General features: G+C 52.2%; 5 protein-coding genes across 7 annotated transcripts; 4 read left to right on the forward strand and 1 right to left on the reverse strand.

Moving 5' to 3' along the window:
• Positions 1-7421: 7421 nt before the first annotated feature.
• SEPTIN1 (septin 1) lies at positions 7422-10948 on the forward strand. The gene is made up of 10 exons (XM_056137746.1): positions 7422-7507; positions 7797-7883; positions 8102-8225; positions 8473-8607; positions 8696-8813; positions 9798-9899; positions 9997-10096; positions 10308-10473; positions 10614-10704; positions 10811-10948. The coding sequence occupies exons 1-10, from the start codon at positions 7498-7500 to the stop codon at positions 10895-10897; spliced, it is 1020 nt and encodes a 339-aa protein (XP_055993721.1). The 5' UTR covers positions 7422-7497; the 3' UTR covers positions 10898-10948.
• A 302-nt stretch (positions 10949-11250) lies between these two features.
• MYL11 (myosin light chain 11) lies at positions 11251-18337 on the reverse strand. 3 transcript variants are annotated; one of them, XM_056137750.1, is made up of 9 exons: positions 18243-18321; positions 18016-18139; positions 13627-13663; positions 12596-12691; positions 12297-12372; positions 12001-12105; positions 11789-11867; positions 11486-11534; positions 11251-11397 (listed from the first exon to the last, which is right to left on the reverse strand). In XM_056137750.1, the coding sequence occupies exons 2-9, from the start codon at positions 18084-18086 to the stop codon at positions 11293-11295; spliced, it is 618 nt and encodes a 205-aa protein (XP_055993725.1). In that variant the 5' UTR covers positions 18087-18139; positions 18243-18321; the 3' UTR covers positions 11251-11292. The 3 variants fall into 3 exon arrangements, with proteins under 3 accessions (XP_055993725.1, XP_055993726.1, XP_055993727.1); XM_056137751.1 differs by lacking the exon at positions 18016-18139 and having other exon boundaries at positions 18243-18262; XM_056137752.1 differs by lacking the exons at positions 13627-13663; positions 18016-18139 and having other exon boundaries at positions 18243-18337.
• Positions 18338-18717: 380 nt separating this feature from the next.
• On the forward strand, positions 18718-30462 carry TBC1D10B (TBC1 domain family member 10B). Its single transcript, XM_056137731.1, has 9 exons — positions 18718-19983; positions 23071-23170; positions 23440-23547; positions 23640-23746; positions 27090-27204; positions 27325-27390; positions 27571-27760; positions 28781-28935; positions 29019-30462. The coding sequence occupies exons 1-9, from the start codon at positions 19022-19024 to the stop codon at positions 29661-29663; spliced, it is 2448 nt and encodes an 815-aa protein (XP_055993706.1). The 5' UTR covers positions 18718-19021; the 3' UTR covers positions 29664-30462.
• A 1653-nt stretch (positions 30463-32115) lies between these two features.
• On the forward strand, positions 32116-34461 carry CD2BP2 (CD2 cytoplasmic tail binding protein 2). The gene is made up of 7 exons (XM_056137745.1): positions 32116-32201; positions 32612-32804; positions 33036-33171; positions 33282-33439; positions 33528-33966; positions 34049-34155; positions 34250-34461. Exons 2-7 carry the CDS (start codon positions 32730-32732, stop codon positions 34358-34360), a joined length of 1026 nt encoding a protein of 341 aa, XP_055993720.1. The 5' UTR covers positions 32116-32201; positions 32612-32729; the 3' UTR covers positions 34361-34461.
• Positions 34462-63070: 28609 nt separating this feature from the next.
• SPN (sialophorin) lies at positions 63071-64269 on the forward strand. The gene has a single exon (XM_056137679.1). The coding sequence runs from the start codon at positions 63071-63073 to the stop codon at positions 64241-64243; it is 1173 nt and encodes a 390-aa protein (XP_055993654.1). The 3' UTR covers positions 64244-64269.
• The last annotated feature ends 3627 nt before the right edge of the window (positions 64270-67896 follow it).

Consider the following 67896-nt stretch of genomic DNA (forward strand, 5'->3'; position numbering starts at 1 on the left):
TGGTGCCAGGAATTGAACCTGGGCTTCTGGCATAAAAAGCACGTGCTTGGGGCTAGAGCGATAGCACAGCAGGTAGGGCATTTGCCTTACATGTGGCTGACCCAGGTTCAATTTCCAGCATCCTTTATTACTCCTGAGTACCACCAGGAGTAATTCCTGAGTGCAGAGCCAGGAGTAATCCCTGTGCATCGCTGGGGATGACCCAAAAATGAAAAAAAAAAAAAGAAGAAAGAAAGAAAGAAAGGAAAGAAAGCATGTGCTCAGTCAGTTGAACCATTTCTCCATTTCACATATATATAATAATTTTTTTGATCACTTGACATCATTTTAAAATTTTTTAATTTAATTTTATTTTTTTATGTATTAAGTCACAAATAAACATTTTATTTTTTATTTTTTTAATATTTATTTATTGAATCACTGTGGGAAAAGTTACAAAGCTTTCAGGTTTAAATCTCAGTCATGCAATGATCAAACACATTTCCCTTCACCAGTACTTATTTTATATAATAATTTTAGAGACATAAAAAAATAGAGGATAAAAATCAAACGGGGTTGAATTATGTTAGCAATGTTAGATTTTAACTTGGGGGGGGCATTCCCTGTGGCGCTAAGATAACCACTTTTTGTTTGTTTTGTTTTGGGCCACATTCAGTGATGCAGAGGTTTTACTTGTGACTCTACATTCAGGAATTATTCCTGGAAGTGCTTGGGGAACCATATGGGATGCTGGGGATCAAACCCAGGTTGGCGGTGTGCAGGTGCCCTACCTGCTGTAATATCTCTCCAGCCCCAACAAGATTTTTTTTAACTCACTTTAATTTTCTAATTTTTCTATTAGAATATGTGTTAGGGACTGGAGCGATAGCACAGCAGGTAGGGCGTTTGCCTTGCACGCGGCTGATGGGGTTCTATTCCCAGCATCCCATATGGTCCCCCAAGCACCACCAGGAGTAATTCCTGAATGAAGAGCCAGGAGTAACCCTTTGTGCATTGCCGGGTGTGACCCAAAAAGCAAAAGAAAAAAGAATATGTGTTGGGTCAGAGCGATAGCACAGCAGGTAGGGTGTTTGCCTTGCATGCGGCTGACCTGGGTTCAATCTCTGGCATCCCATATTGTCCCCCAAGCACCGCCAGGAGTAATTCCTGAGTGCAGAGCCAGGAATAACCCCTGAGCATCGCTGGGTGTGACCCAAAAAGTAAAAAAGAAGAAGAAGAAGAAGAAGAAGAAGAAGATGTGTTAATGGTATAACAGATAAATGGATATACTTGTTATTTCCTTAAAGACCACTGAATGACTCAGAAAAGAGCAAATTAGGGACTGAAGCAATAGTACAGTGGGTAGGGCACTTGCTCTACATGTGACCAACCTGAGTTCACTCCCCAACACCTCATATGGTCATCTGAGCCTGCCAGGAGTGATTCCTGACATTAGAGTCAGGAGTAAGCCTGAGTACTTCCAGGTGTGGCCCCAAAACAAAAACAAAAAATTAAATAAATAAAAGAGCTAATCAGACTGAACAGAGCACAAAGTCAAGGGATAGACAGGGACCAATCTTTCTGACAGAAAAGGCTGGGAAACCAATTGGATATACTTGGGACAGCAAGAGAAAGAAACTACTGGCGCATATGCTGCCAGAGCCCATGTGCTGCTTGTGCCCACACGGCCGAGCACATGTGGTGGCTGAGCACATGTGTCGCCCACATGTTCCCTCTTGAGATGTGTACTTTCATGCTTTCTTGTCTAATGCTGATATGTGTGTAGAGGCTCTCTCCACTGTTGGAGAAGCCTGTGTTCTCTCTTGAGTACGTTACTCTCTCACTCTCTCCCCCTCCACACCTTAAAAATCCTCCAAATAAAATCTGTTTATTAAAAAAAAAAAGAGGAGCAACGGGGGTATGGTGCCGCCAGCAGGTCAATCTGTACCTGTGAGGCGAGTGCATCAGCAGCTTCATGGTGCCTTCAGACTTCCAGATATCCCAAAATTGCTGCTCTGCCTTTGGCCAGACCCCAAAAACTTGGGGCAAAGTTTACCAAGAAAGTAAACGGCCAAAAGTTAGGTATGTGGGAAACACACCCACAAACCACCTCCGGCTCAGCTATATAATTGGAGGCAAGGCCTCTTTGGTTCCTAATTGAACTGCTTAATGGACATGATCCCAGAGACTCAGAAACTAATCTTGGAACCCAGTGGCTTTAGGTAGAAATGTGTCCGGTCCCTGCAGTAGGCTACCGGTGCTGGGCCAACCCAGGTGGGAATAGGTTTCATGCCTTGGCCTGTTCCCCCTGGCGGCCCAGTGGCCACCATCCTTCAGAGGCCACTGGATAGTCAGGTTTGGGTCCCCAGTGACGAGACACACAGGCCCTCACGGGATGGGGGTGGAGCTGGGCTTGTCCTCCCCACCCCAACGAGACCCCAAGTCATCGCCCACTAACAGCCTCTCTGGCTTCTGATCAAGCTGCTTAACGGCCATGATCCCAGAGACTCAGAAACAAATCTCAAAACCCAGTGGCTTTTGGCAGAAATGCGTCCAGACCCCACAGTAGGTTACTGTTGCCAGGCCACCCCAGGGGGAAAAGGGCACTGTCCCTCCGCCTGCTCCCTCTTGGCAGCTTGGTGGCCGTCATCCTCCAGAGGCCATTGGACAGTCAGGCTTGGGCCCGCAGTGACGAAACCTGTTGGGCCTCACGGGATGGGGGGGAGCCGGGCCTGTCCTCCGCACCCCAACAAGACCCCAAGTCATCACCCATGAACGGCCTCTCTGGCTCCTGATCAAGCTGCTTAACGGCCTTGATCCCAGAGACTCAGAAACAAATCTCGAAACCTAGCGGCTTTTGGCAGAAATGTGTCCGGACCCCGCAGTAGGTTACTGTTGCCAGGCCACCCCAGGGGGAAAAGGTGGCTGTCCCTCCGCCTATTTCCTTCTGGCTGCTCTGTGGCCATAATCCTCCAGAGGCCACTGGACAGTCAGGCTTGGGCCCACAGTGACAAAACTTGTTGGGCCTCACGGGATGGGGTGGAGCTGGACCTGTCCTCCCCACCCCAATGAGACCACAAGTCATCGCCCACGAAACGGCCTCTCTGGCTCCTCATCAAGCTGCTCAACAGCCATAATCCCAGAGACTCAGGAGCAGATCTCTAAACCCAGTGGCTTTTGGCAGAAATCCCTCCAGATTTAAGTGTTAAAATTTCGGAATTTCAAAATCCCACGGCCACTACTGCAGCCACGCGACATCATATGTTATTCATAACCAGCAATAGAACACAAATTGTCTATTGTTGCCTTTTCAGCAGATCTGAGTGTTGGGGTAAAATCTCAAATAATAATGGTGGGTCTGGTGTCGAAATATTGAATGTGATCAAAGTAGAGAGAGAGTAATGTGGAAATCATCTGCCCCACCGGTAGGGGAAGGGTGTGGGATGGGGGTATACTGGGGTTTTTGGTGGTGAAGAATGGGCACTGGTGAAGGTACGGGTGTTCCATTGTATGACTGAGACTTAGACCCAAAAGCTTTGTAACTGCTCTCACGGTGATTCAATAAATAAAATTATAAAGGTAAAGGTAAAGGCCCTCCCGTTGATCGTCGATTTGCTCGAGCGGGCCCAGTAACGTCTCCATTGGAGACTTTTGTTGTTACTGTGTCTGGCATATCGAATACTCTCGGTAGCTTGCCGGGCTCTCCGAGAGGGGCGGAGGAATCGAACTCGGGTCGGCCATGTTGGCCGCTTGTAAGGCGAACGCCCTATCCATAAAATTATAAAAAATGAAAATAAAAAGTAAGGTGGAGTTCATGCACAATTCAATCAGCTAATCAGTGGCTGAATAAATAGCAGTACTCCTACAAAAAAAAAATAGGAGCGACTCAGGCTTTCACTAAAACACAGGAAAGCGAGGCTGGAGCAATAGCACAGCGGGTAGGGCATTCACCTTGCACTCAGCCAACCCGAGTTGATTCCCAGCATCCCTGAGCACCGCCAGGAGTAACTCCTGAGTGCATGAGCCAGGAGTAACCCCTGTGCATCGCCAGGTGTGACCCCAGAAGCAAAAAAAAAAAAAAAAACTAGCTAGGTGAAAAATGCGAGCAGGTGACCGAGAGGTGTATTTTATCATTTTCTCAGCCTCTTCATCTCCGTAGTACACTACTTGCAGCTGTTTTGTCTCTGCAGAGGGCCACAGTCCTGTCTGATTCACTGTCTAGATCCTCAGACACTCGTCTCAGGAACACTCTTAGACCAGAGTGACACAGTTGTCACACCCTCATTCAGGTACTGGCAGTAACCTGCAATCTCTGTGAGCTCATGCCAGGCACCTGCTACTTAGAGTCCGTGTTTATTCAACCGTATAAGCCTTATCACCATGCCATGAGTCATAATTCTATGTCACACTTATAATTCTGTGAAGTAGATTTCTTTTGTGTTTGTTTTTTGGACCATACCCAATAATGCTCAGGGGTTACTCCTGGCTCTGTGCTCAGGAATAACTCCTGGTGCTCAGGGGACCATATGGGATCTGGGGGTTGAACCCAGGTTGGCCACGTGCAAGAAAATGCCTTCCCTGCTGCACTATTGCTCTGGCCCCATATGAATTTTTAATATAAATGTATATACCTCTGTTGAATTCATTGTGATCGAAACTTCTAATCCCACTTGGTTGTTTAGAAAAGTAAGGCCCAGAGAAATGATTTCCCAAGGTTACTTGAAGAGAACAAGAAATGAGGTTGAAACAAAGAATGAGATATACTATGGGTCCGAGAGCGAGTACAGTGGGTACAGTGGGTAAGATGATTGCCTGGCATACAGCCAACCTGCGTTCAACCCCAGCACCACATATGGTGCCCTAAGCCATGCCTGGAATGATCCCTGAACACAGAGCCAGGAGTAAGCCCTAAGCAAGATGGGTGTGGCCCAAAAACAAAATAAAACAAAATACAAGCATAACCTGGAAACATGGACAATTTTTTTTTGTACTGGGGAATCAAACCCAGGGCCTCATACATGCAAGGCATATATTCTACTATTGAATCATATCCCCATCCCATACATGGATAGACCCTAAAAACAAAACTTCTGCTGAGAATAGCCTCAGCACCAGCAGGTGTAGGCAAAAAGAAAAAGGAAAACAAAAATTAGAACTTAATGGGGTTGGAAATGTGACTCAACAATAAAGGGTTTGCCTTGCAGGTGTGTACCATAGGGCCGAGGGGGATGAGGCAGTGCTCAATAAAGAAGTTACACAAATAAAGAAGCATAAAGAAGCATGCACACACACACCTCCTTTTCTGAACTATGAACTATCGTATTTCCAAAGTGATACAAATAAAAAAAATACTTTTTGAGGTCCGCACCCCTGGAGTGATTGTATAATGATCAGGGCACTTGCTTTGCATTCCGGAACCCCTGGGCACCTCTGGTGTGGCCCCAAAACAAAACAAATGAAAAGGGCACCAGAACTTTTGATTGAGCACTCCATCCTTATGACCTCACTTATACCTTAAGTACCTTCTTTAAGCTTTATTTCCAAACACGGTCACTTAAGAGGGTCAGATTTCGGTATGTGAATTTTGGGAGGGCATAGTTCTATCATAATGGGAGTCAAAAGGGAAATGATAGGACTGGAAAGATAGTATAGGGGTTAAGGCACTTGCCTTGCTTCCTGTTGACCCCAGTTTGAATCCTTGGCACCCAGCACTGCTCCTGAGCATAAAACAAGAATTAGGGGCTGGAGCAATAGCACAGTGGGTAAGGCGTTTGCCTTGCATGCAGCCAACCCGGGTTCAATTCCCAGTATCCCATATGGTCCCCTGAGCACCGCCAGAAGAAATTCCTGAGTGCATGAGCCAGGAGTAGCCCCTGTGCATCGCCGGGTGTGACCCAAAATCCAAAAAGAAAAAAAAACAAAACAAGAATTAGTCCCTGATGGAACCCGAGAGACAGAGAGATAGCACAGTGGGCAATTTTCTTGCCTGGGTTTGATCCCTGGCACGCTAGGGACCCCCAAAACCCCAACAGAAATGATTCTGAGTGCAAAGCCAGGAGTTAGTACTGCAGGATGTGGCTCGACCCCTCCACCTCCAAAAGGGAAATAACAGAATCTAAAGGAGTGGAGAAGCTAAATGGCATTGGAGCAATGGGCAGGATCCAGATCAAGCAGTTTCTTTTAAAGAGAGGATTAATTTTTTGTTTGTTTGTTTGTTTCGTTTTGTTCTCAAAGAGAATATCTTAAAAAAAATAGAGGTTAGTTTTTTTAACCCAAGAGCTCAAAAACAGGTGACTGGATAAGGAAATTATGGTAATATATACAATGGAGTTCATCAGTTAGAAGATGAAATCAGGGCCAGAGAGATAGAACAGCAGGTAGGGTGCTTGCCTTTCATGAGGCCGACTGTGTTGGAGTCTCAGCATCCCATATGGTCCCTCAAGCACTGCCAGGAGTAATTCCTGCGTGCAGAGTCAGAAGTAGCCCCTGAGCATCGCCAGGTATGGCCCAAGTACCCCTATCCTCCCCCTCCTCTAAGTAAAAAATCAGCCTCCTTTTATGTGTTCTGCAGCGTTTCAGTCTTTGGCCTAAGTTCATCCATTTAGTCTTCCATGCATTGATTCAACTGGTATATTGCCACTGTTTTGTCCTGGAGTCCTGTTCAAGATGCTGAGGATATAGAAATTAGGAAAACCATCTCCCTTACTAAGAGAGCTCAGTAGGAAGCAGAAGAGATAGACAAGCAAATTTGGCAGGGGTGGGGGGCATACCCAGCTATGCTCAGGAATCACTCCCGGTGGTGCTCAGGAGATCATATGGGATGCTGGGAATCAAACACGGTCAGCTGCATACCAGGCAAGTGCCCGCGGTGCTGTGCTATCACTCTGACCTTGAAAAGGCAACTTTTCAGTTTTTTTTTAACCATCCTTCATAGTCTTCATCTCCCTAGTCAGAGAGACCAGTTGCTTCCTTCCTCTGCCCACACCTGGCCTCCCTTAGGATAACGAGGCTACCTGGGGACTGGGAATAAAGGTGTGCGGAAATGGAGGGGCAGAAGGTCTTCTGGGCAGAGGAAGACAGGATGGGGAGGCCCCAAGCATTCATCGTCTAGATCTCCTCCCTGGGTCTGTGTGCATATCTCAGCCCGCCCCCTGGTTTGCCACACTCAACTTCCTGCCCCTCCAGAGGAAGTGGGGAGCAGTGGCTGCAGGTGCAGTGGTGGACGCAGGGTCATGGTGAGTCTCTCTGGCCTAGAATCCAGCCTCTCTGCCCCCAGCCCTAGGGTTGTTGGGCACAGATGATGCCACAGCAGGCTGAATTCTCCAATCCTCTGGGTTCAGGTCGGAGGAGGGTGGGGGGGGGGCAGGACGGGGGTGTGTGTGGGGGGAGGCTGCCTGCTGCTGGCAGTGGCCTCGCACTGTCCACCCCCTTCAACAGGACAAGGAGTACGTGGGTTTCGCTGCTCTCCCCACTCAGCTGCACCGCAAGTCTGTCAAGAAGGGGTTTGACTTCACTCTCATGGTGGCAGGTTTGTTTCTTTTTGTTTTTTCTGTTTTTGCTCTTTGGGTCACACCCGGCTATGCACAGTGGTGACTTCTGGCTCATATACTCAGGAATTACTCCTGGCGGTGCTCAGGGGACCATATAGGATGCTGGGAATCGGACCCGGGGTCGGCTGAGTGCAAGGCAAACACCCTACCTGCTCTGCTATCGCTCCAGCGCCCGGTCTGGGGGTTTTGGAGAAGAGGCTGGATGGGGGTCCTCAAAAGGCCAGAGGAGTCACCTCACCTGATGGGTTGGGCCTGTCCTGTCCGCAGGAGAGTCGGGTCTGGGGAAATCCACCCTCATCAACAGCTTGTTTCTCACCAACCTCTATGAGGACCGGCAGCTGCCAGAGGCCAGTGGTAAGCTCCTTCCTGCCTCTCGGGCACTCGGTCGCCCTCGCCAGTGCCCTCTCTGTCCCTGCCCTGGTTGTCTCCCAACTGGGTGCATCTCTGTCTCTGGGTGCTTCTGCCTGAGGCCGTGTCCCTTCTTAAAAGACAGGGTGGGGGCAACTGTGGTACTGGAAAAGGAAACAGCTCTAGCCTCCCCCTCCAGTTCCCTGATGTCTCTCGCCCCACAGCTCGGCTGTCACAAACACTGAGCATTGAGCGCCGGGGAGTGGAGATCGAGGAGGGGGGCATTAAGGTGAAGCTGACCGTGGTGGACACACCTGGCTTTGGGGACTCAGTGGACTGCTCTGACTGGTGAGGAGACTGGGAGAGGAAGGGGTTAACCCCCCAGTATGGCTGCTCCATGAAGACTGAGGGGTGAGATGGGGCCAGCCCAGCTTCCCCACACCTGTCACAAGAGGTGGGGCTGTTTCTGGTGACCATCTGGCCCCAAGTGTCCTGGGCCACCCAACCCCTCGCTTCCACCCTACCCTGTGGCCCCGACTCTGACCACTGTGTCTCCCCACCCCCAGCTCTAATCACTGTGTCTCTCCACCCTTAGCTGGCTGCCTGTGGTGCGCTTCATTGAGGAACAATTTGAGCAGTATCTCAGAGATGAGAGTGGCCTGAACCGGAAGAACATCCAAGATTCCCGTGTTCACTGCTGCCTCTACTTCATCTCACCCTTTGGCCGGGGGTCTGGAGGGCTCTCCGGGGCAAGGGGGCATCTTCTGGGAAGGGGGGCTCTCTGCAATGGGAGGCTGAGCCCCAATTCCTGCATGCAGGCTCAGGCCCCTCGATGTAGCCTTCCTCCGGGCCGTGCATGAGAAGGTCAACATCATCCCAGTCATTGGCAAAGCAGATGCCTTGATGCCTAAGGAAATCCAAGCCCTCAAGCAGAAGGTATGCAAGGGCCTGGGGCGGGAGAGATAGTACACTGGGTAAGGTGCTTGCATGCACACGCATGCCTGACCCAGGTTTGCCTGACATGGGTTCAATCGAACCCCTGGCATCCCTGGAGCACTGCCAGGAGTGCAGAGTAAGGAGTAATTCCTGAGCATTGCCAGGTATGTCAAAAACAAAACAAAACAGGGACTGGAGCAACAGTACAGCGGGTAGGGCATTTGCCTTGCACACGGCCTACCCGGGTTCAACTCCCAGCATCCCATATAGTCCCCAGAGCACCACCAGGAGTAATTCCTGAGTGCAGAGCCAAGAGTAACCCCTGAGCATCGCCGGTTGTGACCCCAAAAAAGAAAAAAAAAAACCTGAAGGTATATGAGGTCCTTTAAGCTTGAAGCTCAGTCACCAGGGGAAGAGAAAGTCCAAAAGGCCAGAGTTTTGAATCCACGCTTTCCACGGGGGAGACCTGGGTTCAATCCCTGGCCCTCCATGTTCCATTTAGCACACGGGCGCAATCCCTGAACACCAAGCTAAGAGTAGCCTTGAAGCATCCTTGGGTGTGGCCCCGGGAAACCAAATGGCAACAACAAAATAACCAAAACTCATGACCCAATCTAAATTGTTTTGACTTCTTTCATCTTTCTGGAGCAAGATGTTGGGTTCAACTTTGGGAGTTTCTGAGGAGCGTGGGTTGAAAGGTCCCTGAAGCAGCCTGTTTTGACTCAACATAAGTCCTGGCTGCAGACTTGGCTAAGGCAGGTCTGAGGGCAAGTGTAGACACTAGGAACCCCCAGATCCCTCTGGCCCTGGGCAGAAGGCAGCTCCCTCTAGTATCTAGGGCTCCCCCTCCCAGTTCTCTGGGTTCTCTGCCCTCAGTCCGCTTTCCCTTGTCCCTCTTCCTCCCCACCTGCCTTAGGCTTCCTGGTGCTGGAGATCCTGGTTCTATTCACCTCTCATGATGCCTGTCTCTGTATCTCCTCCCAGATACGGGACCAGCTGAAGGAGGAGGAGATCAACATCTACCAGTTCCCAGACTGCGACTCTGATGAGGACGAGGACTTCAAGAGACAGGATGCTGAGATGAAGGTGCAGATGCGAGGGCAGAGGGCTTGTGGGGGAGGGGAGGAGAGGCGGAGGCTGGGAAGGGTGTCCCTGTTCACCGACCGCGGCCCCTGCCGTCCAGGAAAGCATCCCGTTCGCAGTGGTGGGCTCCTGCGAGGTAGTGAGGGCCAGTGAGACCGGACCAGTGAGGGGGCGCCGCTACTCCTGGGGTACCGTGGAGGGTGAGTCAAGCGGAACACCCGCGGCCAGCTGGGACTGCAGCCCAGTCATTTGCACCCAACATTTGCTCTGGTCAAAGGGGTCCTAAGGAGCCCTGACGGGGTCCTTGTGCGGCAAACCCTGGACGCGCCCCTCAAGCGATGGCCAGCTGGGGCGGGGGGGGGGGGGGGGGGGGGGAGGCAGCGCCCTGACGCTCTCGGGTCTGCCCCCCAGTGGAGAACCCACTTCACTGCGATTTCCTGAACCTGCGACGGATGCTGGTGCAGACACACCTACAGGACCTGAAGGAGGTGACGCACGAGCTGCTCTACGAGGGCTACCGGGCCCGCTGCTTACAGAGCCTGGCCAGGCCCGGGGCGCGGGATCGCGCCAGCCGGAGGTGAGAGCCGCAGCCCAGGCCAAGGGGCCGTCCTCCCCGCTCCGGGAGGTCTCCTGGCGCCCAGGTCGCCCCCCACCCCGCGCCGCCCCGAGGTCGTAGCCGTCGGTCCTAGACTCGTGTCCTTCTCCCGCACCCTCTAGTAAGCTCTCCCGCCAGAGCGCCACAGAGATCCCGCTGCCCATGCTGCCTCTGGCCGAGACGGAGAAGCTGATCCGCGAGAAAGACGAAGAGGTGAGTTCCCCGCGCCCCCTACCCCCAGCCCAGAGCCCAGTCCTCGTCGAAGTCCTCCTGTGGCCTCGCCTCATCCCACCGCCCCATCCCATCTTGCCCCGCACAGCTGCGCCGCATGCAGGAGATGCTGGAGAAGATGCAGGCGCAGATGCAGCAGAGCCAGGCCCCGGGCGAGCAGTCGGACACGCTCTGAGCCGGGTTCCCTCGGCTCCGCCTTCCGCCCGTCTCGCGTACAACCCCGGCCGCGGGCTGCCCAGCGGCTCCCGCAGCCCCGCCCCCGCCCCGCCCCTCCCCGCCGCGCCCCTCCCGCCGCCCGCTTTCAATAAAGTCTGCGTTTTGCTGAGGCTGTTCGAGTCCTTTCATCCCGTCGGGAAAAAGTGGCGGCCGTCGCAAGTGGACACCCCCCGTCCCCCCCCCCGTGCCCCCAAGTCTGCAGGCCACTAGCCCTCCCCGCAGGGGTTCAGTCCGGCCTCCCGCCCTTCCGTCCCGACACGGAGGCGCGGCGAGGTAGGAAACAAAGACCAGGCGGATTTTATTGGGGGTCTGGCCGGCAGGAAGGCGGGGCCCGCGCCCGCCCCCCGGGCGCTCCTACTCCTGGTCCTTGGCGTCGCCGTGCGTGATGACGTAGCAGATGTTCTTGTAGTCCACGTTGCCGCCCACGTCGGGGGGAAAGGCTGCCCACATGTTCTTGATCTGGGGAAAGACGGACACGGGGCCATCTCCCACCGGCCCTGTCTCTGCCCTCCCGGCTCCGCTTCTCCCGGGCCTCGTGCCCACTCACCTCTTCCTGGGAGAAGCGGTCACACTGCGTGGTCAGCAGCTCCTCCAGGCTGCAGAGAAGTGACAGGGCAGAGGGCCGGAGGGGGATGTTTGCGATTGAATTTCATGGCCTTCCTCCCACCCGAGCGGTGCCCTTCCCCAGCCTCGCCCTGCAAGCCAGGGCCATCTGGCCTTCATATTTGCTCTCTGCACGCTGAAGCCCACGGGCCCATTTCCACATTCCTAGTTTCCCTCGTTCCGGCAGCGCCGCACCCGTGGTAGGAATTTAAGGAGGTTTTCCTTAAAACTTGGAGGGGCCACTTACAACTGTTTCTTAATGGTGCCCTTCCCCTCAGGGTCCAGGATCTTGAAAGCTCCAGTGATCACGTCCTCAGGATCTGCGCCTGGCGGGGGTCAAAAGAGCACACTGGGAGTCAAAGGGCACACAGAAGCTGAGGGTCCTGGAGTGATCTGAACCCTGAGGGGTCTGGGGAGGACGCAGCCAGTGAGGTTTTGGATAAGGGACACTTCAGTCACCTTTGAGCTTCTCCCCGAACATGGTGAGGAAGACAGTGAAGTTGATGGGCCCGCTGGCTTCCTTCATCATGGCATCTAGCTCCTCATTCTTCACATTCAGGCGCCCTGGAGTAGGGTAGGGGGAGCAAGGCCTGGAGGAGGGGGACTGATGCTTGCCAGGACCCCTTTGTCATATGGGTAGAGTGAGGTCGAGGGTGGAACTGGAAGGGCTAGAGTCAAAGGTTACCAAGTCCCCTGGGCTCTGCAGGCCTGAGTCTTTGGGGGGGGGGGGGGGGGGGGTTGGGGGGGGTGCTCACCCATGGCTGCAAAGGTGTCCCGCAGGTCTTCCTTGTCGATAATGCCATCACGGTTCTGGTCAATCACAGTGAAGGCCTGTGGAGACAGAGGTGGGGACATCAGTTCTCTGCATCCAGGCTTTGCACTGGCCCCTGGCAGGTCGGGCTCTGGCCCCCAGCCAGCTGTCCTCTGACACCCTGAGCAGGGAGGGGAATTAGCAATCTAAAACCCTTCCCTCCCCAACAGGTGCACATTCCAGAGAGGGGGGTGGGGGAGGGTGCGGCAGGGGGTGCTCTGGGCAGGACAGTTTCTTTCTCACCTCCTTGAACTCCTGGATCTGGGTTTGGTCGAACATGGAGAAGACATTGGAGCTCCCGCCCTCTGCTGCTGCCCTTCTCTTGGCTTTCTTGGGTGCCTGGAGGGTGAGGGTTGGCCAAAGCGTCAGTCCCTATTCTCTGAAGGTAATGGATTAGATTCAGGCTTGTTTCAGACTAATTCCAGCTCTAGTCAAGCTCCCATCTTCCACCCCTCCATCCCCCACCTCATAGCCTCCCTGCTGAGGGAACTTGCTTCAGTTGCCTCCAAGTTCCTAGCTGCAGCCCTTGAATCCCCTATTCTTCCTTCCTGACTAATAAGGAGAAGGTCCCCAGCCCCTTCTGGGAAGACTGAGCCTGCCTCTGAGACTTTGGATCCGATACAACTCATTAACTCTGTTGGAGTCTGGCTGGTCCCACAGGCATTTAGGTAGGCAACTCTGAGGGCCTGGGTCCTGTGATGGCCCAGCCTCTCCAGAAGGCCATCGCTGTATGGAGTTCATTAATGACATTAAGAAAGAGGATTCAGGAAGAGGAATGGGGGAGGGGAGGGAGAGAGAGAGAGAGAGAGAGAGAGAGAGAGAGAGAGAGAGAGAGAGAGAGAGAGTATTCCCCAGCACACATGATTTCCAGTTTTTTTTTTTTTTGGTTTGGTTTTTGGGTCACACCAGCAATGCACAGGGGTTACTCCTAGCTATGCACTCTCTGCACTCAGGAATTACTCCTGGAAGTGCTCAGGGGACCATATGGGACGCTGGGAATCGAACCCGGGTTGGCCACGTGCAAGGCAAACGCCCTACCTGCTGAGCTATCGCTCCAGCCCACACACATGGTTTCCAAAGCCTCAGGAGCAATCCCCAAGTACAGAGCCTGAATAGCCTCTGAGGATGTCCAGAAGTGCCCCCCACCAAAAAAAAAAAAAAAAAAAAAAACACCCAAAAATAAAAAAAGAGAGAACTTTTCTTTTCTCAGAACCAGCTGCTTTCTCTCAAGGGCAGAGTGGTGGGAGACTGAGGGCAAGGCGATGGTCACTCACCATGTCTGGTGTCTTGCAAACAAGGTGGTGTCTCTGGCTGGGAAGAAGCAGAGTCAGTCTGGGATGGACCCTCTGGCGTTATATAGTCTGCTCAGGGAGCCTTAACATACCAGGGTAACCTTAGCCCTGCGGGTGCCCACCCCAGATACCAAAATAGCCTGGCTCTGCCTCTCCTTTCTTGGAGGGCCCGCAGCAGCTGGAGCAGGAGGGAGGGAGCAAGGGAGGGGCAGGCAGAGGGAGTGGGTCCTGGGGTGCCATTTCGATAGGACCTGTTTTCTCCCCACAGGGGGCTAGAATGTGCCTAAATTCAGAGTGACCCAAGCTGAGGCACAGTCCAGGGAGAAGGATGAACCAGGCCCCTGCTGCCCTGGTGATGGGAGGGTTTATATATTTCAATTCAGCCCATCAGGCACTAAGCCATGCTTTGTGCACTTTGAAAAACAGAGCCCCCCCATTTTGTGGAGGTCACAGTCAAGTCTTCTGTGTGGCAGAGTTGGGGTTTTGTGTTGGGGTGTGGGGTTTTTTTTTTTTTTTTTTTTTTGCTTTTTGGGTCACACCCGGTGATGCACAGGGGTTACTCCTGGCTCATGCACTCAGGAATCAATCCTGGCGGTGCTCAGGGGACCATATGGGATGCTGGGAATCGAACCCGGGTCGGCCGCGTGCAAATGCCCTACCCGCTGTGCTGTCGCTCCAGCCCTGAACCTTAGGAGGTACTGGGGATTGAACTGAACCTGGATCGGCCCTGTGCAAGGCAAACGCCCTACCCACTCTACTCTGGCTCCGGCCCCCAATGTGTGGCAGAGTTGAACAACAGAAACGGAAACGGAAGTCCCAGGAAGATCTTTTACATTGCCCTCAAGGAGAGGCACAGTTTGTTCTGTTGGGTTTTGTTTTGTATTTTTGTCACACCAGAGGTGCTCTGGGGCTGCTCCTGTGAGCTCAGGGATCCCTTCAGGCGGTGCTTGGGGGACTTTATGCAGTGCTAGGGATCAACATTGGTCTGGCTAGAGCAAGGCAAGCGCAAGCGCCTAAGCCCTTGTCCTAGCTCTCTGAGCCAAAGAGGAGGGAATTTTGAGCGCATAGTTGCAGACCTGGGCGCAAGAGCTAAAGAGCACAGACCAGCTGGAGCCAGAGCGGATGAGCGGAGACTTGGTGTTTCGACTTCCTGAGCCTTGCTTTCCCTTTCTATTAAATAAGTATGTGATTCCCATTGCACAGAATGTGGGAATGTGAACACTGCTTGGAAAGAGTGTAGTGAGCCATGATCATAAGGAGGTCCTGCCTTGGTGGAAGTCCATCTAGCTACAGAGACAGGATAAATGCAACACCAAACCATATGGGTAGAAGTAGAAGGCTTGGCAGTCCTGCCTAGGTGGCATGGCAGTGATTTCATGAAGTAGTTCAGGTTGAAGGTGCAAGAGCTGGCATGCTAAGCAGAGGGCATAGGTGGGCAAAGGCCTGGAAAGGGATCAGAAGTATTCAAGCTGTGAAAATTGTGTTGTGATGAGCAAAAAATACAAGGGGCACTGGAGGGCATTTGTGCCAGGCCGAGCCTTGGGAAGGTTTGAAACAGGAAAAGAAAGTGACCGAGTGAGAGCCGATAGTTGTTTCTTTGCAAAAGCTGGAACTCAGAGAAGGGAAAAGCTGGGACACCAGGAAGTTAGGGGGTTACCTCTTGCTGGTTCCACGGTCTTCTTAGGGGAAACGGACTGGCATTTTGAGGTATCTTCTTCCACACCTCTAGGACTTAGTGCCCTAGTCCCTTCAATAGAACAGTGGTTAGTGAAATAGGGACTGAAGAAGCCCCAGGAGACCCAGGGTAGATAAGGACATCCGTTTCCTCCTCCTGCTCCCTCTAGGACCCAATGTCCTGTGGAGGGTGTCCCTCCCGCCTCCCCCCACTAGCCTCATGCCAGCGCCTCTAAGACATTTTCTTTTCTGGGCACTGGGGTCCAGCCACCTGTTGTCTCTAAGAAGAGAGAAGGAGCCATCCTAAACTTAGCAGCTGCTCTTGGCTTCCTGCACTGGCCCCTCCCAGCCTCAGTAGACAGCTGCCTCACCTAATATGGTTGCCATGGGGGTCCAGGCGCAGGGAGGAGCCCACTGGTTACTGGGTTCAGGGAGGGAGGGGGAACTTCATATAGGGATATACCGGAAGTTCTCAGAGAGCTGGGGTTTGGGGCTGGAGCGAGAGTACAGCCGGTAGTGATTTGCCTTATACGCAGCTGAACTGGGTTCAACACCAGACATCCCATATGGTCTCCTCAAGCACCACCAGGAGTAATTCCCGAGTTACTGAATTCCTGAATTCCAGAGCCAAGACTTACCCCCAAATATCGCTGGGTGTTGCAATAAAAGAAAAAAGAAAGAAAAGCAAGCAAGCTTGGGTCAAATGGAAAGTGTGGGAGTTGAGCAGATCAGGAGCAACATATATCTGAGAGACTGAGTGGGAATCTATAGCATTGGGTATGAGCTGGGAGTGAGGAGTTTCTGAAAACATGAAGACCAAGTAGGAACTGGGAACTTGGGAGCTAGATTGATTGAAATTTCAGGTGGCAGGCAGAAGAGCTAGTACAGCGGAGAAGGTACTTGCCTTCCCATGGCCTACCCTGTTTTGATCCATAGGGTTCCCTGAGCCCCATCAGGAGTGATCTCTGAGTATAGAGCAGAAGTAAGCCCTGAGCAGTCAGGTGTGGCACAAAAACACACAAAAAGAAATTTCAGGTGGTGGACTCTATGAGGAAATTGTGGACTTTAAACTATGGTGATGGAGAGCTGGAGGGATAGCACAGCAGATAGGGCACTTGCCTTGTACATGGCCAATCCGGGTTCAATCCCAGGCATTCCATATGATCCCCAAACACTGTAAGGAGTGATTCCTGGGACTGGAGCGATAGCTTAGTAGGTAGGGTGTTTGCCTTGCACGAAGCCAACCCAGGTTCGATTTCCAGCATCCCATATGGTCCCCTGAGCACCGCCAGGAGTAATTCCTGAGTGCATGAGCCAGAAGTAGCCACTGTGCATCGCCGGGTGTGACCCAAAAAGCCGAAAAAAAAAAAAAAGAGTGATTCCTGAGTGCAGAACCTCTTAGCATTGCCAGTATGCCCTCCCAAAACAAACAAACAAAAACCCCCAATGAAAACCCTAGAGATATGGATGGCAGAGAGCAGAGGGTTTCAAAAATTAGTGCCCTCCTGGAGTGATGGTACAGCGAGTAGGGTGTTTGCCTTGCACGTGGTTGGTCGGGGTTCGATTCCCAGCATCCCATATGGTCCCCTGAGTACCTCCAGGAGTAATTCCTGAGTGCAGAGCCAGGAGTAACCCCTGTGCATTACCGGGTGTGACGCAAAAATAAAATTAGTGCCCTCTGAGGTATTAATATAAAATGATCACTATGGATAAGAATTGAGTGCTGGGGGCTGGAGTGATAGCACAGCGGGTAGGGCATTTGCCTTGCATGTGGCTGACCCAGGTTCAATTCCCAGCATCCCATATGGTCCCCTGAGCATAGTCAGGAGTGATTCCTGAGTGCAAAGCCAGGAATAATCCCTGTGCATCGCCAGGTGTGACCCAAAAAATAGCAAAAAAAAAAAAAGAATTGAGTGCTAAAAGTAGATAAAAGGATATACATGATATATGGTAACCTTATAGTACCTCGACTTTGGTGGTGGGAACTGTACATGGGTGAAGGGACTGGTGAAATGTACACTGGTGTTTGGAACACTGTATGACTGAAACCCAGTCATGAACAACTTTGTAACTGTTTATCTCACAGTGATTTAATTAAAAACTTTTAAAAATAAAATAAAATTAGTGCCCAGGGTAGCCTTGGTGATCCAGCTGACTGCAGTCTGGTTTCTGGTAGATTATGAGGAGCAGAAAGACACGTGGCAATGAGGCGGAAGGTGTAAATCGGATTCTACTTCTGGACCCCCAAAAGAGTAAGAGCACAGATAGGGAAATTCATAGTTTTGGGAATTCATCGTTTGGGGTCAGGATTCCCACCGGGAGACACTCAGATGGTGAAGTCAGAGTAATTACAGCGGGGATTCTGGGGAGGAACTCAGATGGGCGACTGAGAGGGACTGGTGCTTGAAATTTCTGTAGGAAATAATGAAGAGAATTTGAGAGTAGGGGATTCTGGTTATAACGGCCTGAACTTGGGAGTGTTGGCGTTGGCTTCGGCAGGATAAGGATTAGAGACAGAGGGATTCTAGAGCGCTGGATCAGGGCGTTGGTTCTGTGGTGGAGCTCGCGGGCTCGGGTGCTAGCTCGAAATTGGGGGCTCAGAATGGACTGAGTCAGGACAGTGGGTGGCTCTCATTAGCTATGGGCGGCACGAACGCCCAGGCTCCAGGCCCTTTACGCGCTGTCCCCAACTGACACCTCTCCGCCTTCCGCGCTTGTCTCCGATTGTCACCGATGTCCCTGCGCTGGCACCGCCTGCTGGGCAGCATCCTGCCCTTTGGGTGCTGCCATTGGCTGAGACTTCTGTCTTCCTCCTCTGTTGCTAAAAGTGATGGAACGTGCTCATTGGCAGATGAAGTAAATTAATCGCAAATATGGCCCGCCCTACAGCTGTCATTCTTTCCTGACCTTCTTGGGATACTTACAGCATTCCTCGGGTCTTCCTATTGACTGCGGGTGCTGTCGGTCATCGCCCAGCGAGCCATCACTGTCTCTTCATTTGACCGCCTTCTCCCGCTTTTCATTGGCTCCTTTACTACTGTTCCTATTAGCCTGGCCTGCCCCTTCTCGCACGGCACCCGCCTTCTTCCGTGGTCATTTACGTACACTTCGCCGTCGTCATTGGTCAGGAGGTTCAGTTTCCCGCTTTTCTATTAGTCGCTCCCTTCGTCCCGCCTCCTCGCGCCTCCACTCGCCCTCTCATTGGTGCGCTGACCCTCCGCCTTCTCAGTTTCCTCTTTGGACAGGACCCGCCCCCGGCCCTACCCACCCTCCCAACGATTGGCTGAAGGCCGGTTCCCTCTCTCCTGTTATTCGTCCAAGGTCTCTGACGAGGCGGGAGAAAAAAAGGAGCGCGATGGGATGGCCCGCGCGCAGGCGTGAAGCCCCGAAACGCTGGGCGCTCCGCCGGCCCCGAGGCGTGTGCGCAGGCGCAAGGTCGGCTGCTCGTCCGAAGCGGGTGGGAGGGGGCGGCGGCGAGAGAGGTGAGAGGGCGCCAGTGAGACCCCGGCGCCCGGCGCCCGGGGACCCCTGCCCCGCCTCCGCGCGCCCGCCGCCGCCCGCGCGCCGCCCCCGCCCCCGGCGTGCGCCGGGGCCGCGCCCTTCGCCCTCTCCCCTTCCTCGGCGGGCGGCGCGGCGCGGCCGGAGGGGCGGCGCTTTCTGCGGCCGCCCCAGCTGGGGGGGATGTGAGGGGCGGCCCACGGCCATGGAGACGGGCCCGGCGCCCCTGGTGGCCCCGCCGCGCCGTCATGGCTCACCCGCGGCTGCCGCGGCCCCCTCGCCACCGCCCCGCGGCTCCCGGGCCGGGCCCGTCGTCTTGGTGGCTCCGGGCCCGCCAGTGACCACGGCCACTTCGGTCCCGGTCAACCTGGTGGCCCCCGGGGAGGCGCGGCCCGCCTGCGTCCCGGTGCCGGCCCAGACCTCGGCCCCAGCCCCGGCCGCGGCGCCGACGGGCGCTGCTGGCGCCGAGGGGCTGCCGACCCCGGAGGCTTCCCCTGAAGCCCCGACGGCGCAGATCGGCCCCGGTCCGGAGCCCCGGGTGCCTGCGGCAGTGGCGGGAGCGGAGAGGGCGATGACTCCGGCCCCAGGGGCGGACTCTCCGAAGACGATGGAGCCCAGGACCTCATCTGCTCCTGGACCAGACACCCCGGCCGGAACCCCCACCAGGACCCCTTCTCGAACGGCTCCTGGGCCCCTGACGTCCAAACCCCCGCTCGCTCCCAAGCCGGGAACCACAGTGGCCTCAGGAGCGACTGCACGGGTGGCACCGGTGACAGCAGGACAGGTGACTAGTGGACATGGAACTGCATCCGCAACATCAGCATCAGCAGGACAGGCTCCTGCGGACCCCACGGGGGCAGGCGCAGGCCCCGCAGGGACGTGTGAGCCGCCAGTAGCTGTTGTGATGGTGACCCCAGCCCCGGAGCCCGCCGATCACGCCCAGGACCTGGGCTCCACGTCCAGCCTGGGGCCTGGCATCTCTGGGCCTCGGGGGCAGGCCCCGGACACCCTGAGCTACTTGGACTCAGTGAGCCTCATGTCGGGGACCTTGGAGTCCTTGGCCGATGATGTGAGCTCCATGGGCTCGGACTCAGAGATAAACGGGCTGGCTTTGCGCAAGACCGACAAGTATGGCTTCCTTGGGGGCAGCCAGTATTCAGGCAGCCTGTGAGTATTGGGCACACAGTGGGGCTGCTTCAGGGAAGCAGTTTGGGAAGGGCGTTGCCCAGAATGGGGGTGTCCAGGACTCTGAGGATGGGGGTGGGGGGGAGTGGGAGAGGTATCCTTGGTGACCCCCATCAGACTTAGAGCATCCTGAGGTTTCTGTGGCTTTTTACTCTGAGACCAGGATTCAGGATGTGTGGGTTTGCGCCCAAGCCCTGCGTCTGGTGTGCTCTGTGCCCTTGAGCTAGTGCCTTCCCCACTTCAGTGCCTCAGTTTCCTCCCGGGTCAAGTATGACGTGATCTCAGCGCCTTGAGATGAAACTCTAGCAATGAGCCAGATATGCTGGAGGGACTGGTTGCCAGGGTTCTTGGGGGAAAGAGTCTGGGAGGGATGCAGACTCTTCCTCCCCCGCCCTTCCCCTCCCCCCAGTAACCCTGGGCCCAGTGGGATGATGGAGGGAAGACTCTGAGGCAAGGTCCTTATGTAAATCAGAAGGGCAGTCGAGTATCTTCACTGCAGAACAGAGGGTGCAGGAGGCCTCTTCCCCATTTCCTCATGTCCCCAGTACTACTTACTCTTTCCTAGTTCCCTCCAGGGGCCTGAGTCACTCCTGAGGTGGGGGAGTGATCGCCTCTGACTTCTTCCTTCCCTCTCTCCAGGTCCTGCCCGTTGTTCCTTCACCCCTTTAAGCACTCCTCAGCTCCTGCATCACTTGAGCACGCAGATAGCAGGCCTTGAAGTTGGTGTTAGGATAAAGTGGTTAAAAGTCCTCAGACACTTGGAGGGAGAAGTAATTCAAAGTATTGATTTCAGGGTAATATGCGTAGGCTCATAGGTGTAGGACCTGACCCTTGCAGGGTTTTGTGAGTGTCCAGCTTTTGCCTCGTCCAGGAATTCAGCTGAACCTGCTCTGAACTATAAAGGATAAGCAGGATTGGGGGGCTGGAGAGATAGGATAGCAGGTAAGGCACTTGCTTACATGCAGCTGACCTGGGTTCGATCCCAGCATCCCATATGGTCCCCTGAGCACCCCCTGGAATAACCCCTGAGCATAACCCAAGTGTGGTCCCCCATAAAACAAAACCAAAAAGAATAAGTAGGACTTAATCTTGGCTTTTGTGATGGGGTTGGGGAAGCCCTGCGGCCGGCAGTTCTCTGCAGGGTATCCAGCAAATAAACCCAGATCTTTGCTTGCACACCAGCATTCTCAGTACTGTCAGGAAGGCACCTGAAGTTTGACCCTGGTGCTTTCCATGCTTGAGTGATATGTTGTGTACCTAACTTAGAGATGAACAAATAGGATTAGAACAATTGAGTGAATTGCCCCAACTCAGTAATATGGCTCTTGGTGACCAATGGCCCCCCCATGCCATGCTGTTGTGTGGAATCTGAGTTGAATTGGATCTGTGATCAATTAGGTGACAGTCACCACATAAGGTGCCATTTCTCTCGGCTTTGTAATTTTGTCCCTCTAAAATTCCTGCCATGCTGGAGAAATCTCTTTTGAAACAAGATTAGCTACGGTACTTGTTCCCTAAAAAGCTTTAAGAATTTCCTTATTGCCCACAGGATAAACTCTGAGCACCTTTAGCCTGCACACTGGCTTCTTACTATCTGACTCGCCCGTGCCTCTGATTTTCTCTTCCTCTTCTCCTCACTGGGTACTTTGTCTTGCCTGCTTCATTCCCAGTCTGCCCCACCTGTCAGGAATGCCCTTCTTCTTTTCCTTCATGAGTCATATCTGTCCCCTCCTCCAGGAAGCCTTCTCTGATAGTCACCACTGCTCATCTAATTAGTTGTCTCTGCTGTGCATCTTTGTATTTGTATTTTTCACACCATCTTGCAGTTATATTCCACAGCATATGCTACATATTTTGTTTGTGTGTGACCTTTCTGCAGGCAGGAAAGATACTGTGCACTCCCTAGCCCTTAAAGGAGATTGGAAGTGATTTATGATGAAGATGAACCAAGGTGGCCCTCTGTTTAAAGTTCCCTTAGGGAAAAATTGATATGGAATGTGCATGTTCCATTTAAGAACCCTGTGTATACAGTGAGAGTCTCAATTGTCTTCTAAGAACATTGTGACAGGTGGCATCCCTTTCTACAGATGAGAAACTTGGGTTATCACTTGCTAACTCTTCAAGGACTTTAGGGATGGAAGTGAGATTTGAGTTCAGGTCGACCTGGACATCCGAGCACTTAACCATTTCCTTCACCTGGAACTAGGTCCTGCAAGTAACTCTCTTGATATTGATGGAGAGTCTTGACAAACAGTGGTCAAACAGCTTGTTGAGAGAGTTTCCTGCGCCCATTGGGGATGATTTCAGGAAGGAAGAGAAATGACTGAAGGGATCTCTAGGATCTGATAGGAGTCTCCATTTTTTTCTAAGTGAAAAAGTCAATTCTGCATTTTATGGACATCAGTTAATACTACGGAGGCCCTGCCATGAGTTGTCTCAAGTAACTGTTCAGTCAAGTCAGGTAGATATTTTTCTCTTCATCTATTAATGAGGAAATTGAGGCTTAGAGCAGTTAAGTGACTAGCCCAAGGTCACACAGTAGTTAAGTGGTAAAGTTAGTACTTGGATGCAGGCCTAAGACAAAGTGCGGCTTTTAGGGAGTTAGAACTATAATACGGGGTAGGGTGTTTGCCTTGCAAACAGCTGGCCCTGGTTCTCTCCCCGGTACCCCATATGGTACCCGTACCCCAAGCACCGCCAGGAGTAGTTCCTGAGTGCAAAGCCAGGAGTAACCCCTGAACGTCTCCAGGTGTGATTCAAAAAGGGAAAAAAAAAACAATGTATGGCTCTTGAATATTCCATATGTGTCCCAAACTTGTCTGTTTCGAGTGGAATTTGGATACTCTCCAACATGAGAACTCAATCCTTTGAAATAGTTCTTCTAAATGAAGATTTGCTCTCAGTGTGGATTGTGAATGATTCAGTAGCCGGACATCCTGAGTAGCTCAAAAGATGCTCTGTGTCAACCCTTTCATTTGAACCTGGGAGGGTAACTTGCCTTCGTTTTCCCGGCAGTCCAGGTTTTATATTACTGCTACTGATTCTTTCCATGCTGCTCCCATTCTGCAGAGAGAGTTCCATTCCCGTGGACGTGGCTCGGCAGCGGGAACTCAAATGGCTGGAGATGTTCAGTAACTGGGATAAGTGGCTGTCGCGACGTTTTCAGAAGGTTTGAGAAGCTGAGTGGTGGACAGGGCAGTAGATGGGGGCTGGGGGCACAGGGTGGGCCCATGTGCTCCGGGAAAGCCCAGGAGCTTGACATTCTCTGCTCTCTGGACCATGTTGGAGGTGGGTGGTACTTGGGTCTGTGGGGAGAAATGGCTCTAAAGACAGAAGGTTGGGGGTCCAGTTTAGTCATGCCTGTGAAATGTGGGAGGGGTGTCCCACTGAGGGAAAGCTTGGTGACTAGCCCCTTGAAGCTCTGCTGCTCTGCCCTAGGTGAAGTTACGCTGTCGGAAGGGTGTCCCCTCCTCCCTCAGAGCCAAAGCCTGGCAGTACCTGTCCAATAGCAAAGAACTCCTGGAGCAGAATCCCGGCAAGTTTGAGGTGTGTGAAGCTCCATGATCTGGGGACTGGGACACGGTGATGGATGTTGTCAGTTTGCCAGATCCTGAGATTTTCCCACTGCCCCCCTGTAGGAACTGGAACGAGCTCCTGGGGATCCCAAGTGGCTCGATGTGATTGAGAAGGACTTGCACCGCCAGTTTCCGTTCCATGAAATGTTCGCAGCCCGAGGGGGACACGGGTAAGGCGGCGTGACCACCTGGGCAAGTTTGTTGAAGGCTCCGGGCTGGGTAGGAAACCGGCCCTGCCCTTGAGAACTTCTGGAAGAGGGCTTCTTGATGGAGAGAAAGTCAAGCTGTATTGGAGAAAGTGTTCTTGGAGAGAGTCTGACTAGGATTGGGGGTGCAAGTGTGGTAGGGAGTTGGGAAGAGAAGTTTATCAGGCACAGCAAAATTAATTTGAGGGACTAGAGAGATGGTACAGCAGGTACGGCACTTGCCTTGTACACGGCTGACCCAGGTTTTCTTCCTGGCATCCCATCCCATAAGCCCTGCCATGAGTGATCTCTGAGCACAGTCAGGACTACATCCTGAGGACTGCTACGGAAAAAAACCATGAAATGCATTTGAGCATTTTTTTTTCTTCTGGTGAAGCCAGGGATTAAATATAGGGCCTCAGAGTAGTAAAGGCAAGTGTCCTCTCCCTACTCGGAGCTGCATCTCTAGCCCTAACTTGGGTTTTGCAAGATCGGTGGGAGCTGACCAGAATGTTCCTAACTACGGATGGTGTAATCTGTGTTGTATGGGCTAGTTGGCACAGCTGAATTTGGAAATGTGATTTGGGGTCCTTAACTTAGTGGTTTTCAATTTCTTTTTACACCTGTGAGTCATTGGAAATAGAAAGTTTTTGAGTAGTGGCAGATGCTGTCTGTGTGCACTGCGGCTCGCGCTCGTCATCAAGGTCAGTGCTGTCCCCCTCCGCTCCACTCCATGATCCAGGCGGGCCATTTTCTAAGCGCTAACAACTTTTTTCTTGGATCAGTACTTGGCTTTTACTTGGTATGCCACACTTTCCTCAAGCTGCGTACGTGCCACTCCCTAGTCTGTAAGCTGATCTCTGATGGACATTTTTTGTCAGTAGTTTCATCCTTTCAGCAAAGATTTATTGAGAACACAGCGTCTGCCAGGTGCTGTTTTAATCACAGATGACAGCATCAGACAAAACATAAAACTCCTGGCCTGGGACATAGCTCAGCGGTAGGCCACTTCCTTGCTTGTGTTAGGTTCTGGGTTCAGTCCCTGGCACTGCAAAAACAAAACCTGCCCTTAGGGGGCTTATGGTATTTCAGCACAGAGCCAGGAGTAAGCCCTGAACACTGGTGGGTGTGGCCCCCCCAAAACAAGAAAAAGTTCCCAGTCACTTGAAGATTTCAAGATGAGAAAAAAACAGAAATAGAGACAGGGAGGAAAAACAGGAGTGGTGGAAAAAAACCGTGAAAGTTTGACTCCTGGAAGAAAAATACAGAGAGGTTTCAGTGATCTAGCCACAAGAAATGCAATGATGGGTCAAATAAAGGCAGGTCTGCAAATTGGCTTCCAGAGGTCGGAGACCTTGATGTAAAGCAGTGGGTTAAAGCCTTTTGAAGGGGTGTGGGGTATGGGGACGGGTGGGGTGGGTGGAGTGATAGAACAGTGGGTGGGGCACTTGCTTTGCATGCAGCCACTTGCCAACATCCCATATGGTTCCCAAGCACTGCCAGGGGTCATTCCTGAGTGCAGAGCCAGGAGTAACTCCTGAGTATTGCCAGGTGTGGCCACCCCCCACCCCCCCTTATCCCCCGCCAAATGCTGTTGAAGTGCCAGAAAGATAGCTCAGTGTCTTGGGTGCATGTTTTGCCTGCTAGATGCCCAGATTCAGTGGCCGGCACCACATGTTCCCTGAGCACTGCCAGGAGCAACTGTGAACACTGCCAAGTGTGCACTCCCCCCAGTATATATAAAAGAGCATATTAAGCTAAAGGCAATAACAAATGTGGTTACCAGAGAGAACAATCTAATAGGGAAATGATGATGCAGTCAAGATGGACAAGTTACAAGTTGCCGGAGTGATGGTCTGTGGAGGGGAGATGGAATGGGATCCAGTGGCAGAGTGAAAGATTGTGTTTGGGCAGGATCACAGACAACTCACCCGCAGTTACAGTGGAAAAGGCAGGACATAGAAGCAGGCAGGAAGGTAAATGTCTTGGGAGTTGATACTTCTTTTACTGTGTATTAAGTAATATAAAGGCCCTCCCGTTGATCATCGATTTGCTCGAGCGTGCCCAGTAACATCTCCATTGGAGACTTTGTTGTTATGTCAGTATGCTGGTGAAAGGTGAAAAAATGTCGATAATAATGGAGTTGTAAGTAGATAAGCACAAAACAAGATCATACTTAAATTCTAGGAAATAACTATTGAAAGCAGTGGTAGGGAGATGATCCAGGAAGTCATTTGTTTCCCATTATATGTGAAGCGTATGTCCCAAGAACCCCAGTGGATAGTCCCAAACCCTAGATATACTGTGCTTTTCCATTAGCTATACAGATCTCTAGTAAGAGATCAACAACAATAAGCAATAATAAAATTGTAGTAATAGCAGTAATAAAAGTTATGTGAGTATGGTCTCTCAAAACATCTTCCTGTGTATTTTTGGACCACAGTTGTGGGTAACTGAACTTGCAGGTCAGGGGTATCATTTTCTGGTAAGAGAAGGACTGAGCTGTGATGTAGCCGTGGAGGTAGAAAGAGGTTCAGCAGACTCCAGTGGAACCAGGAAGCCGGTAGACATGGTGATACTGGGGAGTGTTGCACTCAACTACTCCTGAGTCTGCTCAGGATAATCTTGAGTAATGGGTGGCTTTTTTTTTTTTTGGAGGGGGATGCTTTGCACACTGGCTGCGCTCAGGGCTTACTTCTCTCAGGAATCATTCCTGGTGAGGCTCGGGACATGTGATGCTGGGGATTGAACCCAGGTTGGTCACATGTAAAACAAATGTCCTACCCACTATATTATCTTTTTAAATTTAGTTTTGTGCTGTTTTTTTTTTTTTGATGGGTCAGTGAATAGGATTCCCTTATTTCGACAGAGCATCCTCAAGCAATCGGCTCTGGGTTAGGGTAGAGATTTAATTTTGTGTGTAGAGACAAGAACTGTCTGAGGAACAGCTGGCTTCCCACACCGTCACCGAGGGACATGCCTGGGTGAAGGGATGAAGTCCTGTGAGACAGCAGGTCCTGCCTGGAAGAAGAGCATTCAGTGCTCAGGAGGGCCGGTGCCGTGGGAGCGGAAGGGCCGGTGGCAGATGAAGGATGGATGGAGCACAGCCTGTGCTGGGAACATACGGGCTGTGTAGGCGAGGGCGGAGGGCTGGAACCTGGGATGCTTTATGGTCTGAGTTTGTCTTAAACTGGAAAGGCAGGCTAGAAGAGTGTGTAGAGGAGGTGGCAGCGAAGCTCTGAAGTCAGGGCTTTAGTGTGGGAGGGTTAGCGGGCGGCAGTGGTCTCCCACTCCTGTGACTGCCCTCATGGTCTCTCCCACGCCACAGGCAGCAGGACCTGTACCGAATCCTGAAGGCCTACACCATCTACCGACCTGACGAGGGCTACTGCCAGGCCCAGGCCCCCGTGGCCGCAGTGCTGCTCATGCACATGCCCGCGGAGGTCAGCATAGACCGGGCTTAGCTGGGGAGGGCCTGGGGGGGAGCGTGGCCCCCCGTGGTGATGGGGAAGCTCTCTTCTCCCATTTCTCAGGCCACACCTCTCTCTTCTTGTCCTTCTCAGCAAGCCTTTTGGTGCCTGGTGCAGATCTGTGACAAGTACCTCCCTGGTTACTACAGTGCAGGGCTGGTGAGTAACTGTGGGCAGGGTGTACCTGGGGCTGTGACTTTTCCCCAAGTGTGTGGGGAGCTCATTGTCACCTTGTGCTGTGCCCCCTTCGTTCCCTGGCCTTTGGGCCTTCCGCACTGAGGCGAGGATCCCCTCCCAGGGCCACAGCAGGTCTTGCCTCACGGCTTGTCCCATCTCCAGGAGGCCATTCAGTTGGATGGAGAAATCTTTTTTGCACTGCTGCGCCGGGCCTCCCCCCTGGCACATCGGCATCTGCGGCGCCAGCGGATCGACCCCGTGCTCTACATGACAGAGTGGTTCATGTGCATCTTCGCCCGCACCCTGCCTTGGGCCTCAGTGCTGCGCGTCTGGGACATGTTCTTCTGTGAAGGTACTTCTGTAGCCATTCAGGCTGGGGGGGCATGGGGGTTTCTATGAAGGCTGCAGAGGGCGGCCTACTTACAGCAAGTATTTGATGGGTTTCACTGGAAGCCTGTGGGCTTGAGAAACAAAGACCTTGGCTTTAGCTGTCCCCACTCAAGCACCTTCTCTAACCCCCAGGGACCTGAAACTCCTCCTTCCTTCACTAAGAAAAACTTTTTTTTTTTACTTTTGGGGTCACACCTGGCGATGCACAGGGGTTACTCCTGGCTCTGCACTCAGGAATCACTCCTGGCGGTGCTCAGGGGACCATATGGGATGCTGGGAATCGAACCCAGGTTGGCCGCGTGCAAGGCAAACGCCCTACCCGCTGTGCTATCGCTCCAGCCCTCCTTTCTTAGATATTTATTTTGTGCTTTTGGTCTCCCAAGTAGTGCTTCCCAACTGTTCAGGCCAAATGGGTCAATACTTGGGCCTGGGGATATAATGCTGCTGGGATTCAACAGTACTGGGGACCACCTAGAATGGGGGTGGTACCTGGGGTTAAACTCAGGGCTTCATGCATACCAAGCATATGCTTCAACCCTTGGAGCTATCTTCCTGGCCTCCTCATTTCTTTCCTTAAAAAAACAACAACAAAAAATACTATTGTTTTGGGGACCACAGCCAGCAGTGCTCAGGGACTATGCCTGGCCCTGCTCAGGAGTCATTCCCAGCCAGTGCTTGGGGGACAGTGCAGTCCTGGGGATTAAACCTGGGGCTCCTGGGGCTGGAGCAATAGTTCAGTGGGGAGGACACTTGCCTCGCATGCATCTGACCTGGGGTTCCATCCCTGACATTCTGTACGGTCCCTCGAGCCTGCTAGGTGTGCCCCAGACCAGATGCACTCAGCCCTTTAAGCTGTCTCTCTGTCACTCTTTTCTCTTCTTAAGGCGTTAGTAGCTGGGTGGGGCTGCTGCATCCCTTCGGAATGGAACAGGCTGAGATCCCAGGCCTGATTTCTCAAGGCTTCTTTTCTCTGGCCCTGCAGGCGTGAAGATCATCTTCCGGGTTGCCCTGGTACTGCTGCGGCACACGCTGGGCTCCGTGGATAAGCTGCGCTCCTGCCAAGGCATGTACGAGACCATGGAGCAGTTGCGCAATCTCCCCCAGCAGTGTATGCAGGAAGACTTCCTGGTGCACGAGGTATGTCGTAGCCTTAGCACACCTTACATCTGCCTCAGCCCATTGTTTCACATGCCAGATAGCGCCATTTCTTCTCTCACTAGGTGACCAACCTTCCAGTAACAGAAGCACTGATTGAGCGAGAGAATGCAGCCCAGCTCAAGAAGTGGCGGGAAACCCGGGGAGAGCTACAGTATCGGCCATCAAGGCGACTGCACGGCTCTCGGGCCATCCATGAGGAGCGCCGGCGGCAGCAGCCACCCCTGGGCCCCTCCTCCAGCCTCCTCAGCCTCCCAGGCCTCAAGAGTCGAGGCTCCCGAGCAGCTGGGGGGGCGCCCTCTCCACCCCCTCCTGCCCGAAGGGCCAGTGCTGGGCCTGCCCCAGGGCCTGTGGTCACTGCAGAGGGACTGCGTCCATCCCTTCCTTCACCTACTGGCAACAGCACCCCTCTGGGCTCCAGCAAGGAAATGCGGAAGCTGGAGAAGGAGCGGCAGAAACAGGAAAAAGAACGGGAGAAGGAGCGGCAGAAACAGGAGAAGGAGCGGGAGAAACAGGAGAAGGAGCGGCAGAAGTGGGAAAAAGAGCAGGAGAAGGAACAGCAAAAGCTGGAGAAGGAGCGGCAGAAGCAGGAGAAAAAGGCCCAAGGCAGGAAGCTGTCACTGCGTCGGAAGGCAGACGGGCCCCCAGCACCCACAGAGGGCGGGGACAGGGCCTCAGCATCTGAGACCCGCCAGGATGCTTACTTCTGACCTGCGCTGGGGCTGGACTGCATGGCCCTCCTCCTTTCCCTCGGCCAAGGAGCAGGCCTGGCCAGGGTGCTGTCCCCAGCCCCCTCAGCAGGCTGTCCCTTTCTGAAGAAAGCGGCTTGACTTCCATCTCCTCGCCAGCCAGGACAGTCGGAGTGCACGGGGCAGTGGGAACAACAGCAGGAGTCTCGCTCCTGTCCCAGTTCCCATGGGGTCCCTGCCCAGGTACTGTCCTGGTTGGCCTTCTGTCACCGTAGTGGTGATGTGGCCCTGGCAGTCAGCGTTTTTCAGATTCTCACACTCCAGTCGCCCCCTTCCCCGTGAAGCAGACGTTGCTGGGTTCCTTTTTCTCTTCAGTCCTGCCTGTCTGCCTCCCTCCTGGCTGGGAGCCAGGTTCTCCTCACTCTGCTTCGGGCCATCTCTGTGTTGTAATTATGTACAGAGGACCTGCTTGGCCCCAGGGCGGGGCGGGGGTGGGGGGCTCTAACTTCTGTCCTCTGGTTCTCCTTCCACAGTGTTCTTACCTAGTTTATTTAAGGGGACATGCACTGGAACAAGGACTGTCCCCCTCTTCCCTACACACCAACCTCGCTCTTCCTATCCGCGCACCTTCCTCTGTATTCTCAGGCTTCTGCTTTGTCTCACCAGCAACCCCACCTTTCACCTGTCCCTAGCAGCCCTCCTCCAGCCCCTCTCTGGGCCAGGGGTCGTCCCTTGAGCTATAGGGGTGGAACCCAATGTTTACATTCTCTTCTGTCTCTGCTCCCACCCCATGCGGCGCTTTGAGGAACCAGAACCAGAACCGGAAAAAAACCTGCTGTTATACCTGGGCATGTCTCCGGCCTTGTTATTTGATGAGCGGGTTAGGATAATGACTGGGGAGGGAAGCAGGGATGAAGCCACGTTCTGGGCCTCTAAGGAAGCAGTCCGCTGCTCTTGGCAGGAAGGACCCTCTTGGCCTTGGGTCCATCTCTCAGTCATCTCTCAGCTGAGCTCCTGCGGAGTGGCCGCCTCCAAGGTCATTAGCCTCGTGGAGCCCCCCACGGACCGTCTGGAGGACCCGGATCTCCTTCCCAAAGCGCTCGTGCAATTCCCGGAAGCTAGAGGGCGGATTGAGGGTGGCGAGGAAGTCCTGGTGCTCTGGGGGTGAGCCGGGCTCGTGGCCAGCCGCCTGGCACAGCTCCCGGTACTGGGCCTCGAGTGGGGGTAAGAGCACGGCGAGCCGCCTCCAGCTCACCCTGGCCAGCGCCCCCAGCCAGGCCCCCAGCTCCTGCTGGCTCTCTGCAGCCAGTTTGTAGGCCCGCCCGCCCTCGGTGCCGTCCCCCCCGGGGGTGACGATGGTGAAGGCGTAGGGTTCGGTGGCCCCCAGGCGGGGCGCCACCTGGCAGTTCTCCAACAGGATGAGGCCCAGGGGTGTGCGGTCAGCCCGGTGCTCCAGATAGAAGAGGAGGTTCCCCCGCAGGATGAACCAGCGGCGCTGGTAGCTGGTGTTGCGGGCGCCCTTCTTGAGCAGGATGCCCTCCTGGTCGGGCGCTTGCGCTCGGTACCCGCGGAAGAACCCCAGCACGGGCTTGCGGTGCAGTTTCATGGCGGTCGGGGCTCGGAGGGCGCCTGCGGGCAGGAGAAGGGCCTGGCAGTCGGGGCTCCGGTGCTGCCCGCCGCGGGCCGGCGGGATCCAGGCCCGCGTGTCCTCGGCCGGGTGTCCGGTGCCCAGAGCCCCGAGCCCCACTCTCCCGCTCCCAGCTTCTGCCAGGCCCAGTGGGCCAGATCACAGCCTGGGGGCCGCCTCTTCTCCGTGCGGCGGCAGAGTGGACGCTGCTGCCTTTCCCTAGGCCTACCTGGGGTCAGGGCACAAGGGGCTTCGGGCCTGGGTACTAGGCCCAGGTGCCACTCCCTGGCGGTGGCTCTTCTACCTCAGGAATCAGGAACTTGCCCTGGGGATAGGCCCGGGGTAAGTCACCTCCCCTGGGTCCTAAAGGCAGCTGGGTTCGGGCAGCGGCCCGAAGGGCGGTCGGAGCCCCCGGTGGCCATCCCCGAGCCACTCTCTGCGGCCAGTAGGCAGACGCTGGGTGCGAGGAAGGGTTTCTACTGAGATAGATGGCGGGGCGCACAGGCCGAGGCCCAGGGGGCAACGGCGACTCAAGCCTGCAACGGGAAACCAGGGCAGGAATCCGCGAGCTCGGCTCGAACTGACATCGTGGGGGCTGGAGGTACAAACGCCCCACGCTCGCCCACTCTCCTGCAGTACGAGGGAACGGAAACCACTTTCTGCCATCCCTCGACTGACCGGGGCGGAGGCGCTCGAACATCCCTCTGGCAGCCGTTGTCTCCCCGCGCGGTGACGTCACTGCGGGGGGGGGTGGGCTGCGCCACCCGTCCCTACTTCCGCCCGCTCTTCGTACCGGGCCTCCAGCCCCAGTGAAGCCACTTCCGGCCTTCCGGGCGCCCGCCACAATCCTCTTCCGGGTGCAGGCGGCCCGGTGCCCCGGATGTGCCTCTGCCGAAAGCATCTTTGCTTCCCCGCCTCCCCTGGACCCCCAGGTGAGCACGCGCCAGGGGCACTTCTCGGGTCTTTGTGGCTCGGTCACCTCTCCGATGTGTACACATGCCCCGAACCAGTTGGGGTGCGGGCCTCCCCGCGGGGCCGGGAGTGCGGCGGGAGTGAAGCGGGCGACCTGGGTGCCAGGTCGAGTCCACCCGGGCCTTGCGGGCTTTGAGGTAGTTTGGCGTGAAGGAGCGGGTGTCCCCGCGTTGAGGGTCGCCACGTGAAGGAACACTGAGCGCGGAGGGACCCGGGGGAGGTCGTCCGCGAGCTCACCTTCGGATGCCGAACCCAGGGGCCCTCCTTGGCCGCCCACTCTCTCCCCCGCCCCCTCTTCCTTTCCTCCCTTTCGTCCTCTCCGCCCCGATTCTGAGCCTCTTCCCTCCCACGCCGGATCCTGCACGAACAGGGGAAAATTTCGTTGTGCCTTCTCTTCTCTCGCCGAGCATGAGTGTCATCCCCCAGTTTGCAATTCCCTAAATCGACTCCATTTCCCTTGGCCCAGTCGGGAAGGCCTTTATCCAGTCATGCCAAAGAGGAAAGTGACTTTCCAAGGCGTGGGAGATGAGGACGAGGATGAGATCAGTGTGCCCAAGAAGAAGGTGAGGGGGCCTTGCAGGATTAAAGGGACAAGTGGAAAGATAGAAGCCAGAGGGGTGAGAGAATTGAGGGCTGGGATGGCCAAGGAGGGAGGGGGTCTCAGGATTAGCTTTGCCAAGGTCTTTGACAAGTGCACTTGAAAGATTTTCTGTTTGCGTCCAGATCTAGAAATTGGGGAGGGGGTGGGGGATTGTCTGGTAACCACATCTCAGTTTGCTGGTTCCTGTTCACAGCTGGTAGACACCATGGCTCCTGTCGGGGGCCCTGGGAGCCGCTTCAAAGGCAAACACTCTTTGGACAGTGATGAGGAGGACGATGATGAAGAGGGGTCCAGCAAATATGACATCCTGGCCTCAGAGGATGTGGAAGGTGAGTAGGTCCCTCACTGTTGGCACAGACGGTGGCTGTTGGGGGTTCCTGCAGGGGCCGGGCTGTGCCTTCTGCTCGAGTGATATGAGGCTCGGGTGTCTTCGATGCAGGTCAGGAAGCAGCCACACTGCCCAGTGAGGGAGGGGTGCGGATCACACCCTTCAACCTGCAGGAGGAGATGGAGGAGGGACACTTTGATGCCGATGGCAACTACTTCCTGAACCGGGATGCTCAGATCCGAGATAGCTGGCTGGACAACATCGACTGGGTGTGGCTTGGGGTGGGCTGTTGGCGCCCGGCTGTGGTGTGGGGGCTGTGGTCCACGTGTGGGAAATTAACCCGTTTCCACATTCCAGGTGAAGATCAAGGAGCGGCCCCCGGATCAGAAGCCCCCATCAGAAGACTCTGAGGACGAGGAGAACTCGGGCCAGACCCCACTGAGCGCCCAGGCCCTGTTGGAGGGTCTCCTGGAGCTGCTGTTGCCGAGAGAGACAGTGGCCGGAGCACTGAGACGGCTGGGGGCCCGGGGAGGATGTAAACAGGGTGGCAAGGGGCCAGCGCGGCCCAGCTCCCCGCAACGCCTGGACCGACTTTCTGGGTTGGCGGACCAAATGGTGGCCCGGGGCAACCTTGGCGTGTATCAGGAGACAAGGGAACGGCTGGCCATGCGGCTGAAGGGTTTGGGGAGTCGAACCCAGGGAACCCCTGACCCCACCCCTCCTCCCTCTCTGGATATGTTTGCTGAGGAAGTGACAGAGGGGGAGCTGGAGACGCCCACCCCAGTCCCAAGAGGAGGTAAGCCAGAAGGGCAGCAGATGGGTGCAGCTGTGGGCGGGGGCAGGGCACCTGAGACCGGTGGTCGCAACTCTTATTTCAGAAGCAGAGTCTTCCGGCGATGGTCTCCCCGACGTGATGTGGGAGTATAAATGGGAGAACACGGGGGATGCTGAGCTGTACGGGCCCTTCACCAGCACCCAGATGCAGGTAAGTCCCGTTCTCTGCTTCTTCCGCGCCCCCCCCCCCCCCCCCCCACTTTCCGCAATCAGGGGTCTCCTAGCTCTGTCCTCTCTCCCCACAGACCTGGGTGAATGAAGGCTACTTTCCAGACGGTGTTTATTGCCGGAAGCTCGACCCTCCTGGTGGACAGTTTTACAACTCCAAACGTATTGACTTTGACCTCTACACCTGAGCCCGCTAGCGGCCACTTCTTTCCTGGACTGTGCCATGCAGACATTGGAGGCCACTTTTGCGTTTCCCTTTCCCAATAAAAGCCTTTAGTTGTGTATTAGGGCCTTGGCTGTGGTGATGGCCGGAAGCCAGGGACCTTCATCACAGCCCCTTTGGACTCACGGTGGTCCATTTAATTTTGGGGGAGAGCTCTGGGATGGTGATGGGGGCTGCTTCCAGTCTCGGCATCTAAGTGATGCCAGGGATGGAACCTCCCCAAAGCAGAGCATGTGCTTTGATTATCTCTCTGGCCCTTCGCCGTGGTCCTTGAGTTTTTAGTCCCTTGGACGCTTCCCCTTTGCTTCTCACTCCTGGATCAGCCAGGGCCTGTTGGGGTCTTGTGGCCTCCCCACCTGGACTTCCTTCAACATCTCCAAATCCTGTCCACCATCCAGCATCCCCTGAGGCTGAATTTTTTTGGGGGGGGTAAGGGGGTGGAGCAAGACAGTTAACTACGGGCTTCTCCAGAGTGAGACAGGCGAGTCAGGAAACACAGGCAAGCAAGATGTGTGTTTGAGGGAAAGCATGGGCTTGAAGAGCACACCGAGGTTGATTTTGTTTTAACTGGGCTTTTGGACTTGGCTGCTAGAGGACAGCTCTCCGAGTGTAGATTTCAGGTCCAGAAGGCCGAGTAGAGTCCGGGACTTCCTGGTTCCGCACTAGCTCCAGGTGAAGTGCACAGTCAGTGTTGGCCGTTAAAGGCCCCTTAGGCCCCATGGGCCAACCATCACAGTTTGCAGAGAGGCCCTCAGCGTTCTGTGCACTCTTGTGGAATCGTGGCCAACGACTGCCTTCCCAGGCCTTTGCTGAGGCCCTGCAGCCTAGATGGACCCCCAAGAGCCGTGGCAACAGCTGGAACTTAGCTGGGCCCACATGGTCGGGGAGGAGACCGCTCTCTTCCTACATTAGGACCCCAGGACTTCGACCTCCCACCCCTTCTGCCTTTGAATTCGAGATTCTTCACTCAAATCAAGTTACACTGATTTCTGTCTTGACCACAATAATCTCTTCGGAAGCTGTGAAATCACTCCTCCAAAATTGTGAATTGCCAAGTGGGAGCCTGACTTGAGCTTTCATTTTATTTAATTTCTAGTTGTTTGGGGCCTAGAACTGCCTGAGCTCGGGGCTTAGTCCTGACTGTGAACCCAGAGATCACACCTGTTGGTGTAAGGAGGGGACCATACGGGATGCTGGGACTGGAACCCACGTCAGCTGTGTGTAAGCAGGGGCACTATTGCTCTGGCCCCTTGTTTCTCACTTGGAGCTTTTAAAATCCCCCAGCTGTTTCCAGTGGCCTGGTTGGTGTGACTGAGCCACTGGCCTGGTTGGTGTGACTGGAGTTTTCCCTGGGGGGGAGAGGCCAGCAGCTGAGCATTCACTGGGGCAGGCAAGGGCCTCTAGAAATAGTCAAGAGTCAAGCTAGGAGCTAGGAAAAGCAGGACTGTGGCGGGTGGGGACTCTCAGGTGAGGTGTCGTGAGACTTCCAAACTTAGGTGGTTCTAGTAGGACTGGTTTTTTTTTTCTCCAGGGATTGCTACTGGCTCTGCACTCAGGAATTACTCCTGGCAATGCTTGGGGGACAATATGGGATGCCAGGGATTGGAACTCAGGTTGGCCGCGGCGTGTGCAAGGCAAACGCCCTACGCGCTGTACTATCTCTCTGGCCCATGAGTTGGGTTTTTTTTGTTTGTTTTGCTTTGGTTTTTGGGTCACACCCGATAGTGCTCAGGGGTTACTCCTGGCAGTGCTCTCGGGACCATATGGAATGCCGGGGGTTCTTGGGTTGACACGGCAAACGCCCTACCTGTAGTACTATCACTTCGGCCCCTATGACTGTGTTATTGATGGCAAAATGCCTTTGGTGCTAAGTTGCCTTTATGTGTCACTGAGAAAGGGAACGCCAAGAGACCAGGGATGTGACTCAGAGGTTGAGTACATTGCACGGGCACATTCGAGGTCTTGGGTCCAGTTCCTGGCACCACAACAGCCCTGCTTCTTACAGCGTGAGGGGGCACTGTTGCATGGCTGCACCCTGGCTTCAGAAATGTCGAGCACTGAGAAGCTGCTAACAGGGCCAGCACTGATGCCCAGATCTCAGCCTCAGAGCCTGTTAGTTATTACCCTGCACGGCAAAGGGGACTTTGCAGATGTGAAAGGGTTTCTGGGGATTCCCTAGGTGATTGAGGGTGACAGTGTAGTCACAGTGCCCTGGGGAGTGCTATGGTGCCAGCTGCTGGGCTGGGAGACAGAACCATGTGTTCAGGAAAGAGGTGGCTTGGGAAAGTCCAGAATGCGAACTGCCCTGAAACTCCACAGTAAGCCCTTTTGGACTTCTGACCTCTAAAACTAAGATAATAAAAACTGTGTTGAGTCACCAAGTTGATGATCTTTTGTTATAGCCTCAATTGAAAACTAGCACCTGATCCAAATGCCTGGTGCTCTTCAGAGCAACAGTGACTCATGTTCTCGGTGGCCACGACCTTATTTTGTGCCCCTTGCCTTAAAATTTTGCAGGGTGTGGGTTGGAGAGGTGGTGCAGCAGGTAGGGTGGTTACCTTGCATGTGGGTGACCAAGGTTTGATATCTGGCACTACGTTTGGTTCCCCGTCTCTGCCAGGAGCCCTGAAAACAGGAGGAAACCCTGAGCACTGTAGGTGACCCATCGCCCACTCCCCAAATGAATGCATGTTATAAATTTTCATGTTACTAACTTTACATATATATGTGTATATATATATATATATATATATATATATATTGGGGGGGTGGGGAGACCCATGCTCACAGTGCTTAGGGCTTGATCCTGGCTCTGAGCTCAGGGATCACTCCTGGCAGGGCTCAGAAAACCATATGGGGTTTCTGGAATTGTACCCAGGTCAGCTGTTTGCGAGGCAAGTATCCTACCTGCTGTACTATCTCTCTAGCCCCTAAACTTGATATACTTTGTGATATACTGAATATATATAAAAGTAGAACAGAGTTCACCGAGTTACCCAGTTGGGAGCACCTTTCAGTAGGACGTTGGTCACAGATACCTGAAATGAGCCTTGGGGACTGGTTCAGGTGTTTTGTAAGCAGCCAACCACAGTTCACTGCCTGGCACCGCATGTGGTTCCTGAGCATCACCAGGAGTGATCCTTGAGCTCAGAGCCAGGAAAGCCCTGAGCACTACAGGGCGTGCCCCAAAAACAAAAACATGACAAAACAGCTCGATGGAAAGATAATCCACTGGTATAAAGGGTAGAATTTAATGGTTTTGTTTGTTTGTCTTATTTTTTACTATAGTCATAGGTTGTACAACCAAAATACTACATACTATGATCTACTGTTTTTGTTTTGGGGCCATACCCATTAGTGCTTCGGGTTTACTTTTGGCAGGCTCTGGGGACCGTATGGGGTGCCAAGGATCTAACCCAGGTTGGCTGAGTGCATGGCAAGTGCTTTCCCCATTCTGGCCATCGCGATCTACTTTTGGAACGTTTTGTCTACCCTAACATGTCCCCCCCCCCCCCCCCCATAGTCGCTCTTTCCCTCATTTCTCCCCAGTCCCTACCTGGCACCACTAATCCACTTCCTGTCTCTTAATAGCTTATAATCCTTATAGAGAATTTTATGCAACTATTTGCATAAATTCAATTCTGTGTCTTATGTGGCAGCTTCTTCCACTCAGCATGGTTTCAGGATTTATTTTGTGCATGTTTGATTTGGGAGCCACAACCTGCAGTGCTCGGTGGCTGTTCCTGGCAGGAATGAACCCAGACGGTGCTTGTAGTCCTGGACATTTGATCTGGGAATGACTGCATGCAGGGCAAGCATCTTACTCCTGGACTATCTTATCTTTGGCTTTTGGTTTCAAGATTTACCCATGTGGTATTTAATAGTGTTGTATTGTTTTCTTGCTAAGTGATAGTTAATTTACCATGTATGTTATACATATATCTTCAATGTTGAATATTTCAATATTCCATGGTGTTATTAATCTTGACTAGATACAACTTTTTTTTTTTTTTTTTTTGCTTTTTGGGTCATACCCGGCAATGCACAGGGGTTACTTCTGGCTCTGCACTCAGGAATTACCCATGGCGGTGCTCAGGGGACCATATGGGATGCTGGGAACTGAACCCGGGTCGGCCGCGTGCAAGACAAGTGCCCTACCCGCTGTGCTATTGTTCCAGCCCACAACTTTTTTTTTTCCACGTGCAAGGCAGATGCTGCATTAGCTCTGTTGCATTAGCTCTCCGGCCTTGGTTAGATATTTTGTGAAATATCTCACAAATTTATGTGAGATATTCTCATGATTAGATTTGGGTTATGGGTTTGGCAGAAGAAAGACCACAAAGGTGAAATCCCTTATCATTTATTGAAAAGCTTTAATGAGTCCCCATTATCCTGAAGATAAGGTTCAAAAGCTTGAAGCTGGGCTGAATTGATAGTACAGCGGGTAGGGCATTTGCCTTGCGCGCGGCTAACCCAGGTTCGATTCCCAACATCCCATATGGTCCCCTGAGCACCTCCAGGAGTGATTCCTGAGTGCCGAGCCGGTGTGACCCAAAAAGCAAATAAAATAAAATAAAAAAGCTTGAAGCTGGGCTGGAGAGGTGCGAGGGGTAAGGATAGGCGCTTGGCTTGCGTAAGGCTGAGTCTGGTTTGATTTCCCACACCCATATGTGGTTCCCCTGAGCACCACCAGGAGTGGTCCCTGAGCACAGAGCCAGGAATAAGTGCTGAGCATCACCAGGTGTGACCCAGCAAAACTGCTTGAAGCTCTCAGAGGTCTTCCCGAGACTCCCTGGAGCCTGCTGCCTCAGCCCCACCTCTGCCTGTGATTTCTTCCTTTTTTCCTCCCTATACCAGCCTCCCACCTGCTTGCAGAACAGGGCAGATCATTTTGTTTTTGTAAGCCTGGCCACAGCTGCTTTTCTTTCTTTTTGTTCCAAGGGTCGCATGTGGTGGTGCTCAGGGCTTACTCCTGGCTCTGCACTTGGGGCTCATTCCTGGTAGGCTTGGGATTATACATGGTGCCAGCGATTGAACCTGGTCCATCCGCGTGCAAGGCAAACACCATGCCTACTGTACTGTGGTGTACTATATAAACCTCCTTTCCCTAAAGACTTCTTAGTGCCCTCGCTCCCTTCCCAGGGTGGTGAGGATTTAGAAGCCCCTGAGCACTGCAGGTTGTGGCCCAGTGATCACAGTGGCACAAGTGCCCACACAATGCCTAGAGCAGTTCCCCCTGGCCTGTCTCCAGCTGGTAGCCTGAGACGGGGTCGGTGCTGAGGAATGAATAGTGCCCGGGTCACAATGCCCTGAGTACATCAGAGAATGGGCATTGTTTGTCATACATGCCCAGCAAGGGATCAGGTGTAACCTGGAGGGGCAGCGAGCAGGTACTGAATCCCGGGATTTGGCTGAGGAGTCATTAGGATTGTTTAACTCCTGGGGAGACCTGCAGAAGGGACTCAAGTCAGGGGCCGGAGTACTCATACAGTGAGGAGGACATTAGCTTTGGACGCAGCCAACTCAGATTCTATCCCCAACACCCCATTTGGTTCCCCGGAGCACGCCAGGAGTGATCCCTGAACGCAGAGGCAGGAGTAAACTCTGAGTACCTTTGGGCGTGACTCCCAAGCCAGACAAAATTAAGGGTCAGGAATACATTGAATGTCTTACAGACAGAGCAAGTTTTAAACTTCATTCAGCTTCATATGTTGTGTTTCTCCCTATGAGCACTGTGCTTTCTGCATTCTGTTTCAGAGAGCTGCTCCACCCAGAATTAATTACAATTTCCTGTGTTTTTTCTAGAATTTTTACAGTGTCAGTTCTACTCTGAGGTCCATGATACATTCCATTAATTTTTTTCTCCTTAGTGTTTAACACACCTGGTAGTGTTCAGGGACCACACCTGGCTCTGTGCTCAAGGTCACTTTAGTAGTTCTTGGGGGACCAAGCAATGCAGGGACTCAAATCTGGGCCTTCTACATTCTAAGTATGTGTTCTAGCTTAGGGAACCATCTCTGGGCCTTCGATTTTTATAAGTGATTTTGTTTGTTTATTTTATTTCTGATGGGCAGTTCTCAGGCTTACTCCTGGCTCAGGGATCACTCCTGGTGGTGCTCAGGGTCCCAGTGGAGCATTGGGATTAAACCCCAGCCAGACAAGTGCCCTCCCTGCTGTATTATTGCTCTAGCTCCTAGAGATTAATTGTGTGTGTGTGTGTGTGTGTTATTTTTAATCCAATTGTTTCAGTACTATTAACTGAGATTATCTTTTACTTGCCGCTTTTGTTAATTAATTTTGGTTAATACTAATTAACTACTTATATGTTCACATATATCTAAAGTTTAAAATGTTATTTATTGAATTTTGATACATTTCCTTTGTTTTGGATTTTTGTGCTCAGAGTGGTGCTGGGGATTGTGCCAGTGACTTAGCCCTGACCTTCTTTCCAGCCCTGAATTCTTACATTTCATTCCCTGGATTTAAATGCTCCCAGGGATGCTTGGGGGCACTTGTGGTGTAGGAGATCAAACTGGGGCCGGCTGTATTTAAAGCAAGTACCTTATCCCCAGTATATCTCTCCGGTCTGGAAACTAATTTCAAATTACTTACATATCCAGTAATATTTTTTAATAGTTTAGATCCTCTAGTCATTGTTCTTCCCCCCCTTGATTTACACAGTTATAAAGATATTTATGATTGGATTTCAGGCATGTCTTGTTGCAACATCAATCCCTTCACCAGTGTCCCTAGTTTCCCTCCCACCCTCCAGGCTGCCTCTGTGGCAGACACTTTCCCCTCCCCTGTTGTCCTAGTGTTCCCTTCCCTAATTCACACTCACCCCTACCCCAGTGCCAAGCTTCCTACTGAAGACCAGTGAAGACCAGTTCTGCTCTCCGTTTCTATTGCTACTGGCATTTGATATTCCCCCACGAGGTTTCTTTGTAGCCCACATGAGAGAGATCATTTGGAGTCTGATTTCATGCTGATTTCACTCAGCATGATACTCTCCAGATCCATACATGATGCAGCAAGTTGCATGATTTTATCTTAAGGCTACATACTATTCTATCACGTATTGTACCATAGTTCTTTATCCTGTATCTGTTCGTGAGCATATTTTGGCTATAGTACATAGTGTTGCAATGAACATAGGAGTGTAGATGTCTTCTCTGATTTGTGCTTTTGGTTTTGGGCCCTTGGGATGTATTCAAGGAGTGGAATTGTTGGGTCATATGGAAGGAAGCTCAATTCCTAAGTTTTTTTTTTGATCACACCCGGCAATGCACAGGTGTTACTCCTGGCTCTGCACTTAGGAATTACTCCTGGCGGTGCTCGGGGCACCAAATGGGATGCTGGGAATTGAATCCAGGTCTGCCGTGTGCAAGGCAAATGCCCTCCCCACTGTGCTATAGCTCTAGCCCCCGAGGTGTTTTTTTTTTTTTTTGAGGAGTGTTCATACTGTCTTCCAAAAAGGCTGAACCAGTTGATATTTTCACCAGAAATGAATGAGGGGCCCTTTTCCCCAACATTCTCACCAACACTGGTTGTTGTTATTCTTTTTGATGAGCCAAGATCAGTCTCTGTGGTGTGAGATGATATCTCATTGTTGTTTTGATTTGCATTGCCTTGATGATTGGCGATATAGAGCATTTTTTCACGTGCTTTTTGGTCATTTGTATCTCTTCTTTGAAGGAGTTTCTGTTCATGTTTTATCTCACATCTTGTAATTGTTTTCTTTTAAAATTTTCTTTTGATGACCAAAGGCAAGCCGACTTGTCTTGCGTTTGATCCCAGCATTCCGTATGGTCCCCTGAGCACTGCCAAGAGTAAATTCCTGAGTTCAGAACCAGGATAACCCCCAAGTACTGCTGGGTGTGGTGTGGCCCCCAAACAGAAACAAAAACAATTTTTCTATGTGGAGAGATGTACAGAGGCTAAGGCAGTTGCCTAATATGCAGCCAATCCAGGTTTGAACCCCAGTGCCCCAGAAGGTTCCCCGAACCCTGCCAGGAGTGATTGCTGAGCCAGGAGTAAGCCCTGAGTACTGCCAGGTGTGGCCTGAAAAACGACAAAAAATTTTTTTGAGGCACTGTGATTACAAGGTTATCTATGCCTGGGTTTCATGAGTAGTATTCCAGCACCCATCCCTTCACTAGTGTTCATTCCCTCCACCAGTGTCCTAGTTTCCCTCGTGCCTCCCAGCCTGCTTCTGTGACATTTTTCCTTTTAGGCCCTGTGGTTTGCAGTAAACGGTCACTGAAAAGGTTTTATGCATTAATTAACACTTACCCTGCTTCTATGGGCTGGAGTGGGTAGGACATTTACCTTGCACTCAGGTTCAATTCCTCCATTCCTCTCGGAGACCCCAGCGAGCTACCGAGAGTATCCCGCCCACACAGCAGAGCCTGGCAAGCTCCCCGTGGCGTATTCGATATGCCAAACACAGTAACAAGATGTCTCACAATGGAGACGTTACTGGTGCCCACTTGAGCAAATCGATGAACAACGGGAGGACAGTGCTCCAGTGATAGTGCAGTGCTACCCTGCTTCCAGCACCACGTCCTGCTCCAGAGTGCCACTTCTCTCTGCCTCTGCAGTGTCTCTGCCCTGCCCCCCCACTCCCACCAGGCTTCCTCGAGGTATGCAGGAGAACCCAGAGCTCAAGCGCTTCAGCTTGACCCAGCTTTACTGTCTACCACGTGCTCAGGGGTTACTCCTGGCTCTGCACTCCGAGATCACTTCTGGCGGTACTCAGGGGACGATATGGAGCCTTGGGAATCAAACCTGTGCCAGCGCAGGCAAGGCAAGTGCCTTCTCCATTATGCTGTCTCTGGCCCCCCCACCGGGTCCTTTAACATTTTCTCTGTATGTGCAGCATAGGGTCCCCCAGAGTGTCTGTCTGGGCAGGGGCAGGGGAGGTGGGATTGTTCCCTCCTGGCACCACATGTGGTCCCCCTGCCCTGTCAGGAGTGATCCGAGCACAGAGTCAGGAATAAGCTTTGAGCACAGCTGGGTGTGGCTGGTATGGGGTTCTTCTTCTTTGGCAGCAGCTCCGGGTCCTGCCTACTCACTGACCACAAGGTGGCCACTTTCCCCATGCCTGCTTGAAGCCTGGCCCTGCAGCAGAGCTGTCAGCTCCACCAGGGGGACACCAGGTGTCTCTCCGGCAAGAATCCCCGCTCCCAGTGCCCTTCTGCAAAGCGGAGCAGGTCTCAAGTGGATCTGTCTCTGATTTCTAGTGTGAGTGACCGTTCCTGTTTCTCAGAATCTTGCTGACCAGGAGCGGAGACTGGGACTGGAGAGGGGACTGCAGAGCCTGGCGTGGCTGCTGGTCCCTTGGGTAGGACAGGCTCTGGCATGTCAATGAGGGTCCCTAGGGCCCCAGGGCTGAGTCCTGATGCACAGGCCTTCCTGTGCCTCCCCCTGGTGATAAATGGAAGCAAATGAAAATGGGCTGGAGCAACAGGACAGCAGGGAGACTCCTTCCCTTGCACTCAGCACCCCAGGTTCTATCCCCAGCACCCCATATGGTCTCCTGAACCCCACTGGGAGTGATCCCTGAACACAGAGGAGTAAGGTCTGAGCACTGCCGGGCATGGCACCCAAACATTGTAATAGCTAACTGCTGCCAAAAATTATAGACAAGGGCTGGAGTGATAGCACAGCAGGTAGGGCGTTTGCCTTGCATGCGGCCAACCCGGGTTCGATTCCCAACATCCCATATGGTCCCCTGAGCGTTGCCAGGAGTAATTCCTGAGTGCAGAACCAGGAGTAATCCTTGTGCATCACCAGGTGTGACCCAAAAAGAAAAAAAATGGATGGGGCCCAAGCAATAGCACAGTGGATAGGGCATTTGCCTTGCCTGTGGCTGACCCAGGTTCAATCCCTGGCATCCCATATGGTCCCCCAAGCACTGCCAGGAGAAATTCCTGAGTGCACAGCCAGGAGCAACCCCTGTGCATCGCTGGGTGTGACCTAAAAAGCAAAATTAAAAAATTATAGATGAAAATTTGGCGGGGATGGGGTGGGGAGTGGCATGGGCTGGGGGCAGCAGGGGGAAGGGGTATAAGTGTTTCAGAATGGCCTGGGGCCCACTCCCAGCCACCCTAGCCCAAGTGGCTGCACGGCTAGGTGCTCCGACTGAGGAGGCCTGACTGCTCGGGTAGGAGGTGCCAGGCTACCCTGGCAGTGCTGGGGGCCATATGGGGGCCAGGGTTCAACTGATTCTCAACTGACTGCTTAACTCTCTTCCCAACTCCTGGAAATAGTATTTTGGGGGTCTCCTAGTGTTGGTCAGGAGGTCTGGGAGTCCCACCAGAACTTCTTAGCCAAGTGGGCACAGGAAATAGTGTCTCCCAGTTCCTCCGGCAGAACTGGGGGCCTTATGCTTAGGAACCGACTGTGGAGAGCACCAGGCTTCGTCCTGCCCCCAGTGCTGTTTCTCAGCTCCTCCCCCTGGAAATCACGGGGCGGGGGGAGTATTTTTGTGCCTTTGTTGATTTCAGAGCACTGATATTTCTATCTAGTTTGCTTTACAGTTGCTTTGGGGAGAGAATTTGCTGATATCCTTAATTGTAGGTGGAATTCTCCTGTGTAAGAAGCCAGATAGTTTTTTTTTGGGGGGGTCACACCTGGCGATGCTCAGGGGTTACTCCTGGCTCTGCACTCAGGAATTACTCCTGGCGGTGCTCGGGGGACCATATGGGATGCTGGGAATGGAACCCGGGTCAGCCGTGTGCAAGGCAAACACCACACATGCTGTGCTATCATTCCAGCCCTGAAAAGCCAGATAGTTTTTACTGAATGAAATTTACTTAGAAAGATATGAGTGGGGGCTGGAGCAATAGCACAGCGGGTAGGACATTCACCTTGCACGCAGCCAACCCAGGTTCCATTCCCAGCATCCCATATGGTTCCCTGAGCATCGCCAGGAGTAATTCCTGTGCATTGCCGGGTATGACCCCAAAAGCAAAAAAAAAGGGGGGAGAGAAAGAAGAATACATGTTCAAGAGAGAACATGAGCTTCTCCACGGTGGAAAATGAAAGAGAGATACATATTCAAGTGAGAATATGAGCTTTCATGGACAGGACAAGCCACCAAGAAGTGAAGAGACAGAGAGAGATCTGTTCCATGGGGAGCACAGGCTTGAGAAAGGAAGCCTTGTATTGTTGTTGTTTTGGTTTGGGGGGCCATACCCAGCGATGCTATACCCTGCTCCACACTCAGGGATCACTCCTGGTGGGATCGTGGGATCACATGGCGTGCAAACAGGCTCACTGGGGCCGGATAGTACAGTGGGTAAGGCCTTTGCCTTTACCCACTGTACTATCCGGCCCCAGTGAGCCTGTTTTTAATCTTTGTTCTGGGAAATAGTTATATTCCTTTGGCTGAGAAGTTTTAGTGGTGGTGGTGGTGGTGGTGGTGGAGTTGTCTTAAAATCTTGGGGACAGTTTATTTTCGGGGCCTCACCCAGTGCTCAGGGTTTTACTCCTGGTTCAGTGCTCAGGGGTCATTCCTGGCCTTTCTGGGGAAATGCATGTTGTCTGAGGGGTTTTACTGTGGGTCATCCATGCACAAGGCAAGTGCCTTACCCCTTGACTAACCCTCAGCCCCCTTGGAGACAGTTTGATCCTTTTTTTTTTTTTTCGTAATAGGGATTACTCCTGGCTCTGCACTCAGGAATTACTACTGGCGGAGCTCAGTGGACCATATGGGATACTGGGAATCGAACCCGGGTTGACCACGTGCAAGGCAACCGCCCTACCCGCTGTGCTATCGCTCTAGCCCCAACAGTTTGATCCTTAACAGCTCACTTCATTCCAACTGAAGCTGGACCAGAAACACTTCTGCTCTGAGCTTAGCTTGGTTCTGGTGGAGGCCCACATGTCTGGTGGGTTTTTTCACCCTGAGGAGCCCCGCAGCTGTTCCCCTTTGTGGCACTCAACCTGGCATGGCACCTGCGCTTTCTTTGTGAACTCGGATTGCCTTGACTTCCCCTGTAGAGTCCCCTGAAGACATCCCTGTGCTGCAACTTCTCTTGGAAGTCTTGGTGCTCCTCACCCACACACTCACTCATGGACACAGAGTTTGTAAGATGGGAGGGGGCTTCTTATTTCCGAGATACCTGGCAGTTCTCGTGGCGGTCAGCAGGGGGTGCCATTCTCTGAGTCTGTGAACGCTGAGCAGTGTGGGTTAAGGGCAGGTGGAGGGAAGCCTGGTGTTGGAATGTCTGGCTCTGAATGTCATGGCGATGGAATCCCTGTGATTGTGATTCTACTTCCACCAACTAATGAGGGGTCCCCGAGGAGACAGTGCATGGGGCATCTCCAGAGCCCATTGGAGAATTGTCTCTGGTGTGATGCACTTTGGCTGGATTGCTCCTATTGGGGACAATAGTAACAGTGCACTGGGGACCAACACAACATTTCTTGAGTTATGATAGTACGTGCTTAGGCACTAAGGTCCCCATAATAACGTGGGGGGACTATGGCCATTCAGTAGCTGGCACGTGGGACTTTTGGTCGTGCTCGAAGGAATGACCAGATTTACTACAGGGACAGGGCTCGAGTGAGCACAGCAAGTAGGGCACTTGCCCTGCTATAGGCAATCCTGTGTTTGATCCTTGGAACCCTGTAGGGTCCCCTGAGCACCATCAGGAGTGATCCTTGAGCACAGCCCAGTGTGGTTCCAAAACAAGACAAAACAAGCAGTTTCCAAAAAAGCTGAAACAGAGGGTGGGCAAAATTCTGGTTACTCATTCCAATATCTAGGTGGAGTGTTTTGGGGGCTGTATGCCAAAAGCAGAGCCATAGACTAAATATATATTTCGTATTACAAATCACAGCAACCCACTCCTGGCCTTTGGTTGTTGTTGTTGTTTTTCCTTTTTTGTTTGTGGGTCACAGCCTGTTGTGTTCAGGGGCAATTCCTTGCTCGGTGAACATACATGGTGCCAAAATGGAGCCCGAGGTTGGCGAGGCAAGGCAAGTGTCTTAACCTTTGTACAGTCTCTTGGGCTCAGCCACCCCCAGGCATTTGGACACAGATTTCTTAGAGAAAAGCAGGCATAAAAGTCAAAAGATATTGGCACACCATTCGAAAAGACAGAAACAGTTGGTGAGGGTGTGGAGGAAAGGGAACCTGCATTCACTGTTGGTAGGAACATTAACTGGGTCAGCTTCTGTGGAAAATGGAAAATCAGCCTAGGAAGATGGCTGCAAGGCTGTGTATGTGCATGGCCGGCGGGAGGTGGGGTCGGTCCCCAGCACTGAGTCATCCCCCAAGCACCGAACCAGAAGTAGTTTCTGAGCTGGGTATGGGTCAAAACAAACAAACAAAAAACAAAAAACTAGACAAGGGGTTGATAACAAGGATATACAAAATACTGGTGGAACTCCACAAGAAGAAAACATCCAACCCCATCAAAATATGGGGCAATGAAATGAACAGAAACTTTCTCAAAGAAGAAATCCGAATGGCAAAAAAGCACATGAGAAAATGCTCTACATCATTAATCATCAGGGAGATGCAGATCAAAACCACAATGAGATACCATCTCACACCTCAGAGACTGGCCCACATTCAAAAGAACAAAAGCAACCGATGCTGGCGCGGATGTGGCGAGAAAGGGACACTCCTTCACTGTTGGTGGGAATGTCGACTAGTTCAGCCCTTTTGGAAAACAGTATGGACGTTTCTCAAAAAATTAGAAATTGAGCTCCCATTTGACCCAGCGATACCACTCCTGGGAATATACCCCAGAGAGGCAAAAATGTGTAGTCGAAGTGACATCTGCACTTGTTTGCTCATTGTAGCACTCTTTACAATAGCCAGAAACTGGAAGAAACCTGAGTGCCCAAGAACAGATGACTGGTTAAAGAAACTCTGGTACATCTACACAATGGAGTACTACGTAGCTCTTAGAAAAGATGAAGTCATGAAATTTACATACAAGTGGTACAATATGGAAAGTATCATGCTAAGCAAAATGAGTCAGAAAGAGAGGGATAGACATAGAAAAATTGCATTCATCTGGGGGATATAAAGCAACAAAATATGAGATCAATACCTAAGAATAGCTGAGATCAACACCAGGAGGATTACTCCATAACTTAGAGGCCAGCCGGATATTCTAGGGGAAAGGGCAGTTCAGATAGAGAAGGGAACACCAAATGAAAGGTGTTTGGAGGATCCTCCCAGGAGGGGAAATGCATGTTGAAAGTAGACTATGGACTGAACATGATTGCCACTCAATGCCTCTTTTGCAGACCACAACACCCAAAAGGAGAGAGAGAACAAAGGGGAATGCCCTGCCACAGAGGCAGGGTGGGAGGGGGGGTGGGGGGAAATGGGCACTGGTGGAGGGATGGGTATTTGATCATTGTATGACCGAAACTCAGGCACAAAGATTTGTAAATCTACAACTGTACCTCATGGTGCTTCACTAATTAAAAAAAAAAAACAAAAAAAAACTAGGGGCCAGAGCGATAGTACAGCAGATAGGGCATTTGCCTTGCATGCGGCCAACCCGGGTTCAATCCCCAGCATCCCATATGGTTTCCCAAACACCTCCAGGAGTAATTCCTGAGTGCAGAGCTAGGAGTAACCCCTGAGCATCGCTGGGTGTGACCCAAAAAGCAAAAAAATAAAACACAAAAAACTAAATAAAACGAATACAAACAAACAGAGGTGGAAGTCACCCAAAAATAGAGAATAGGAATGTGGCTCAGGGGTAAAGCACTAGCCTTGAATGTATAATTTAATTCCCAGCACCCCTCTCCCCCCCAAAAAAAGTCCCCCCAAATTAAATATGTGAGCAGAAAATACTGCTGCTAGGCATTGAGCTGAAGAATATCAATACTTACACTAGGGGCCACAGAGATGGTACAGCAAGGAGGGTGCTTGCCTTGCACACGGCCAATCTGAGTTCAATCCCTGGCATCTCATATGGTCTCCTGAGCACCGCCAGGAGTGATTCCCACATGCAGAGCCAGGAGTAACCTGAGCATTGCCAAGTGTGGTCCAGAATCAAAAGAAAACAAAGCAAAACAAAAATAGCTAAAAAAATAAATAAAAATGCCAATTTGAAAAGCTATTTGCAGCCTCGTTCACAATACATATATACTCAGTGAGATACTACCCACTATTAAGGGATACTACACGTGTCCCTAAAGTAAGACACTTACCTTGTATGTGGCCAACCCCAGTTGGATCCAGTACAACATAAGCCCAAGCACCACCAGAAGTAATTCCTGAGCACAGAGCTGGGAGTAACCTTGAACACAACTAGGTGTGGCCTCCAGACCAAAACCCAAACCAACCAACAAACGACAGCAACAACAAATATGTATATAATTTAATTTTTTTTTTGTTTTTTGAGCCAAACTTGGCGATGCTCAGGGATTACTCTGGCTCTGCACTCAGGAGTCACTCCTGGCAGTGCTCAGGGGACCATATGAAGTTCTGGGCTTAAACCCTGGTTAGTCACATGCAAAGAAAACATCTTACCCACTGTGCTATCTCTCTAGCCCCCAAAAAATATTTTTAAAAAGATGAAATTTTGCCTTTTGCAAAATATGAATGGAACTTGAAGTGAAGTTGCTGAGAGAAATGTCAGGGAATGAATAGCAAACACCAGATGTCCTCACACTCATGAGCTATAAAGAAAGCCGGGCTGGAGAGAGAACAGGCTTCATGTGCTCGTCTGCTCGGGGCCAACCCTGGGTTCCCTGAGCCCAGGCAGGTGTGACCCCTAGCCACAGAGCCAGGGGTAAGTTCTGAGCACTGCTGGGTGTGGCCTAAAACCCAAAAAGAATAAAGGAAAGAAAGGCACAAAGTAACAAACCAAGTAATTGAAGCAGGAGCAGGGGATTTCTCAGTTGTGAGCCCTACTGTGCAGGCATGAGGTCGCGGGTTTGAGCCCCAGTACCACCAAACATGTCACACACAATACTGACCGCACTGCTGCTATGATCCTGTTGCCACAAATGTGTATTCTCTGGAGCATCACACCAAGTGTGGGAGAATACTGCAACCGAGTGTGTGAGGACACAGCAAGGATGTGAGAACACTGCAACCAACTGTGTAAGGACACGCAACCGTGTTTTAGGGCACACGGCCAAGTGTGTGAGGACACGCAACCAAATGAACACAGGACTCATTCCTGGCAGTGTTCCCTCCCTCCCTCTCTATCTTTCTCTCTTTCTGTCTGTCCCTTCCTTCCTTCCCTCCCTCCCTCCTTTCCTCCTCCCTCCCTCCCTCCCTCCCTCTCTCTCTCTCCTTCCTTCCTTCCTTCCTTCCTTCCTTCTTTCTTTCTTTCTTTCTTTCTTTCTTTCTTTCTTTCTTTCTTTCTCCCCACGCACCTGTGCTCTGGTCTTACTTCTGACTCTGCTCTCCCAAAACAGAACAAAACAACAACAAAAACATTTTATTTGGAGCCTTTTTGAGGAAAGGAAGGAGGGAGAGAAAGGGGGAACATAACACACCCTAGAGAGAACAGGGCTTCTCCAAAGGCACAGAGCTCTAGTACACCTCTCAAGAGGGGAGATGCGGGCAACACATGTCCTTGGGCACTGCATATGCTCTGCCACATGGACACAAGCAGCACATGGGCTGGGGCAGCGTACTATGTGTTTTCTTTGTTCAAGGTGGCTTTTACAGAGTTTCTCCCAAGCTGCCCCACATGGGGCTTTCCAGCGAGGTAAGAGTCTGTTGGTAGGGTGGTTGCCTAGGGGGTGGAGTTGGGAGTGATTAATGGTCTTCTTTGACATTCCTTTCCTGGTCTTTGTTCTGGCTGGAGTGTCTCTCAGAGAGGCTGTCACCAGCCTTCTCTGGGTCTTTTGATGCCATTTGAGGGTCTTACCAGGCCTTAGTTCCTGTATCTGCAAGGTGGGCTGTTTGCAGCCTTGGGCTCTTGGTGTTTTTACTTCCCGAGGAATTCCATTGCATGGGGGCCCTTCCCTATTAGCTGCCTATATCACTGGCATCCCATATGGTCCCCTGCTCACCACCAGGAGGAATTCCTGAGCCCAGATCCAGAAGCAACCCCTGAGAACAGCAAGGTGTGACCCCCAAAAAACAAAGAATAACTTTAAAAATATTGAAAAATTTAAGAAAGAAAATGCATGATGGGAACAAATTGCTTGTAGCAGCTGACAAAGAGAAACTGAAGCTTCCTCCTTCACTGCCCCTCCCCCCCAGTGCTTGGGCACCATGTGGCGCCGAGGGTTGACCTTAGTGCCGAGGGGGCATCTACTAGGCTCTCCTTCCCCATTACCCCATTTCTTTGTTTTGTTTTATTTGGGTCTGAGTTTTGGGTCACAGTCAGCAGTGCTCAGGGCTTATTCCTGACTCTGCCCCCAGGGATCAGTCCTGGAGGGCTCAGGGGACCGTATGTGGTGTCAGGGGTGGAACCAGGATCAGCCATGTGCTAGGCAAGTGCCCTTGCCCGCCCCTCATCCCATTTCTTTTATTTATTTATTTATTTATTTATTGCTTTTTGGGTCACACCCGGCAATGCACAGGGGTTACTGCTGGCTTTGCATTCAGGAATCACTCCTGGCAGTGCTCAGGGAACCATATGGGATGCTGGGAATCAAACCTGGGTCGGCTGCGTGCAAGGCAAACACCCTACCCGTTGGGTTATCGCTCTAGCCCCCTCATCCCATTTCTTAAACTTACGCGATTTTTTCTGGGGCCAGAGCGATAGTATAGCGGGTCGGGTATTTGTTTGCCTTGCACACAGCTGACCCAGGTTTGATCCCCAGCATCCCATATGGTCCCTGGTGCACCGCCAGGAGTAATTCCTGAGTGCAGAGCCAGGAGTAACCCCTGAGCATTTCTAGGAATTGATCCCCCACCTCGATTTTTCTTTTTCTCTGCTAGAGCAGTTAATGATTCTTGCCTTTCTGTTTCCTCTTTGGGAGAATTTGCTTTTTTTAACTGCCTTACATAATGTCTGCCTTTCTGGGAAGCCCCTTGAATCTCCCCCACCTCTTCCCATTCCCTCAGTAACTAGCCTGATGTTTTTATTAGCATCTGCCACAAAGGGAAGCTGAAACCCCTTCCTGAATCTTCTCTTGCTTTTGCAATAGTCTGTCCCTGTCTTAGGACTTTGCAACTTTCTGGTGTGAAAGCCTTGTGCATTCAGAAGAGACTGTAATTCCTCTTATGACAGAAGCCCAGCTCCCACCAGCTGTGCCATTGTGAAGCTCGACAGCTGGTGCTCCTTGCTGGAAGGGGTGACCTGTGGCAGCCCCCTGATCGCAATTGATCTTAGTCACAGCCACACATATTCTTCACACCGTGCGGCAGTCGGACAGCCTTGCTGGCTCAGGATTCAATAAAAATACAAGATCATCAACTCTTGATTATTTAACAAGCCTTGCAGTAGATTTTCTTTCCTGACTGTAGACTAATGTAAGTATTCTGTGTACATGTAATACGTGCTAACACAGACATGATGCTCAGTCAATTGGTATATTAAGTGCATTTCTTTTTAGGTACTGGGGCTTGGAACCAGGTCTCATACACTCAAGGCATGTGCTCGACCACTGAGCCACATCCCTGGCCCTTAAATATGCTTTTCCTTTAAGAGATTTCAAGGAAATCAATTGCGCTGGATTATATTTCATAGTAAATTGAGGAAGACTTGGAACAAGTGTGGTGGGGGGTCCATGTTACTCCATTAACCATGACCTGGGTAATTGGCATCTACTAAGGTCGATATGTTGATTTCCAGAAAGCCCACCCTTTTGAAGTCAGTGGGCCCCCGCAGATGATTTTTGTAAGGTGGAGAGGAGAGAGACGACCATTTCCTCCCCACCCACCTCTGCCACCATGGCACCAGCTGGGAAGGCTAGGACTGGTAACGACCGCCAGGAGCCCCCTTCTTGGCATGGCCCATGAGTCCCACCAGCCCCACTAGGTGGAGTAATGACAAATAAGAAGCTGTATGTCACGAGAATTATGAAACTGTAATGAAAATTAAGAAAATGTGATAGGGCCTGGGAAACTGAAAGAGATCCCTAAGTTAAACAAGAGAAGGGAGGGAGGGCTGGAGCGATAGTACAGTGGGTAGGGCATTTGCCTTGCAGGCGGCTGACCCAGGTTCGATTCCCAGCATTCCATATGGTCCCCTGAGTACCGCCAGGAGTAATTGTTGAGTGCAAAGCCAGGAGTACCCCTGTGTATCCCTGGGAGTGACTCAAAAACCAAACCAAAACAAAACAAAACAAAAACAAAACAAACAAAAAAAAAGCAAGAAAAGAAAAGAGAGAAAAGAGAGGGAGAAGCATTCCTTTTATGACCCCAATCACTGGCGTTAAGGACCCACCAGATGGATGGGAGTGCCCGGAAGATGGTACCCCAAGGCAGCAGCAACATGGGCAAGATTGACAGTGACTGTTTTCCCTTTGAGGACCTGAAGGCCACACCATGAAGGAATGATGCATTGATTGTTTTCCCTTACTGTATCCCTCTGTATCCCATTTCACTGATAAGAATGCATGTAGATTGTAGCCCACCTTTAGAGGATAAAAGAGACACACTCTAGCGAACGGGCACCAAGTCTCTTTCTCTTCTGACTTAGGGTCTTCAGCGCTGAGCCTATAATAAACCCACTATCCTACCTTCGCTGTCTCTCTGTGCTCACTTGCGGCCTGCGCCAGCATCAACAGGGGCTGTCAAGCCACATCTATTGTCCACTTGTCCTTCTCAGCATGAAATTAAGCCCCACCACCCAGTTTCTTGGGGAGCCATGGACTAAGGTTGGAGCAAGGAATTGCTCTTTGTGGGAAAAGAAAGCTAGCCCTAGGCCTTACCCAGGTAAGTCCCAAGCGTTCCGGGTAATTGTCTTACTCACAGAAAACCATTTCAGGAGAAGATGAGCAGTGAATTAAGAACATTTTATTTGGAGGCTTTTTGAAGAAGGGAAGAGACAGGAAGAGAGAGTGACACGCTCAAGAGAGAATGCAGCTTCTCCGAAGGCGGAGAGAGCCCACCCATCTCTAGAGGGGAGTAGTGGGCGACACTTGTGCTTGGGCACCACATGGACTCGGCCACATGGACAGAAGCAGCACATGGAGTTCAGCAGCACATGTACAGGCTTCCTTTGTTCAAGTTGGCTTTTAGAGATTTTTTTTCCAAGCTGCCCCATGTAGGGCTTTCTAGCTACGTAAGAGTTCGTTGCTAGGGTGGTTGCTAAGGGGTACAGTTGGGAGTGGTTGAGGGTTTTCTTTGAAATTCCTTTCTTGGGCCCTTTGTTCCTGTTGGAGCTTTTTTCGAGGGATGCAGGAGGAGGTGGGGTGGGGTCCAGCTGAGGGTTTTATCTGCCTTAGTTCCTGAGTCCACAAGGTGGGCTTTCAACAGCCTGGGGGCTATTGGTTTTATTCCCAAGGAATTCCATTGCCATGGGGACCCTTTCCTATGTACCTGCCTACATCACTTTGTGGGGGGCCATTTGTTTTGGGACCACACCTCATGGTGCTCAGGTCTGACTCCTGACTCTGAGCTCAGGGATCACTCTTAGCAGTGCTTAGGGACTATATGGGATGCTGGAAAGCAAACCAGGTGGGCCACAAACAAGGTCAATGTTGTCCCCCCTTGCTATCTCTGGCCCTTTCTGTTTAGCTTTTATGAGAAACCAGAGACTGGCTCCCGCTGTGGCAAGCAGAGCTTCTGAAGGCGTTGATCAGCATGTCTGGTTGGCTGCTCTCGTGGGAAATCTCTCCTGAGTCTGGATCACATGAGTTGGTTGTGACTCCAGAGGGAGCTGTGGGTCCTACCACGAACCCCCACATGCTCCTCCGCGCTGCCGGATTGCAAACCTGACATAGCCCCAGTCACTGTTTCTGCGAAGTGGACGAGACCTTGTCCGCAAAACACAGCCAACCAGCCCCACACCCCTGTCTCTGGTTCTAATAGTCCCTTGGTTTTTGTTTTGTTTTGGGGTAACACTTGGCAGTGCTCAGGGCTTACTCCTGGCTCTGTGCTCAGGAATCACTCCTGGTGGTGCTCGGAGACCATGTGGGATGCCGGGTGTTGAACCCGGGTCAGTTGTGTGCAAGGGAAATGCCCAGCCTGCTGTAACATTGCTCTAGCCCCAAACTGAAATGTGTTTAAAACATTCTGTTTGGGGCTGGAGTGACAGCACAGCGGATAGGGTGTTTGCCTTGCATGTGGCCGACCCCGGTTCCATTCCCAGCATCCCATATGGTCCCCTGAGCACTGCCAGGAGTAATTCCTGAGTGCATGAGCCATGAGTAACCCCTGTACATCACCAGGTGTGACGCAAAAAGCAAAAAATAAATAAAAATAAAATGAAAACATTCTGCTCAAGGAGGAAACACAGCACTTCCTCAGGGGAGCCCAGGGTCTTTCCAGCTCGCATCCCAAACTTCACTGCCATGCCCAGTGTCTGGCTGAGCAGCCATGGTAAAGGCCAACAGACAGCACTTGACTCACGAGCTGGCCTTGGGGTCTGTCACGCCAGACCACGACTATGTCCCTCTGGCATTGATATTCAGTGCACTTACTTAGCAGAGCCTCAGTTTCCCTGAGCTCTGACACGGGAATGAAGGGAATAAAGGGAGATGGCTCCAGCACAAGGAGTGTTTGCCTAAGGTCCTGAGTTTGAGCCTTGGTACCGCAATTCAGGGTGGTGCCAGCACCCCCACCCAGCATTGCCGGGAGTGGCCTTTGGGTCCTAAAGCTCTGCTGGGGAGGCCCCTATTTTTTTTTTTTGGTAGGGGGGCACACCTGGTGATGCACAGCTCTCTGCTCAGGGACCACTCTTAGCAGGACTTGGGAGACATATGGGGTGCTGGGAATTGAATCCTAGGTGGCCGTGTGCAAGGCAAATGCCCTCTCCACTATACTATCACTCCGGCCTAGGTGTGTGTGTGGGGGGGGGGCATTAAAAAGAACAAGAATTGCCAAATAAAATGGGATCTCACTCGCTGTGTGACTTGCTTCATTTGTACCCTGAATATTTGTTGAACATTTTGCCTGTGTCAAGCTCACGAGTCAAATAAAGCCCCTGAGTCTTGGAGAACTTTCTCCCGCAGTGACACAGGCTCTGGACAAAGACATGACGCTAGCTACAGGGAGGATTGAAGCACAGGGAAAGGACAGGGGGAAACAGAAAGATCTCGAAGAGTGAGCAGAGACACTGGCGGGAAGGCTGGAGCCAACAGGCGGCTCCCCATGGAAGGGCCCCCTGACCTCTGCTGGGCTGCCCCGAAGTGCCCTTACTCCAGCCAGCTGAGAGAAGATCAGGTCCAAGCCAGGATGAGGGGACAGGAGGCATTAGGGACCGAATAGGTTTGGACATGGAGCCAGGCGCGGGGGTGCGAATGGGAGGCTGGAGGCCAGCCCAGGCTTTGGTCCTTTCTGATAGGAAAAGGAGGTTGGAGGAGGCTGGACATGGGAGATAAAAGTTCAGCTGAGGATGGCGCAGTAAGAGAAGCCCCGGCCCATTGGGGGAGACAGCTGGACTGCACCCCAGCCCACCCCACCCTCCGCCTGCACCCCACCCAACCCCCCTCCTGGACCTGATCCTTTGCCCCAGCAGCCTCCAGTCATGAAGAAAATCAAGATAGGTGTGACCAGCCACTTGCCCAGGACTGTTGGAGGTTTAGGCCCGGAAATCACCCGCCCCTGCGCTCCTGGCAGTTCAGTTCCTTCTTCTCCTGCTGTGGCAGTTTGGGGTCAGAGGGATGGACTGACCACATGCTGGCAGGCGGCCCCGCTGGCTGAGTCTTCTGGGTGGGGCAATCTTCTTCCACAGGAGAAACTGAGGCACGGAAGGGTCAGTTGTCGCTAGAGGTGAGAGGCTGAGCCTGGCCTGCACGTAGAGAGTCTGCAGCTGGGTTTAGTCCCTTAGCCACGAAGGCCACATGATTGTGGGAGCAGCCAAAGCAGCCGTAGCAGGAATGACAAAGGACGCGGCTGCATGACACGGCACAGTGGACGCAGCTCTGGGGGCGGGAGGCAGCGGTGAAGGCAGGAGGGATGGGGCCGAGACAGCAGTCAGGCCTCCGTCTAAGGAGATGGCCAAGGGCTGGAAACGGTTCCTTTCCAGGATGGGGACTTCATGGTGATGGGGGAGGAGGGTTTCCATTTATGATGACACCCAAAACTTGGATTAAAATGAAGAATTAGGATGGGGCTTGAGCGATAGCACAGCGGGTAGGGTGTTTGCCTTACACATGGCCAACCCAGGTTTGATTCCCAGCATCCCATATGGTCCCCCGAGCACCGCCAGGAGTAATTCCTGAGTGAAGAGCCAGGAGTAACCCCTGTGCAACGCCGGGTGTGACCCAAAAAGCAAAAATAAATAAAAAAATAAAATGAAGAATTAGGGGCAGCAGAGGTAGTACAGTGGGTAGGGCACTTGCCTGCATGTGATCAACCTAGGTTCGATGCCCAGTACCCCAGATGGTCTCCCAACTACCACCAGGAGTGATCTCTGAGCGCAGAGCCTGGAGTAGCCCCTGAGCACTGCCAGCTGTGCTCCAGAAACCAAATAAATAATAAAAAAGAAAGTGAAAATTAGGTTCAGTGAATAAACTCCTCTGTCCACCCCACTCCTTACGTGGAAGATCCGCAGTGGCCAGCGCTGCCTGATTTGGTGACCTGTCCTGGCCAGGGCTGTGTTTGAATGAGATACATTGGCCCCAAAGCGTGCGCAGACCCCATAGTTCTGAAGCATCTGAATTAACCAGCTCTCCCATAACATAAACCACTCTTTCTTTCTTTCTTTCTTTCTTTCTTTCTTTCTCTCTTTCTTTCTTTTTTTGTCCATAGGTATGTTTTACTCTGTGATAAAGATATTCATCACTAAGGTGGGAAGAACAAATTTTTTTGTTTTTTAGGCTACACCTGGTGATGCTCAGGAGTTATTTCTGGCTCTTTAATTAATTTAGTTAATTCTGTAATTCTGTGCTCAGAATTTTCCTGGCAGTACTTGGGGGAATATATATATGCATATATATGTGTATATATATATATATATATATAGTGTTTATGGGCCACAGGGATCAATCACTCCTGGCGGAACTCATGGGACCATGTGGGGTGCTGAGATCAAACATGGGTCAGCTATGTGCAGGGCAAGCACCTTCCCACTATCTCTCTGGCCCCAAGAGCAGATTTTAATTCATTCTTGGGCTTGGAGTGCCAACTTTCTGCCTGCCTGTCACACGAGCGAGCATCCAGTTTCACTCTCAGATGTGTAGCTTTATAGAGACTGCTTCACCAACTCCCAAATTGTCTAGAGCAATTCCCTGTGATACACGTGAGGTTCACGGGCAGAGCCTGGCAAGCTTCCCGTGGTGTATTTGATATGCCCAAATCAGTAACTATAACAGGTTTCATTCCCCTGACCCTGAAAGAGCCTCCAATCGCTGGGAAAGACGAGTAAGGAGAGGCTGCTAAAAATCTCAGGACGAATGGCGCCCGCTCAAGTAAATCAATGAACAACTGGATGACAGTGATACAGTGATACACATGAGGTTAAAGGTGAACAGGCAAATGAGGAAAAAGTATGTAAGAGGAGAGAAGTCACAGACCGCCACTCAGGAGTAAAGGTAGGAGCTACATAATGCTTCAGCACTGACTGATCAGGATGAAGGGTGGCTGCGGCGTGGGTCAGTCAGAATGAAGGCGCTCCTCTCTCTCTTTCCAGCTGAAACGCATCTATGGGAATAGCCCTGAGCTCCCTGGTCAGGGTGGAGTGGATGCTGGTCATATGCATCAGCTGTTATTTGTTAGGCTCTTAACTTATTTTGTTTTTGTGCCACACCCAGCAGTGCTCAGGGCTTACTCCTGGCTCTGAGCTCAGGGAGTACTCCTGCCAGGCTCGGGGCCATACAGAGTCCCAGATATCAAACCCAGGTCAGCAGCGTGCAAAGCAAGCACTCTACCTGCTGTAATATTGCTTTAACCCCTTATTAGGTTATTTAAGTTTCTCCACAGAGTCTAGTTTAATAATACCCAGACTTTTCTTTTAAAACACTTTTTGTTTGATTTGGGGTCACATCTGATGGTGCTCGGTAGGGTTGCCAGGGATTGGCCCCTCTCTCTCCTGCCCTAATTTTTTCCCCCCATGGGGTCACTTCCAGCTATGCTCAGCCTGTCATTACAGGTGGGGACACGTGTGCCAGGGACCTAACCCAGGGCCTCACACATGCTAGGTATGTCTTCTGTCACTTGAGCTACATCGTAGCCCCCAAGAACTTTTTGAAATTTATTTTTACTTTATTTTTAGGTCACACCTGGCAATGTGCAGGGGTTACTCCTGACTCTGCACTCAAGAATTACTCCTGTCGGTGCTCAGGGAACCATATGGGATGCTGGGAATCGAACCTGGGTTGGCAAGGCAAATGCCCTACCTGCTGTGCTATAACTCCAGCCCCCTCCCCAAAGAACTTTTATAGAGGGTGCAGGGGACTGAGCCCAGGGACTCTTCCAGGCAAAGCATGTGCTTTATGTTCTCAAGAATCTTGAACAAGTGTGTCATGAGCACCCACTTCACAGATGAAGAAATGGAGGCAGAGAGATGCATTGACCATGTCAAAGTCAGGCAGACAGCAGGTGAAGCAGTTCAGGGGGTGCCTGACCCCTTTTATCTGAATTCCTGGCTGTGGATGAGGAGGGTCAGGCAGTCTCCCACTAGTTATTTTTGTCTGTGCCATTCCTGGTGAAATGACCCTTTGAAGACCTACAGAAGGTCAGAGTTGAGAGGTCAAATGGGAGGGAATGGAATTTCAGAGGCACGGAGGTGGGTGTGGGAGAGGGTTGGCAGTACAGTTCAGAAAGCTGTAAAACCAACAGATGTTTGTGAAGACGAGAAAGAAACACCCCCAACTGCTCCCCTAGAGCTCTGGAGAGCAGGCATGGGCCCCTGAAGACTAGAGAACAAAGAACACCCAAGGCTAGTGACGGTCCTTCCCCTTCACAACTGCCCAGTGACACACCCCAACCCAAACAAAACCTGGTATTCCCAGGAGGCTGTGAGGTCAAATCTCACCCTAAGCCTGCACTCTGGACAAATGGCATCACTCTGTTTCTGAGAGCCCAGCTCCCAGAGACCCAAAGGAACCGGCTTCCAACACAGCCCAGGCACACCACAGAGTGAACAATCTTCCGAGTTTTGTAGCAAATCTCAAGAACCCATCAGCACATAAAAATCCTCTTTGGCGCTGACAGTACCAGGGATTGAACTGGGGCACCTTAGCCCTTGAAACCATCACCTTGGCCAGTAATGATGTTAAATATATCTCACACGGTTGTTGTGGAGAATAAACATTATGTGAGGGGCTGGAGCGATAGCACAGTGGGTAGGGCGTTTGCCGTGCATGCGGCCAACACAGGTTTGATTCCCAGCATCCCATATGATCCCCCGAGCACTGCCAGGAGTAATTCCTGAGTGCAGAACCAGGAGTAACCCCTGTGCATCACCAGGTGTCACCCCAAAAGTAAAAACAACAACAACAAAATGTTATGTGAGTGTAAAGGCACTGACTCTGGCCCATTTTACCATGCTTAGGATAGGTGACTTAACGTCTCTGGACCTCAACTTCTTCATCTTTAAAATGGGCTTTCAGGGGCCAGGGCGATAGTTAGGGGGTAGGGCATTTGCCTTGCATGTGGCTGACCCAGGTTCAATCCCCGGCATCTCATATGGTCCTCCAAGAACTGCCAGGAGTTGTTCCTGAGTTTGGAGTCAGGAGTAACCTCTGAGCATCGCCAGATGTGACCACCCCCTAAAAAAAATAAATAAATGAATAAATAAATAATAAATAAAACAGGCTCGCAGCGAGAGAGGCTAGAATCATGCACTCTGACTCTGGACCTGGTACATGATGAATGTGAGTCCCCAGATGTGTGGATCAGAGTTTCCCAAGGACTAATACTTATCTGTGAACTTGAGGGCACTGAAAGTTTTGTGAAAAATTCATCTGGCTTCATTGATTTTTTTCAAATATTGGAAAACTGAGGGAATCTTTGTGTAGCCTATTCTTATTTGCTTTTGTTTTTGGGTCACACACAGTGGTGCTCAGGACTTCCTGCTGGTTCTGTGTTTGGGGATCATTCCTGGTGGGGCTCGGGGAGTGCTGGGGATTGAACCTGGGTCAATCACGTGCAAGCAAGCACCCTGCCCTGTACTCCCTGCTCCAGCCCCTCTGTGTGCAATCTTATAAAGATCTTTCTAGATTTTCAAGAATTGAACATAGGATTCACTTCCAATACTTTATATCTAATTATTCCTACTTTCCTGTTTCAATAGCAAAATGTTAAGACAACCTAAATGGTCTGTCTCTGGAATGTTTTCTGTCTTCCTGCCTCTCTTGCTTCTTTCCTTTCTTCACTCCTTCTTCCTTCCTCCATCTTCCTCTCTCTTCCTCTCCTTTCCTCTCTTCTCCTTCCTCCCTCCCTCCCTCCCATTCTTCCTTCCTTCCTCTCCTTCTCTCCTTTATATGTGTTTATCTCTCTCTCTCTCTCTCTCTCTCTCTCTATATATATATATATATATATATATATATCACAGCAATTGGTGCTCAGGGCTTAGTTCTAGATCTGTGCTCAGAGAGCACTCCAGGCTGACTTGAGGGACTATATTGGGTGCTGGAGATGGGACCTGGGTTGGCTGCATCCGAAACAAGTGCTCTACCTACTATACTATCTACCCAACCTATCTTTCTTTCTTTCTTTCTTTCTTTCTTTCTTTCTTTCTTTCTTCATATGGGATGACTGCATGCAAGGCAAGTATCCTACTCGCTGTATTATCTCTCCCCTCCACGCTTCTGCCCTTTGAGTGTCACCCTCTTGGGCCCCACAGTCCTCCTTGCCTGGGGCCTGGCAAATACTTCCTGGGAGTTCTTGGGGCAGGAAGTCCTTGTCTATCAACCTCGGGACTTCAGACGCTAACAAAACCATCCCCTCCCACCTCTTCCTCTGTACCCCTAGTTCTCTAGCGCACACTACTATTCACAACCCCCCCCCCCCCCACTCTGACCCGCCCCAATCCCACTTCGCGTCCTGCAGTTCCATTCCCTGCTCAGATCCAGGGGAGTCTTGTCCTCCGTCAAACCACCTGAGCACCATCTTAGGCCCCAGAGACACCGCGGTAGTGGGACAGTGGGTGGGGCAGGATGCAGGGTGGGTGGGTGGAGCCAGACCCACTTCCTTTCCCCTTGGGGTTGCTGTCTGCAACTTCTGTCCCAGCTTCTCCAGGAGTTGGAGCCATCTGATCCTTATCGAGGGAGCAGGTAAAGGAGTGTGATTTGGGGAGCAGGGCCCCACTGGGCCCAGGGGTGGGTCATGGCTGCAAAAGATGCTGCCAGGTGATGGAAAGGCGCCCCAGAAGCCACCGACGCTGCGGACGAGGAGGGCGGCCGGGAGGAATGGCGCTGCGAGTCTAAGTGGCATGTTGGGGGTGGGGGAGGGGAGAGGAAAGCTGGTGGGGGCGGGGGGGCTGCCAGCCTCGGTTCCCTGGTTATTTCTGATAATGGTAGAAGCAGGGGTGGGAAAAGCCGTTAAACCACAAGTTGGGCCTGGCAGTTGGCAGGGAAGTGGGTAGGAGGGAGGGCCGGGCCAGGTCTTCTGCACACTCCTGTTGTATTTCTCTGACTTCCCCTCAGGTCCCAGTTCCTGCTCATGCCTGCTGCCATGGAAGCCACACTGCTTCTCCTCCTCTCCGTGGGCACCTGGGCCCAAAACTCAACAGAGCTCCGGGCCCCAAACCCAACGGAGCTCTGGACCCAAGACTCGGCGGACCTGTTGGACGATGCAAGTCCTTGGCCGACAGCTGTGGCTCCTGAGCCCTTTGCTTCTTTGGCCGCAGAGAGCACTGCAGTCCCAAACCTCACTTCAGGCACCTCTAATCCTGTGCTAACCAGGGACCCTGAGAAGGATGACGCCCCAGGGGACCCTATCAGGACTCCGCCTCCTTCAACTACTTCCTCAGGCCATGCTGTGGTCTCTTCAGCGACCCCCATTGACCACCCCGTATCTCTGCCAACAGTCTCCCCGGAAATTTCCACCCAGAAGTCTTCAGTGTTCCTGGACGTCTCTGACACAGCCAACGAATCTGCCGTCTCCATAGCAACAGACTCTCCGGGCAGCCAGACTGTGACTGATGAAATCCTGGCAACCGGCTCTCTGGAGCACTCCAGTCTGGCTGATGGATCCCCTATAACCATGACAACCGGCTCTTTGGACCTCTCTAAAGGGACCAGTGGACTCCCTGTCTCCATGGTAACTAGTTCCCCGAAGATCCCCAAGGGGACCGTTGGCTCCTCCACTACCCTGGTTAAAATATCGACCACCTCTTCCTTAAGCGCCTCCACAAACATAGTCAGGTTGTCCCCAAATTCAGACGAGGGGACGAAGAGCAACTTGGTGCCTGTGCTGGTGACCCTCCTGGTGGTCATCATTCTTGTGGCTCTCCTCCTGCTGTGGCGCCGGCGGCAGAAGCGGCGGACGGGAGTCCTGATGCTCAACGGGGTCGCCAAGCGCAATGGGGTGGTGAATGCCTGGGCCGGGCCTGCCCCCATGTCGAGTGGGGAGACGTTGACGGTCACAGTGGCAGAGGCAGGAGGTGACAAAGGCTCTGGGGTCCCCCCTGGGGAGGCGTCGGGCCGGAGACCCACGCTCACCACGTTCTTCAGCAGACGCAAGTCTTGCCAGGCCCCCGTGGCCCTGGAGGACCTTGGACCTGGGGCAGCCGCTGGGCTGAAGTCGGAGGAAGAGGCACTGATGGCTCCAGATGTGGCGGTGGAGAACCCCCCTTCTGACACGCCAGAAGCTGGTGACGGGGAGCACCCAAGTTTGTGTGAATGAGAGACTGGAGGGTGGGATCATTTCCAGCCTTCCTCACTCCCCCCCGACATCACCTCCAAACCCTCACGAAGCTTTTCACCCACACAAACAGTCTTTTTTTGTTTTTGTTTTTAATTTTGGGGACACACCTATCAGTACTCAGGGCTTGCTCCTGGCTCCATGCTCAGCGATCCCTCCTGGTGGGGATCAGAGGACCATATGGGGTGCTGGGGACAGGACCTGCAGCAAGGCCAGCCCCCTATCTGATGCACTGTCTCTCTGGCCCCCAATTCTTTGGATTCTCAGAGCATCTTCTCTCTGAATCGTTGTCCGTCTCTGAAACCATGATCTCTGGGTCATGCACCTGCACACAGCACCCAGATGCAACACTTCCCCCAGCACCCCCATCCAATTCTGCACCCAGCACTCCCATCCAACTCTGCACCCAGCACCCTCACCCAGCTCCCACCCAACTCTGCACCCAGCGCTGAAGCTGGGGCTCCCACTCGCTAATGCTTGTTATGCTTGCTGCTAAGTGTCACTCCCAGCAGTGCTCAGGGGAGCATGTGATGCTGGGGGTTGAACCCTGGCTTCAGTGTGCAGAACTGAAGCGGTCCGGCCTGGTCTCCTGAACTCCTTTCGACTCCATGCCAGGTGTGAATACACAGGCCCAGGGCGGTGTGGAAGGACGCTCCCACTCAGAATGGCTCTGAAAAAAACGCTGGGCTCCACGCGGGACACACTCCTGGCCAGTCTGTACCTTGTGGCCATCTCGGGGTGCTCTTGGAGGTACTGACCCAGTGACCCCCATGTCTGGCGGCAGAGGTGAGAAGATCCTGCAGGCCTCCTCTCTGCGGGGGTGCGGTTTGCCGCAGGAGGTGAGGATTTGATGGTGTTCGTGCCGGGTAGTGGTGGGGACAGACGGCACGAGGGAGGAGACGGGAAGGATGGCAGAGCCCGAGATGCCAGCCCGAGGGTGGAGGATGCAAGGGCTCCTGTGAACATATGTGCCCTCGTCTCCGCTCAGATGGCGTGGCGCAGAGAGGGGGTGCCGGCCGCTGAAGGCTGCTTGGCGGGGGGGCGGGGGGAGTGGGGGCCTCAGGCATACTCTGGCGGCAGTGGGAGAGCAGGACCCCTGTGTCCCGGCTGGGGCCTGGGCCAGGTCAGGCTGGGGCCACATGGACTCAAGGTATTTGGTATTTCTCCAGGCGAAAGAGGAAAGTTGCAAAGAGGAAGTGATTAAGTCAGAGGGTGACCAGATCACTGGCCTAGGGAAGAGGCCACGTGGCCTGACCTGCAGTGAGGCAGGGGCAGCAGACTGCTCACGGGGTACATCCACCTGCCACCAGTAGGTCCCACCCACCCCTGGTCTGAGGCTCATGCTGAGCTGGTGTGGAAATCTGGCAATGAGGCGACACCCCCAGTCTGGGCCATTTCTTACTGCTCAGAGGTGCAGCTCGGGCTAATTGGAACCCCAGAATGGCAGAAGTGAGCCCCAAGTTCTCAGATTTGCTTAACCAAGTAACCCAACTGCAAGTCTTGAAAATACTGTGGCGCGCTCAGAAGCCACCCCCGCCTCTCCCCACACGGCCCAGGAGACCTCTCACCACTCTCATTCGGCTCCTGCCAAAGCCCAGAGCAGACGGCCATGGCAGTGGGTATGGCGCCTGGTGTTGCTCTCATAACCCAGAAATGTCAGGATCTGGGAACAGTATCCAGGCAGAGCCTGGCAATCTCCTCGTGGAGTATTCATATGCCAAAACCAGTAATAATAACGGGGCTCATTCTCCTGACCCTAAAAGAGCCTCCAGTAAGGCAGCATTGGGAAGGACGAGTAAGGAGGGGCTGCTAAAATCTCAGGACTGGGATGAATGGAGATGTTACTGGCGCCTGCTCAAGTAAATCGATGAACAACGGGATACAGTGATACAGTGATCCAAGCAGAGACAGAGATCTTAGGAGGACACCAAAGGGGGGAGGGTAGCCCCCAAGGGGTTCCCTTTTACAGGGTCTTTGTCACATGCCCTGTGGTTGGCCTGGCACGGAGTCTTCAGTGAATATTCAGTTGAATGGGTAAGCGAGAGGAAACTGTGATTATGAAGAGTGAGCAGGTTGTTGCCAGGCTGGAAGCAGCATCACCTGCTTTGAGATCTATGGAGACAAATATAGAAAACAGGCTGTTGACTTTCTAGGGGAGGGGTCTGGGGAGGAAGCAGTGGCTGTTACAAGACCAAAAACAGGAAAAAGAGAAACAACAAGGACCGAACATATTGCTTATGAAGATAATTCTAAATGGGTTGTTAGACTTGTTATAATTGTTTAAATTGAGGTTTTCAGAAGCTATGAAGTGACTTTTAAATTTGTCCACAATATTTTAAGGGGAAGAAGCCAGTTATTAATCTGTAAATATGTCTGATTCTAGTTTTGCAATAACAAAACTAGATGCAAAATATAGGGCGAGGGAGCGGTACAGGGGTTAAGGTGTTTGCGTTCCTTGTACCCCTGGCCAACCACAGGGCATGTGACTATACCTGGTTCTCCCAGTGCTGTCGGGGCTCACTCCTGAGCACAGAGCCAGGAGTAATCCCTGAGAACTGCCAAGTGGGGGTAAAAAAAAAAAAGAAAGAAAGCGTTGACTTTTATAGAAATTAAGATTGGAAGGAAATATCAGAAGAAAAAAATTTACTATCATCATGTATATGATAAACTTGAGTGATTTTTATTTTGTTTATACTTTTGTGATTTTCCAAATTTTATACAATAAACACTTTACATTTGAAAAATACAAAGTTATTGACTGAAATGGGGAAGGAGGGTCTGCTGTGAAGAGGATTATGGAAGAAGAGACGGGGAGGCAAGTTGGAGCCGAGCTATGCAGGGCTTGAGAATCTGTATTTAGTTCTGAAAACAAAAGGGGCAAGTTCAACCTTAAGAGTTGGTTTCAGGGGCCGGAGCGATAGTACAGCAGGTAGGGCATTTGCCTTGCACACTGCTGACCAGGATTCAATCCCTGGCATCCCGTATGGTCCCCTGAGCACTTCCAAGAGTAATTCCTGAGTGCAGAGCCAGGAGTAACCCCTGAGCATCGCCGGGTGTCACCCAAAAAGAAAAAAAAGTTGGTTTCACTGCTCTCTCACTCTCTCTCTTGCACCTCAGCATGTAGTAAATACATACTGACCCGGTGAAACGTGAGAGCCAATAGGAAACCCCTTCCTGTGCTGCTTCTCTGGGCCAAGTTCAGCAGCATAGCAGAGATCTGAGGGTTCAAATTGTTTCCTCTCTTCAGTCTCCATCACCCCACACAGAGCCCTGCCTCTCCTCTGCCCACACTTACCCTGAATCATTCCTACTCACCCTGACCAGCTCCCTGGGGCCAGTGGGCAGAGGGGAGTCACTCGGCTCTGGGTACCGCCAGGGATGGGGCCTTCTCCAAGCTGAGGGATGTGCTAGAGGCAGCTCAGTCTAGAGTGGCTAGCAAAAAAGTGTCCACTGTCGTCCACTTGCTCCTAATGATGAGCTGCAGATGGGTGCAGCGGGCCTGAGAGAAAGCTCAACTGGCTAAGCACTAGCTTAACGCTGCCTGCAAGATGCCAGTTCAATCCCTGGCACAGCATGGCGCCCCAAGAATAGAACCAGAAGGTTCTAAGAGTCTCAAAGGACAGACCTCAAAAAAT

The sequence above is a fragment of the Sorex fumeus genome, unplaced genomic scaffold (assembly GCF_029834395.1).
Source record: "Sorex fumeus unplaced genomic scaffold, SorFum_2.1 ptg000126l, whole genome shotgun sequence".
NCBI lineage: Eukaryota > Metazoa > Chordata > Mammalia > Eulipotyphla > Soricidae > Sorex > Sorex fumeus.

Bases quoted from the DNA above. Each gene is read 5' to 3' on its own strand.
- MYL11 (XM_056137750.1), bottom strand. From the start codon at position 18,086: ATGCTGCCCAGCAGGCGGTGCCAGCGCAGGGACATCGGTGACAATCGG. The intron at 12,692-13,626 runs GTGAGTGACCAT...CTCACCCTCCAG, and splicing joins TTTGCAAGACACCAGACATG to GCACCCAAGAAAGCCAAGAG. The intron at 12,106-12,296 runs GTGAGCACCCCC...ACCCTACTCCAG, and splicing joins GGACACCTTTGCAGCCATGG to GGCGCCTGAATGTGAAGAAT.
- CD2BP2 (XM_056137745.1), top strand. From the start codon at position 32,730: ATGCCAAAGAGGAAAGTGACTTTCCAAGGCGTGGGAGATGAGGACGAG. The intron at 32,805-33,035 runs GTGAGGGGGCCT...TCCTGTTCACAG, and splicing joins TCAGTGTGCCCAAGAAGAAG to CTGGTAGACACCATGGCTCC. The intron at 34,156-34,249 runs GTAAGTCCCGTT...CTCTCCCCACAG, and splicing joins TCACCAGCACCCAGATGCAG to ACCTGGGTGAATGAAGGCTA.
- TBC1D10B (XM_056137731.1), top strand. From the start codon at position 19,022: ATGGAGACGGGCCCGGCGCCCCTGGTGGCCCCGCCGCGCCGTCATGGC. The intron at 19,984-23,070 runs GTGAGTATTGGG...CCCATTCTGCAG, and splicing joins AGCCAGTATTCAGGCAGCCT to AGAGAGTTCCATTCCCGTGG. The intron at 23,171-23,439 runs GTTTGAGAAGCT...GCTCTGCCCTAG, and splicing joins TGTCGCGACGTTTTCAGAAG to GTGAAGTTACGCTGTCGGAA.
- SPN (XM_056137679.1), top strand. From the start codon at position 63,071: ATGGAAGCCACACTGCTTCTCCTCCTCTCCGTGGGCACCTGGGCCCAA.
- SEPTIN1 (XM_056137746.1), top strand. The intron at 8,226-8,472 runs GTGAGGAGACTG...CTCCACCCTTAG, and splicing joins TCAGTGGACTGCTCTGACTG to CTGGCTGCCTGTGGTGCGCT. The intron at 9,900-9,996 runs GTGCAGATGCGA...CCTGCCGTCCAG, and splicing joins GACAGGATGCTGAGATGAAG to GAAAGCATCCCGTTCGCAGT.